Below are 72,089 nucleotides of genomic sequence, written 5' to 3'. Positions count from 1 at the left end.
CCTGGACAGCCTTTGGCTGTCCAGGCGTGCTGGGAGTTGTAGTTTTGCCACAGCTGGAGGCACCCTGGTTGGGAAACACTGCTTTACATAGTAGGACATTTACAGGTAAAGAAGTTGTGCAGTGAAAAATAACTTATCCCCTATCCAAAGGATAGGGGATAAGTAATAGATAGATCTAATAGATCCTACCACTGGGACCCCCCCCCCCGCGATCTCCTGAACGGGGCCCCGGCAGTGTGCTGGAAGTGGCCATTCCGGCCCCTGTGGGAAGCCGCGGCTGACACGCCCCCTCCATGTATCTCTATGGGATACATGGAATGGCGTGTCGGCCGCCGCTCCGTGCGGGGTCGGGGCCCCGTTCAGGAGATCGCGGGGGTCCCAGCAGTCTATTACTTAACCCCTATCCTTTGGATAGGGGATACGTTATCTTTCACTACAGAACTCCTTTAATATATACAAGTAGGTAAAAGAAAACAAGATAAATAGTAACCCCCACCACCTGGACTGGACCCGTTCTCACTAGTGATTGGTTATTGTCAGGGTATGCCAAGGTTTACACAGAGATTTTTTTTCCCAAAAACACCCAAAAAAAAAAAAAAACATGAAAAAAGCTGTGGCAAGATGATAGCTGCAAATCAATAGGGACATCGGCGAAGATTTCTCAAAACCTGTCCAGAGGAAAAGTCGCTGAGTTGCCCATAGCAACCAATCAGATCACTGCTTTCATTTTTGAAAAGGCCTCTGAAAATGAAAGAAGCGATCTGATTGGTTGCTATGGGCGACTGGGCAACTTTTCCTCTGGACAGGTTTTGATAAATCCCCCCCATTGTACTAAATATGCTTGCCGCTCTTAAAAAGAACGTGTCATCAGAAAATGAAGTATTGTTTAAATACTGTTCAATTTTAATATTGTCGGCGGCTCTTCCCCGCTCCCGATAATTGTTCCCTGCTTTCACAAAAAAAAAAAAAAAATTGTTGAAAAATTAAATTTCTTCTCTCCAAATTCCTGCATCCCTACTGCATCATTCCATTTTTTTGTAATTTTTTTTAACCCCTTAAGGACAATTTAATTTTTGCTCTTTGCCTTCTAAAAATCGTAATTCTTTTATATTTCCATCCACAGACCCATATGAGGGGTTTGTTTTTTTGCCCGACCAATTGTACTTTGTAGTGACATCACTTATTTTACCATAAAATGTATGGAGCGACCTAAAAATTATTATTTGTATGGGGGAAAAACTGAAAAGAAAACAGCAATTTAGCAAATTTGGGAAGGTTTGGTTTTCACGCTGTACACTTTACGGTACAAATGACGTATTCTTTATTCTGTGGGGCAATCTGATAAAAATGATCCCCATGTTTACGTACTTTTCTCTAAAATAAATTTTTTTTTTTTTTTTTTTTTTACAAAAGTATGTTTATTGCCCTATTTTGGCCACCTATGACTTTCTCATTTTTTCTTATACAGGGCTGTATGAGGGCTTATTTTTTGTGCCGTAATCTGTAGTTTTATTGGTACCAATTGTGTATATATGTGTTTTTTTTATTTGTTTTTAATTAATTTTTTGGGAATATGATGTGACAAAAAAGCAGCAATTTTGGACTTTTTTTTTTACCTTCAGGATCATTAGCATTATATTTTGATAGTTCAGACATTTATGCACACGCCGATACCAAATATGTTTAATCATTTTTTTTTTACCCATTTTTACTAATTGGGGGAGGGTTTTTTCAAATTTTTTTTACTACTGTTTTTTACAATTTCTATGTCCCCGTAGGACACATTTTTGCAGTCTTTAGATTGCAAATACTGGTCAGTGCTATGCATAGGCATAGCACTGATCAGTATTATCTGCAATTTTTTTCTCTGGTCTGCTCGATGTCAGACTAAAGGAGAAGAAGACCCTGGGAAGATGGACGGAGGCAGGTGAGGGGACCTCCTTCCGCCATCTTGGATGATTGGATCACTGCGGACGATCCGATCATCCATTCAAAGTGCTGGATTGTGACAGATGCCTTGATCAGTATTGATCAGTATTGATCACAGCATTTGAGGGGTTATTGGTGGGTGTCAGCATGATTGCTGATGTTCGCCATTACCGACGGGTCCTTGGTTGCTGATAGCAGCAGGAACCTGGCGTGCATGCGAGAACTATTTAGTTTTTTTTAGTAATTTCGTTGGGCACTTTTAACCCCCTAATGACAAACCACAATCATTAATGATAATAAAAAATAAAAAAAACTGAACAAGATGAATAAAGGTATAAATAAAAAATAAATAAATAAAATCACCCAAATTTTTTTGTCTGTCACGTTAGTAAATATTCAAAGGCCAAGTTCACATTTGCATCGGAAGCTTTGTTCGGGGAGCTCTATCACAGGCTCCAGTAATGGAAAAAACTGAGCCAGGCGGTCGGTTGCACAACGGACATCAACAGATAAGAACTCAGAACAGTATTTAAAGGGATACTCCACCCCTAGACATCTTATCCATAGGTTACACGAGCATGTTTAGCATTGTATATAGACCTTTGTATCTGTGCACCCAGAAATTGAGAACTGTCTCAGGCTGCAGATCTATAATCTGGCATGTTCCAGTACAGTGATCCCTCAACTTACAATGGCCTCAACATACAATAGTTTCAACATACAATGGGCTTTTCTGGACCATTGTAAGTTGAAACCAGACTCAACATACAATGTACGGACAGTCCAGATCTGTGAAGCGTGCCAATGGACGGAAGAACTGACCAATCAGAATGGGCAATTTACTGGTAAAACACCTGTATTACTGAAGCGTATGCACTGACTGGTGTCTGGTAGCGCCCCCTACAGTACAGAGAGGTACTACATGTTCTGTACACTTTACCTGTACACCAGGTGAGGACGGCTCCATGTTACATGTACTGTTCAGGACCCCGAAGAAGATCCTGTCCTCTACATAGACCTGTGTTTCCCAAGCAGGGTGCCCCCAGCTGTTGCAAAACTACAACTCCCATCATGCCCGGACAGCCTTTGGCTGTCCGGGCATGCTGGGAGTTGTAGTTTTGCAAAAGCTGGAGGCTCCCTGCTTGGAAAACACTGACATAGACAGTGATTACAGCTCCCAGCAGATCTTTCTTACTTTTATATGTAAGGATTTGCTTTATCTGTATTAGTTATCTACTTATTTTTCTTTAGTTCTCACTTTTTCCTATTTTTGGATGACATTTTGGGGCTTTAGAACCAATTACAAGGTTTCCATAGCGTTCTGGTCTCAACATACAATGGTTTCAACATACAATGGTCGTCCCAGAACCAATTAATATTGTAACCTGAGGGACCACTGTATTTTATACTAGTACTTCACCACAAGATGGCGACAGAGGAAAACACACAAACAAAAGATACACAAAACCAGCGATGTACCCATGATTGTATGAACAATTTGGCTGATGTGACTGACTGCGGTTATACAAGTCTGTAACATTACTACTACATTTGAATGGGTACTGTCACATTAAAACACTTTTTATATGACGTACATCTTGGCAAAACATTAAGGGTACATTCCCACCTGGCGTATTTGCTGCTGCATATTGTATTTTCCCATTGAAGTCAATGGGTAGGAAAATACGCCGCAGCAAATACGCAGCAAAATACGCCAGGTGGGAATGCACCCTACTGGGGTACTCTGCCCCTAGACATCTTAAGGGGATAAGATGTCTGATCGCCGGGGTCCCGCCACGATCTTGGCTGCGGCACCCCAGACATCCGGTGCATAGAGCGAACTTTGCTCCGTGCCGGATGACTGCTGATGCGGAGGCTCGTGACGTTACAGTCACGCCCCGCTTGTGACGTCATTACCACACCCCTTCAATGCAAGTCTATGGGAGGGGGCGTAAGGGCCGTCACGCCCTCTCCCATAGACTTGCATTGAGGGGGTGTGGCCATGACATCACGAGCCTCCGGCGCTGCACCCGACGCTCTAAACGAACGCCGGGTGCAGCAAGGAGGCTCGTGATGTCTTATTCCCTCTCCTTTGGATAGGGGATAAAATGTCTAATATACTTTATAAATACATTTTATCTCCATTTTATAGAATCATGGCTTATAACCATCCAAAACATAATCCTGTCTGCAGGGATGGTGCTAGGATTTTAGCCACCCTAGGCGAATTTTGCCGCCCCTTGACCTCGCCCATTGTCTCTGCCCTTTGACACTCCCCACCTTACTACTGGGGTGACACACTGTAACAAACCACTCCTCATGTAATCACCTTACTACTGGGGTGACACACTGTAACAAACCTCCTCATGTAATCACCTTACTACTGGGGTGACACACTGTAACAAACCTTCTCCTCATGTAATCTCCTTACTACTGGGGTGACCCACTGTAACAAACCACTCCTCATGTAATCACCTTACTACTGGGGTGACACACTGTAACAAACCTCCTCCTCTTGTAATCTCCTTACTACTGGGGTGACACATTGTAACAAACCTTCTCCTCATGTAATCTCCTTACTACTGGGGTGACCCACTGTAACAAACCACTCCTCATGTAATCACCTTACTACTGGGGTGACACACTGTAACAAACCTTCTCCTCATGTAATCTCCTTACTACTGGGGTGACCCACTGTAACAAACCACTCCTCATGTAATCACCTTACTACTGGGGTGACACACTGTAACAAACCTCCTCCTCTTGTAATCTCCTTACTACTGGGGTGACACATTGTAACAAACCTCCTCCTCATGTAATCTCCTTACTACTGGGGTGACACATTGTAACAAACTTCCTCTTCATGTAATCTCCTTACTACTGGGGTGACACACTGTAACAAACCTCCTCCTCATGTAATCTCCTTACTACTGGGGTGACACACTGTAACAAACCTTCTCCTCATGTAATCTCCTTACTACTGGGGTGACACACTGTAACAAACCTCCTCATGTAATCACCTTACTACTGGGGTGACACACTGTAACAAACCTTCCCCTCATGTAATCTCCTTACTACTGGGGTGACCCACTGTAACAAACCACTCCTCATGTAATCACCTTACTACTGGGGTGACACACTGTAACAAACCTCATCCTCTTGTAATCTCCTTACTACTGGGGTGACACATTGTAACAAACCTCCTCCTCATGTAATCACCTTACTACTGGGGTGACACACTGTAACAAACCTCCTTATGTAATCTCCTTACTACTGGGGTGACACACTGTAACAAACCTCCTCCTCATGTAATCACCTTTCTACTGGGGTGACTGACACACTGTAGCAAACCTCCTTATGTAATCTCCTTACTACTGGGGTGACACACTGTAACAAACCTCCTCCTCTTGTAATCTCCTTACTACTGGGGTGACACACTGTAACAAACCGCCTCCTCTTGTAATCTCCTTACTACTGGGGCGACACACTGTAACAAACCTCCTCCTCTTGTAATCTCCTTACTACTGGGGTGACACACTGTAACAAACCTCCTCCTCATGTAATCTCCTTACTACTGGGGTGACACATTGTAACAAACCTCCTCCTCATGTAATCTCCTTACTACTGGGGTGACACACTGTAACAAACCTCCTCCTCATATACTCACCTTGCTACTGGGGTGACACACTGTAACAAACCTCCTCATGTAATCTCCTTACTACTGGGGTGACACACTGTAACAAACCTCCTCCTCATATACTCACCTTGCTACTGGGGTGACACACTGTAACAAACCTCCTCATGTAATCTCCTTACTACTGGGGTGACACACTGTAACAAACCTCCTCCTCATGTAATCACCTTACTACTGGGGTGACACACTGTAACAAATCTCCCTCCTCACGCAACAGCGGTTCTGGCTGGGCGGGTGCTTCAGATGCTGGCTGGTTACTAACTTTCTTGCAGCGGGCACAACGGTGGCCCCATAAAGAGGGTGCTATAGGCGGCTGCCTATTTTGCCTATAGACAGAACAAGCCCTGCCTGTCCGGCAGCAACATCATCTTTGTTCAAGCTAAAACACAGGCAGTAACAAAGCACAGGAAGTGATGGCAGACCTAGCATTCATCTGTGCTCACTCCTGTCCTATCAGACTGCAGCATGAAAACAGAGTGGAGGGGGTTACAGACTCAGCATAGCAGACTCAGGGAGGAAGAGGAGTTATGCAGAGTGAGGACACGCCCCCTCCAGAGAACTTAATGACAAACTAAGTGAGCAAGAGAAAGAAGGTATCTGTAATAGAAATATTGGTGCTAGACACATACAAATCAAATGTACATGATCCAGTTTAGGTACTGAGTAACACATCACATTTTATGGGATACAACAGGTACTCTTTAACCCCTTAACGACGCCGAAGGTAAATGTACGTCCTGGTGAGCTGGTACTTATCGCGGATACTTGGGTCATGCGCGGCAGGTCCCAGCTGCTGATAGCAGCCAGGGACCTGCCGGTAATGGCGGACATCCGCGATCGCACAGATGTCTGCCATTAACCCCTCAGATGCCGTGAACAATACAGATCACGTCATCTGCAGCATCGCGGTCACTAAAATGGATGATCGGATCACCCGCTGCGCTGCCACGGCGATCCGATCATTCAGAATGGCAGACGGAGGTCCCTTCACCTGCCTCCGCTGCCTTCCACGGGTCTTCTGCTCTGGTCTACAAGCGAGCAGACCAGAGCAGAAGATGACCGATAATACTGATCAGTGCTGTGTCCTATACATAACACTGAACAGTATTAGCAATCAAATGATTGCTATAAATAGTCTCCTATGGGGACGATTTAAGTGTAAAAATAAAAAAGTTAACATTTTTTGAAAAAACCCTTTCCCAATAAAAACGTAAATTTTCCCATTTTCCCTATTTCACCCCCAAAAAGTGTTAAAAAAATATTTTATATACATATTTGGTATCGCTGCATGCGTAAATATCCGAACTATTAAAATAAAATGTTAATGATACCGTACGGTGAACGGCGTGAACGTAAAAAAAAAAAAAAGGACAAAATAGCTCCTTTTTAATAACATTTTATTTCCCAAAAAATGTATTAAAAGTTTTATATTAGCAAATATGGTATCAATAAAATGTACAGATCCCCGCGCCAAAAATGAGCCCTCATACCGCCGCTTATACGGAAAAATGAAAAAGTTATAGGTCTTCAAAATAGGCGGATTTTAAACGTACTAATTTGGTAAAAACATTTTTTTTTTTAAGCGCAACAGTAATAGAAAAGTGTGTTATCATGGGTATCATTTTAATCGTATTGACCCAAAGAATAAAGAACACACGTCATTTTTACCGTAAATTGTAGGGCGTGAAAACGAAACCTTCCAAAATTAGCAATATTGCGGTTTTCTGTATAATTTCCCCCCCCCCCCCACAAATAGTATTTTTTTGGTTGCGCCATACATTTTATGATATAATGAGTTATTACAATGGACAACTGGTCGCGCAAAAAACAAGCCCTCATACTAGTCTGTGGATGAAAATATAAAAGAGTTATGATTTTTTTTGAAGGCGAGGAGGAAAAAAACGAAAACGTAAAAATCTAATTGTCTGAGTCCTTAAGGCCCAAATGGGCTGAGTCCTTAAGGGGTTAAGACGTGTTTTGATATCCTTGAAGTTATGTTCACTCACTCGTATCCTGGGAAATCTACTGTGAGTTATGCTAACATTCACTTCAATGGGACCGCAATAGTGGGAGATTTGCAGATTGCCAATGGACCCGTAACCTGCTGCGAGATACTGGCGTGTGAACATACCGTGAGACTGATCTAGTTTACATATATGGGGGGTGCATGCATTTTGTTTAAAATGTCTCCCCATAGGAGAAGGACAGTTCTATATAATATATATATATATATATATATATATATATATATATATATATAGTAGTTAGGAGTAGCCGTATTAGTCCAGTGATGCAAAAAGCAAAATCATCGGTAGTTGCAGTATCTTGTAATACCTTTTTTTTATTGGACTAACAAGATTTTGATAAAGGGAGGAATCCCGAAAGTTTGTCTCTACAAAATCTTGTTAGTCCAATAAAAAAGGTATTACAAGATACTGCAACTACCCTGTTTTCCCGAAAATAAACCCTACCCCGAAAGTAAGCCCTAGCAGGATTATCAGGGTGGGCTGCAATATAAGCCCTACCCCAAAAATAAGACCTAGGCCAGGGGTAATCAACTGGCGGACCGCGGTCCAGATCTGGATCGCGGCCACCAGTAATTCCCGCAGACCAGACGTAGAATAAATAAGCCCTGAAAATAAGCCCTAGTGTATTTTTTGGGACTAAAATTAATATAAGACCCGGTCTTATTTTCGGAGAAACACGGTACCGATGATTTTGCTTTACATATATATATATATATATATATATATATAAATATATATATATATATATATATATATATATATATATATATAGAGAGAGAGAGAGAGAGAAGAAAGAGGAGTCCAGCGTCCAGAAAACTCGGAGGATAATATTTATTCACCAGATGGTCATAACAGGAACACAGGGTACAGTGACGCGTTTCGGCTTTACAACAAAGCCTTAGTCATACACTAGGTGTATGACTAAGGCTTTGTTGTAAAGCCGAAACGCGTCACTGTACCCTGTGTTCCTGTTATGACCATCTGGTGAATAAATATTATCCTCCGAGTTTTCTGGACGCTGGACTCCTCTTTCTTCTGTTGTTCATTTGGGCGAGGTCCGCGCCCTGTCCGTGCGCACCTGGGGTGAGCTGAAGCACTGTTGTTTCTATATATATATATATATATATATATATATATATATATATAAAAATTTGATTATAGGTAGGGGATCTTGTTCTAGATTTTCTATTGGGGTCTAGGTGCTTTAAATGACCTATCTGGAACTATAGAGGCTTGTACACCTGTTATTAGGAGACAATATATGCTTTTCTGTAGTGGTCTCCAAACTGTGCTACTCCAGCTGTTGCAAAACTACAACTCCCAGCATGCCCGGACAGCCATCGGCTGTCCGGGCATGCTAGGAGTTGTAGTTTTGCAACAGCTGGAGGTCCACAGTTTGCAGACTACTGGTTTACTGTATATAGGACAATGATACATCAGTTATGTGACTTGCGCATGACTTGAAAAACAATAGCTTCCCGCATGTGGTATGACATCCAAACCATCCCAGGTATGTTGCATAGCAGGATGATGATAACAGTTTCCATATTCAGAAAGAGGTTTTCTAATAGCAAAAAAATGTTTTCCTACTGCCAGAATTAAAACTTTTTATATGTTGTACATCTTGACAAAACTTTTCTAATATACTTCAATTTTTTTTTTATCTCCTTTTTATAGAAATCATGGCTTATAAAAAAAAGACCACTAGGTGTCCCCATACCATACAGGGCATAATCATGTCCGGCTGCAGCATCATCTTTGTCCCAGCTGAAGCACAGGCTGGGACAAAGTCCAGTAAGTGAGGGTAGAACTAGCACTTCTCTGTGCTCACTCCTGTCCTATTAGCCTGCAGCATGAAAACAGAGAGGAAGGGGTTACAGTGCAGCCTGCAGTGATTGTATGAGGAGACCCAGCACAGCACAGCAGACTCAGGGAGGAAGTGACTGCACGGTGCGTGAGGACGGGTTCAGTGCTTGCCTCGGACACGCCCCTTCCTGAACAGTAGATGTCAGAATGAGTGAGTAGCAGAATAGAGGGATTTGTGAGCCAAATACAGAAGCTAGACACATAAAAAAGACATGTAAAGCATCTGCATGACGTAGTGAGTAACATATAAAGGCATTACTTTTTCCCGTGATATGACGATTCACAAGTACAATGTTTACTGTGGAATTGACTCTACGGATATTTTGCACCGATCAACCCGTCACTGATGCAGCACTGCTGAGTAGAGCCAATCACAATCACTATCATCTGCCCCATATACATTAGATGGTTGGCCAATCCGACCAAAACTGGCAGATTTGGCAAATATGTATTTTATGTGTAGATGGGTGACTTAAAGGGGAACTCCGGCCCTGAGACATCTTATCCACTATCCAAAGGATAGGGGATAAGATGTCTCACCGTGGGGGTCCATAGACTTGCATAGCGAGGCCGGGGGGTGACGTCACATGGGGGAGGAGTCGTGACATCACGATACTCCGGCCCATGGTCGCCACCCGGCTGTTTGTGAGCTGGCACAGCTGCATGCAGCTCAAACAGGTGGGTGGCGAATACAAGATTGCGGGGGTCCCCAGTGGCGGGACCCCTGTGGTGAGACATCTTATCCCCTATCCTTTGGATAGGGGATAAGATGTTTCAGGGCCGGAGTACCCCTTTAAGTACCTTATGGTCATGTGCGTACAGATATAGGGTGAGGTCTATCAAAACCTGTGTAGTGGAAGGGTGAAGCAGTTGCCTATAGCAACCAATCAGATCGCTTCTTTCATATTTTAAAGGCCATTTAAAAAATCTGATTGGTTACTATGGGCAACTGCCCCACTCTCTCTCTCTACACAGGTTTTCATAAATGTCCCCCATAATTCGCACCAGTGTGCAGAGCTGCGCCAAGACTCTCTCTTCGCCGTGGGCAGCGTGGAGTGTTGGCGGCCCTGAAGCTCCTATTGACTTTAAAGGGGTATTCCAGGCAAAAACTTTTTTTTACACATCAACTGGCTCCGGAAAGTTAAACAGATTTGTAAATTACTTCTATTAAAAAATCTTAATCCTTCCAATAGTTATTAGCTTCTGAAGTTTTCTGTCTAACTGCTCAATGATGATGTCACGTCCCGGGGGCTGTGCATGATGGGAAAATATCCCCATAGTGACTGCACAGCTCCTGGAACGTGAGTCATCAGAGAGCAGTTAGACAGAAAACAGCAACTCAACTTCAGAAGCTAATAACTATTGGAAGGATTAAGATTTTTTTAATCAAAGTAATTTACAAATCTGTTTAACTTTCCGGAGACAGTTGATATATATAAAAAAAAAGCTTTGGCCTGGAATACCCCTTTAATGGAAGCTTCAGCACATAACTGTGTGGAAAAGAAGAAAGGTTCCCTTTATCTTATCTCAGTCAATGAGAGGATAGTTTTCCAATTGGTTATCTACACACAGTCCCATCAGGTAACTGATTAAAAAAAACAACAACGTGCTAGTGATGGCCCTCTTCCCCCTCAGGACTAGTGTTGAGATCGAATATTCGAAATGCTAATTTTTACCACGAATATCGTCACTTTGCGATTTCGCGAATATTTAGAATATAGTGATATACGGTATATTTGTAATTACGAATATTTTTTTTTATTATATACGTGAATTTTTATGCAAATTTTTATGTGAACATCGGCACTTCCAGACTGGACACTGATCCCTCCTTTCTTTTAGGTGAAAGATATAATTGCGCATGCGCACTATGCGAATTTCATAACTTATTTTCGCATGGAAAAAAAAAAGAGTGAATATGCAAATTTCACAAACATAGGACGAATATTCGTACATATATTCAAGAAATATCGCAAATTCGAATATGGCCCCTGCCGCTGATCACTACTCAGGACCTGTCAGCCTATAATGTATGGGACCGGTTGCCATTGTGACCCCTATAGCTACGCCACTGTGTCTTAAAGCCGCATACAATACTTATTATTTGCATCACTCATTAGTGTTGGTTCAGGCTATAGCTGATGAAGCCAAAGATATATTTAACAATTGAGTTTCCATTAAGGAGAATTTACATACAAGAAAAATCTTACCCCTACCTTTATACAGAGACAGGGGGGACATTTATCATTGGCTTTACACCACTTTAAAGAGTACCTGTCACCAAATAAAACTTTTAATATAGTGTTCCTTGTGTAATTAGCAGACACTTTCCCATTCACTTGCTTTTAAAATGATCAAAATAAATAAGTTTAAAATGTAATAGAAAAAACGGCCACAAGGTGGCTCTGTTCTGTTCCCTGCCGCAATTCATACAGTGAGTTTGGTCTCCTCCAAGCCTGGCAGGAGACAAAATCCAGAAAGTTCTTCTCTGCTCTGAGCTTGATTGACAGCTGCATAGAGCCTCACTGAAAGCTGCACAGAGCCTGAGGTCTTCTATACATCACAGCACTGCAACCGTGTGAGGGCAGAAGTGGTCCCCCAACAGGCTTCAGTGATGTCATGCCTGCTGGGAAACACCCACTTTCTCCTGCTGGAAGCAAAAATAAAGGTAAGATACAGAGCTTTTTAAAGCTCTGAATTTTTTTTTAAGTGTTAGGAGTAGGTAGGGAACATAGCCTGAGTTAGTTTAGAAAATAAATTAGTGACAGGTACTTTTTAATGTTTAGTTTTGCGCAATTGCATTTTTTGCGCAATTTTTGGTAGAACATCTTTCAAAGTTGTCTACAGTTTAGTGCACTGTACACCACTTTTTTCAGTGGAGCTATATTTATTATTTGCGCAAAATAAATTTTTTTGTTCGCAAGTGTACGACAGTAAACCGGACACGTACAAATGTGTCAGATGCCAAATCGCAAACCTCCCTCTGCAGCCCACTGGTTTCTATAATTGCGCTAAATTTATCAAGTCTGTGCACCATTTTGGTAAATTTTGAGAAATTGTGTAAAAAAAAACACCAAGCAAACAGGGGTCAAATCTATACTACCTCACCCCAATGTTGTATAATGTCCCCAAAGACCCTGTAGCTAGTTATCTTTGTGCCAGTTTCTTCTCTAGTGGGAGCCAAGAGTCTAGTGTTGGGGACTCACTGGACCGAGAGCAACAGCAAATAAGTTTCTTATTTCCCCTTCCAGTCCGTCCTCTGTGCCAGTGCCACTGGAAGCCCCTTTTATCTTTATCTCCGCTGCTCAGCGTTTGGAACAAACTGTTCCAAACGCTGGAGCCTGTGCCGTGAGCTTGTTACATCATAGCCCCGCCCCCTCGTGATGTCATGCCCCGCCCCCTCAATGCAGCCATCACGCCCCCTCCCATAGACTTGCATTGAGGGGCGGGCGCGTGACATCATGTGGGGACGGGGCTGTGACATCACGAGTTCCTGGTGCCGACTCCAGTGTTCGGAGCAGTTTGTTCCAAACGCTGAGCAGCGGAGTACCCCTTTAAAGGGAAACGGTCATCCTGTTCACCCACACTAAACCCAATTCACTGGGTTATAGTGCGGGTAAAAAGGAGACCGATGTGGGGTCTCTGACTAAGATAGGTACCTGCAGCCCGGATCGGTGTCCCTCTGAAGGTCCGCTTCTTTCTTTGGTGAATTTAGCAAAGGAGGCGGGCCCACCGAGTGAATTTGAATATTCATGGGAGTTGGTCACGTGAGCGCTCAGTAGGCACAAGTGCTCACATGACCAGTGTTCATAAATGTTCAAATTCATCTGTTCTTCATCCTTTGTAATATGTTTTTCTCCATGCGCCACTTTGTCTCACTTTTATGCACAGGACCCACACCCGAAGGTGCTGTAGTGCAAGTCCCTGAATGGACCATTGTGGTCTCTGGATTAAGCAGCCCGCCCTGCCAGTACTTTGATCAGCGCTCTGTTATTCTTTCCTTTTTGTGCTAGTTGATTTCGTATGTCTATTTTTTACATGTGTAGCGCCACCGGCAGTGCAGTTTTTTGCTCCCACGGTATAAGACCGGAACAATATATATGGACAGTCACAGTAGTAGCGTTGGTGCCGACTGCTTTGATCTTTGGGTTATGTCTATTTATTTTACTGTTGTCTCTGACATTTCCCAGCATTCCATGACATTCCAGAGACATTATGCTGTAGGTTACATGGTCTCCAGGGGGCGTGGCTATGCTGCAGCAGGTGGGTGGATAGCAGGGTGGGAGGGATTTAGGGTAGGCTCACACTAGGTTCCTGCCCCCTTTAGTCATATCCGCCTGCATCCCGCCAACAATGGGATGGCGACGTGTACTGTTAACGGGAGCAGCGCACTCCATTGATTTCTATGGCTCAACAGAATCACCTGGTGACTCCATTCAGGACCTATGCATTATTTTAAGCGGACACAAAAACGCAGGCTTCTGAAATAGAACATAGGTCCCGAACGGAGTCACTAGGTGACTTTCTTCAGCCATAGAAAAAATGGGGTCCGCTGCTTCTTTTAACAGTATACGTCGGCATCCTGCTGTCTTATGGTACGTTCACACTACGGAATTCCCGCAGAGTTCCTCGAGTGCAACCCGCGAGTAGAATTCCGCGCAGTGAACAGCACCATCAGTCTGAATTGCTCTTCCGCCAGACCCGTTTACACTGCGGAATTTCAGCGGCTGACAATTCCGCCGCTGAAGTTGTTCCGCGCAAAGAAAGAACATGTTCATTCTTTGCGCAGAATTCCGCAAGTACTGCATAGCTGTCAATGGTGACGGCACAGTGCCCCCCGGTCCGTGAGCGGAGATTCCAAATGTAGTGTGAACCTACCCTTCGGAAGTAATGCCATCCACCCACTGACTGCAGCATAGCCACACCCCCTGGAGATCATGTGACTTATAACATTGTCTCTGGTAACATGGAATGCCGGGAAAGGTCAGAGACAACAGTAAAATAAAAACCCTCAGACTACAGCACTTCTAGTTGGGACTCCTGTGTATAAAAACGAGACAAAGGGGGGTAATACTGTTGAAGCAAATTACACAAAATTATGACTTGGCGTCATGGACTCAAACGCTTAAGAAAGAACATCTTGGATTACTCCTTTAATGGGGAGGGGCCTTGTATAAACGGCCACTTCTTAGCCCCCAAAGTCCCTTATTCTTTGGATCAGTGGGGACCAACTATAAAAAAACAGCGTTAGGTTATGTTTATATGTCTATTGCCATCGGTCCTAGCGCCCGCTGGAGCATTCAGTCGTGTTTTTCGGGCGGACATTCTGCACATTTTCAGCCGTGTCAACTTGGCCTTAAAGGGGTTATACAGGATCAGAAAAACATGGCTGCTTTCTTCCAAAAACAGCGCCACCCCTATCTTCAGGTTGTGTGTGATATTACAGCTTGGCTTCATTTACTTCAATGGAACTGAGCTGCAATACCACACACAATCAGAGGAGAAGGGTAGCGCTGTTTCTAGGAGACTAAATCTATGTTTTTCCTTATCCGGGATAACCCCTTTAAATATTTATTGTAATAACTGTAATGACTGTAGTGACAGCTGCCAAATGCTCGTCGTAGCTTCAGTATTCAGGACATATTGGTCAGTGGATGATGCATTGGTCATTTGTAGAGATGAGCGAACTTACAGTAAATTCGATTCGTCACGAACTTCTCGGCTCAGCAGTTTATGACTTATCCTGCATAAATTAGTTCAGCTTTCAGGTGCTCCCGTGGGCTGAAAAAGGTGGATACAGTCCCAGGAAAGAGTCTTCTAGGACTGTATCCACCTTTTCCAGCCCACCGGAGCACCTGAAAGCTGAACTAATTTATGCAGGAAAAGTCATCAACTGCCGAGCCGAGAAGTTTGTGACAAATCGAATTTACTGTAAGTTCGCTCATCTCTAGTCATTTGCTCAGTTTTGACAGAGATTCAAAGGGTAAAAAGAAGAGGATATACTTGTTTTTGTGAAGGAACGCCACATATTTTCTTGTGTATGTTTTGTCATTTTAAGCGAACATTGGGGGAGATTCATCAAATCCTGTCCAGAGAAAAAGTTGCTGAGTTGCCCATAGCAACCAATCAGATCGCTGCTTTCATTTTCCACAGGCCTTTTCAAAAATGAAAGAAGCGATCTGATTGGTTGCTATGGGCAACTCAGCGACTTTTCCTCTGGACATTTTTTGATAAATCTCCCCCATTGTCCTATCTGTTTGGGTATATTCTTAAAGGGGTACTCCGATGGAAAACATATATTTTTTTAGGTGTTTCTAAGTCAACTGGTGCCAGAAAGTTAAACAGATTTTTAAATTACTTCTATTAAAAAATCTTTACCCTTCCTGTACTTTTTTGCAGCTGTATACTACAGAGGAAATTCTGTTCTTTTTGAATTTCTTTTTTGTCTTGTCCACAGTGCTCTCTGCTGACACCTGATGCCCGTATCAGGAACTGTTCCAGAGCAGGAGAAAATCCTCATAGCAAACCTATGCTGCTCTGGACAGTTCCTGATACGGGCATCAGGTGTCAGCAGAGAGCACTGTGGACAAGACAAAAAAGAAAGTCAAAAATAAAATAAATTTCCTGCTCTGGACAGTTCCTTATACGGGCATCAGGTGTCAGCAGAGAGCACTGTGGACAAGACAAAAAAGAAATTCAAAAAGAAAAGAATTTCCTCTGTAGCATACAGCTGCTAAAAAAAGTAATGGAAGGATAAAGATTTTTTTTTAATAGAAGTCATTTACAAATCTGTTTAACTTTCTGGCACCAGTTCATAAAAAAAAAAAAAAGTTTTCCACCTTTAAAAAATAAAAAAATAACAAAAATTATAATAATTATAAATATATATATATATATATATATATATATATATATATATATTGTGCAGAATCAAAAAATTTTAGGAGTCAGCTGGATATAGGGAATACAGCGTGGGAGAGGTTTATACCAGAGTTTTTTATGTCAGTGTTTCCCAACCAGGGTGCCTCCAGCTGTTGCAAAACTACAACTCCCAGCATGCCCGGACAGCCGAAGGCTGTCCGGGCATGCTGGGAGTTGTAGTTTTGCAACAGCTGGAGGCACCCTGGTTGGGAAACGCTGGTCTATGTACATGGGAGGTCCGTGTCTCATTTGCACATGGGTGAATGGCTGAAAGGCTTGGAAGCACAATACTGAGAGTTTTACAAGCCTCCCTCCCCCTCCTCCTCTCTGGCTATAGGGGATGGTGCAGGATTGTGCTGTGTCAGTCTAGCGAGGTGCAGCTGGGATATGCTCCGCTATGGTCATCAAGAACATATGGAGCAGACACATGTGATGGACCTTAAAATCAGAGCCCCCCAGGATTAAGATTGCAGCCAAGGACACGACGCCTCCCTCCCAATAGGTCCATTGTACGATAAAGGATCCTTTCTTTGCACACGTGGAGATACCAGATCTTGGGAAACCTATAGCAGGAACAGGGAATTTGATCATTCTAGATCTATATTGATCACTATTACAGCTGATGCCCTGATCAGTTCCGAACAAAGACCCGTCCATTTGGTCCCCTTTTGGGTCCATTGAGGAATTTGGTTCCAGGAGTGACCACCAGCCCAAGCCCCCTCAGACCAGGACTTTTAACAATGGCGGCAAATAAGATTGGAAAAAGACTGATAAATAAAAACCATTCCCCCTCCAGGAGCAGGGATTCAGGACAAGCCATACAGAGGAGACAAGCCCGGGTGACCGTCAAGTATGACCGCAAGGAGCTGCAGAAGAGGCTGGATGTGGAGAAGTGGATCGATGAGAACGTGGAGCAGCTATACCTGGGCAAGGTAAGAGGAAAGGAATCATATGGGGGGTGAAGAAGAGACAAAGTACAACTCCGAAACACGTCTCGGGCTTCTAATTAGTGATATGGTGGAGTACTAGCCAATACTTTTTAGTTAGAGCTGTGCGAATTTAGGAGCAATTCAAGTTGTGTAACTTTTTTTTTTTTTTTTTTTTCTTTTACATCTAATCTCATGTGACTGGCGCTGTATCGGTCAATTACACTTCTCTTCTATGTAACGTGACTGATGAAGCGACAACCAAGAGGTATAAAATCCCTGACTACGCCGCAATAGGACATGGTATTCTATAAGAAAGTGACCTATATTTGTAATTAAATGAATGTATACCATGTGCATGTCAGGTTGCACAGGCTGGATCGCCTTTCATTATAAAAGGCTCTAATGGCTTGCACCCCTGATGCTGCCACATTTTTTTTTTGGGTGAAACCTGTCTAGAGGCAGCTGGACATACTGCTGCTTCACTTCTTGGTTACTGATTTGACAGTGCTATTTAGGCTGTCATCAGTATTCTATGGATAATTGTGTTATTTGGGCACTATATTGCACGTCATAAAGGGGCAGCTGTAAACGTGATGTGATGTGCGTTACGTTGGCTGGTTCCTAATGGGGATGTCTAAAGATGAATCCCCCTATTCACAAGATGGGGATTTCTAGCTGATCAATGGGTTCTGACCATGGTCATAGGAACAGAGGTTAGTTGTCCCGTAAGTGAATGCAGCGGCAGTGTTCTCCAAAGAGTGCGCCTCCAGCTGTTGCAACACTACAACTCCCAGCATGCTCGGACAGCCTTCGGCTGTCCGAGCATGCTGGAAGTTGTAGTTTAACTGCTGGAGGAGCACTCTTTGGACAACTCTGCTCCAAGGGACTGTCGGAAATGTTTGAGGTGACTGAGGATAAAGGCTGCCGCTCCATTCACTCTGGGGACCTCCATTCTCATCATCAGCAGGGGTTATTTTTAAAGGGGCACTCCGCTCCTAGACATAGGGGATCAGATATCTGATCGAGGGGGTCCCAGCGGCACCCCAGTCACTCGGTGCATGGAGCGAACTTTGCTCGATGCCGGATGACTGGCGATGCATCATCGGAGGCTCGTGACGCTATGCTTCCCTCATGACGTCACCCCCCTGTCTCAATGCAAGTCTATGGGAGGGGGCCACCGTGATCAGACCTCTTTTCCCCTATCCTTTGGATAGGGGATAAGATGTCTAGAGGCGGAGTACCCTTTTAATCTCAGGATAACCCTTATGTTAGCCATACACATTAGATACAAGTGGAAAAACATTTTTGAACAATTCTCTTGATTTTGACCTATGTTCACACTATGGAAATTCGGCAAGGAATGTCCACGCCGAATTTCCACAGTAGATCTGCTATCTTCCTGCGTGGAGCAGGAACGCGCCGGATTTGCCGTTTTTATATCTGCGGCAATCTGGTGGATTCCACCTGAAGTTCGAACATGTTCAATCTTCTGCTGGAAATCAATTCCTGCACAGAGCTTCCCACGTGTGAACAGAGCAGCAGAATCCTATTGAGATTAAAGGGGTACTCCAGTGGAAAACGCATATTTTTATATTTTTTTTTTTTTTTTTTAAATCAACGGGTGACAGAAAGTTAAACAGATTTGTAAATTACTTCTAGACAAAAATCTTATTCCTTCCAATACTTATCAGCTGCTGTATGCTCCACAGGAAGTTGTATAGTTCTTTTCTGTCTGACCACAGTGCTCTCTGCTGACACCTCTGTCCAGGTCAGGAACTATCCAGAGCAGGAGGAAATCCCCATAGCAAACCTCTCCTGCTCTGAACAATTCCTGACCTGGACAGAGGTGTCAGCAGAGAGCACTGTGGTCAGACAGAAAAGAACTATACAACTTCCTGTGGAGCATACGGCAACTGATAAGTACTGGAATAATAAAAAAATTTTTTTATATAGAAGTAATTTACAAATATGTTTAACTTTCTGGCACCAGTTGATTAGAAAAAAAATTGTTTTCCATCGGAGTACCCCTTTAAAGGGATTGTTCAGAATTAGGAATATGCTCCTTTTTTTTTTTTCTTTTTTATAAAAACAACGCCACTCTTGTCCAGGTCACGTGTAGTACTGCAGCTCAGTCCTATTCATTTCAGTCGAGCCGAGCTGCAATACCAGACACAACCTGTGGACAGTAGTGGTGCTGTTTCTGAAAGAAAGAAGCCGTGTTTTTCTCATCCACGACAACCCCTTTAAAGAGAGACGTCGGAAAGCGGAGTTTTCATAATGTGAACAAGCTCTTAAAGTTGATTGGCCTTGTTGGATTTTTTTTCACAGTTAAGTTAAAAAAAAAAAAAAAAAAAAAAAAATGGCTGGGTCTCCATACCTCCTAGGACACTAACCAGTCCTGCAGCATCATCAGGCTTGTCTATGACTGATGGACAAGGCTGCATGAGCAGGTGCACCAATCACATCCCACCACCACAAGGAAGGACACACCCCCTTCCACCACACACCAATCACCTCCCACCACCACAGGAAGGACACGCTCCCTTCCCCTAAGAGGATTTCCTAACACTGAGAGCTAATGAAAAGAGGTATTATCATAAATATAAGTGATAAATGTACAGGCCAGGATTAGGTACTAACATATATATATTTTTTTTTTTTATTGTGGGATCTGGCTTTAAGATTGTGGGATAGCTCTTTTATTTTAGGTAAATGTATTAATAGTGACTCTTAAATATATTTTAAAGCCATCCAAAAATAACCCTGCAGGGAAGTTACTACTCTATTGCTTGGTAGGATCTATCTCCACATTTAGGCTATGTTCAGACTGTAGAATCTCTTGCCAGAATAATGAATTTGAAGGCATCAGCGCTGGGACCGAGCGGACATTACCGTCCCCATAGACACATGGAGAAAAATTATTCTTTTGGTGGAATTTGTGCACTGTGCGGTGGAATCCCATTTACAGCAATCTGAACATAACCGTACAGCTCTGTGTTCTCCAAATAATATATACATCACAGCAGTCTATGTAAACCCTGCATAGAGTGACCACAGGCCGCTATAAACAGATTACAAATTCTGTTTGGCCTCCTATATGGCTATGTTGGGTTTCCTCCATGTCCATTAATTTAACAGAAAAAACTGCGCTGGAAAAGTATATCAGAAGTTATTGATACTAGATTTATGGGGATTAGAGATGAGCGAACTTACAGTAAATTCGATTCGTCACAAACTTCTCGGCTCGGCAGTTGATAACTTTTTTTCCTGCGTAAATTAGTTCAGCCTTCAGGTGCTCTGGTGGGCTGGAAAAGATGGATACAGTCCTAGGAAAGAGTCTCCTAGGACTGTATCCACCTTTTCCAGCCCACGGGAGCACCGGAAAGCTGAACTAATTTATGCAGGAAAAGTCATCAACTGCCGAGCCGAGAAGTTTGTGACGAAACGAATTTACTGTAAGTTCGCTCATCTCTAATGGGGATAGATGGAACGTTGAGAATGTTGATCCAGGGACTTGTTCTGCCATATTGGAGCCAGAAGGATTTTTTTTTTTTTTGTGACATTTTATAAAATATTGCTACTGCAGTTTTTGAGCCAAAGTCAGAAGTGGATTCAAAAGGAATGGGAAATATGAGTGACTAATACTTCTCCTTCCTGCTGGATCCACTTCTAAAATTTGCTGCAGTGGCAGTTTTCCAAAAAATAAAAAAATAAGAAAAAGAAGAGAGAAAAAAAGAGAAACTGTGTGAAAACCTAGCCTTATGGAGTTTTTTTTTCTTTTTTTTTTTTTTTTTTTTTTTAAATCTTCCTCTGGATCAACACAGTAGGGTTTTAGGTTGAACTTGATGGGCTCTGGTCTTATTTTCAACCTTACAAACTAGGTAATTACATGCTGCAATATTTTGTCCTTTTTATTTTTTGACAAAGAATAGAGAACAAAATGTTGTCTTTTCAATACACGTGAATGGAGCCTAAGGGAAGAGAGGATAGATGGACGGTGATTGATCCCAATAACAAGATACAGTGATCCCTCAACTTACAATGGCCTCAACATACAATAGTTTCAACATACAATGATCTTTCCTGAACCATTGTAACTTGAAACCAGACTCAACATACAATGCTATGGAATCTGTGAAATGTGTCAATGACTGGAAGAACCGACCAATCAGAATGGATATTTCACTGGCAAAACCTGTGTATTCCTAAAGTGCATGCACTGACTGGTATCTGGTAGCGCCCCCAACAGTACAGGGAGGTATTACATGTTCTGTACTCTTTACCTGTATTACTGAAGTGTATGCACTGACTGGTATCTGGTAGTGCCCCCTACAGTACAGGGAGGTATTACATGTTCTGTACTCTTTACCTGTATTACTGAAGTGTATGCACTGACTGGTATCTGGTAGTGCCCCCTACAGTACAGGGAGGTATTACATGTTCTGTACTCTTTACCTGGGCCAGGGTTAGCTGCTCCTTTGGACACCAGGTGAGGGCGGCTCCATGTTACTTTTTTAGGACATTGCGTGTTCTGTACAGGACCCTGAAGAAGCTCCTGTCCTCTACATAGACCAGTGTTTCCCAAAGAGGGTGCCTCCAGATGTTGCAAAACTACAGCCGAAGGCTGTCTTGGCATGCTGGGAGTTGTAGTTTTGCAACAGCTGGAGGCACTCTGGTTGGGAAACTCTGACATAGACAGTGATTACAGCTCCCAGCAGATTTATTACTTTTATATGTAAAGATTTGCTTTATCTGTATGTTATCTACTTAGTTATCTTTAATTCTCACTTTTTTCCTATTTTTGGATGACATTTTGGGGCTTCAGAACCAATTACCTGGTTTCCATAGAGTTATGGTCTCAACATACAATGGTTTCAACATACAATGGTCATCCTGGAACCAATTAATATTGTAACTTGAGGGAGCACTGTATTATGCAACTGATGTTGTGCAATGTGTTAGCACAATAAACAGTTTAATGAGCTACAGAACTGCAGGAAATAAGTCTCTGGAATACCAGGCACACATGGCGATGGTAAAGTCCTCCTAATTCCTGTTAGAAAACGTGTAGGACCACCTAGGATTTCATGCTGCCGTATGTGTTCTCTCCTAAAGCAGTGCTAGGATACTAGAACCTATAGTCCCAGCAAGTAACCTAATCCACAGCTGCAATACGTTCAAGCAGGCGGTGAAGTATCAGGCTAGGTTCACACTACGGAATCTCTGCCCTGAGATTCCGAGTGCGGCCAGCGTCGACTGAATCAGTAGGCGCTAGGACCGCGCGGACACTGCAGTCTCCAATAGACTGCAATGTGTTCCGCAAGTATTTCCACCTGAAGAATGAGCAACGCCATTCGTCAGGTGAAAATTTACAGGCGGATTTTCCCTTCACAAATTCCGAAGTGTGAATTTGTGAAAGGAAAACCATTCACTACATTATACATTTTAGCAAACGGAATTTCTGCCTTCAATTTCTAAGCGGAAATTCCGTAGTGTGAACCGAGCCTTAAAGTGGTAAAAAAAAATTAACTGGTGCAAGACAGTTATACAGATTTGGAAATGACTTCTATTTAAAAGTTATAACCATGCCAGTACTTATCAGCTGCTATATGCTCCAGAGGAAGTTGGGTAGTTCTTTGTCTGACCACAGTGCTCTCTGCTGCCACCTCTGTCTGTTTCATGAGCTGTCCAGAGCAGGAGCAAAATCCCCATTGCAAACCTCTCCTGCTCTGGACAGGTCCTGACATGGACAGAGCGGTCAGCAGAGAGCACTCTGGTCTGACTGGAAAGAACTACATAACTTCCTCTGGAGCATACTAATAAGTACTGGAAGGATTAAGATTTTTAAATTAGAAGGAATTGACAAATCTGTTAAACCTCCCGGTACCAGTTCATTTTATACATTTTTCTTTTGCCTCTGCAGTACCCCTTTAACACAACAACCACTGGTAGCATAACAAGAAGAATCAATTACGTCAGTGGCCATTGAGATGGGAAGAAATACCCATTCTGGTTCGGTTCCTTATTGTTGCAGATCCTTCTTTTTGAACCATTTCCAGTGGATCCTGATGACGTGATTTTATGTTGACAGGAGAAAGAGTAGAGCAGTGGTCTCCAAACTTCCAAATGTTGCAAAACTACTACAACGAACATGCCTGGAAAGTAAAATACCGGTTGGAGACCTATTGTATAGAGGATCCCACCATTAAAGGGGTACTCTCGCTGCCCTAGCCTTTGGAACATTTCGTTCCGAACGTTTGGAGTGGGTGGCGGCGGTCGTGACGTCACGGACATGCCCCTCGAGATGTCACACCTCGCCCCCTCAATGCAAGTCTACGGGAGGGGGCATGGCGGATGCCACGCCCCCTCCCGTAGACTTGCATTGAGGGGGCGTTGTCGTGATGTCACAATCCCGGCTGCCCGCACCTAGCGTTCTAAACGGGCACCGGGTGCTGCACAGAGATCGTGGGGGTCCCAGCTGCGGGACCCCCACAATCGGGCATCTTATTCCTTATCATTTTGGAAAGGGGCTGAGATGTCTAGTGGCGAAGTACCCCTTTAACTGAAAACAAGGGGCAAAGAAGCCTTACTGAAGAGAAGTCCTATTCTGTCTATAGCCCATCCTCAAGGAATGCCAAGAAAAGCCAACAAACGCCAAAGGGGCAAGGAGCTCAGTAAATCACTGATGATCGGTGGGGGTCTCAGGATCCAGGCCTTTACAATTTCTACTGTATAAAAGTCGTGGGTACAGGTTAAAATGGCTTCTCTCTCTTCAGTTCATCTGTGGTGATGGTGGTGGGGAGAAATGGACAACAGCTTTATATGTCTGAAATGACTTCTGTCTATAGAAATTGGCCCAACCTGTGTGATTACTTATCTCCGTATCATAAGAAGGTTTGGTTGCCTTATAGACATTTTGGAGGGAGATTTATCAAAACCCGTCTAGAGGAAAAGTTGCTGAGTTGCCCATAGCAACCAATCGGATCGCTGCTTTCATTTTTTTCAAAAGAGACCTGTGAAAAATGAAAGCAGCGATCTGATTGGTTGCTATGGGCAACTCAGCAACTTTTCCTCTGGACGGGTTTAGATAAATCTCCCCCTTGAGGTGTCAGAACTAACCTGACCCTCCTCCGACGCTTGGATTTCTACACATTTTTAGCTTGTTTTGTTTCCATAAAGCTTGTCCTCTCATCATGTTCTCCGCTTCAGTGTTCGGCTCCAGAACCCCCGGAGATCGTGCTGTGCCTCTGACAGCCTTCGTCATTATACAGACTACTGAGGGAGCGGAGTGTTCTGTACCAGACACAGGGGGTCCAGTCAGAAGCTTAAAGGGGTATTCCAGGCAAAAACTTTTTTTTAGATATCAACTGGATCCAGAAAGTTAAACAGATTTGTAAATTACTTCTATTAAAAAATCTTAATCCTTCCAATAGTTATTAGCTTCTGAAGTTGAGTTGTTGTTTTCAGTCTAACTGATCAATGATGACTCACGTCCCGGGAGCTGTGCAGTTCCAATGGGGAAATTTTCCCATCATGCACAGCTCCCGGGACGTGACATCATCCTAGAGCAGTTAGACAGAATACTTCAGAAGCTAATAACTATTGGAAGGATTAAGATTTTTTAATAGAAGTAATTTACAAATCTGTTTAACTTTCTGGAGCAAGTTGATATACATAAAGTTTTTGCCTGGAATACCCCTTTAAAATAACATAAGATACTTTTAAGCTGTTTCTAAATTTCCTTGGTCTGATTTTAAGGGTATGTTCACAGAACGGAATTTGTGCGGAATGTCTGCCCAGGAAAACACCCAGGGAGGACATTCAGCACATTTGAAAGTTTCTAAGACCGCTTGGAAATGTGTTGTCTCATAGACGGCAATGCATTTCCAAGTGAAATCCGCAGAAAGATGAGATAAGTCTAATCTTTCTGCGGATGCCGAATCAGGATTTCCGTGGCAAAAACATCTACCACGGAAATTTCACCATGTGAACAGTGCAACAGAATCCAATTGATGCTGTATCTCTGGCTCTCCTGTAGATATACATGGAGGGGGTGTGTCTGCCAGCACTTTATGCGGGGGTCAACACGCTCTGTTTTCGGTGAGTACCGGGGTCCCGCTGGGTCTGTCCATTATTGAAACTGTCCAGAGCAGGAGAGGTTTGCTATGGGGATTTTCTCCTACTCTGGACAGTTCCTAAAATGGACAGAGGTGTCGGCAGAGAGCACTGTGGTCAGACAGAAAAGACATTTAAAAAGAAAAGAACTTCCTGTGGAGCATACAGCAGCTGATAAGTACTGGAAGGGTTGAGATTTTTAAATAGAAGTAATTTATAAATCTGTTTAACTTTCTGGCACCAGTTGATTTAAAAAAAAAATTAAAAATAAAAATTATTTCCTGCGGAGTTCCCCTTTTTAAATTAGTTTTGCTTCTGATTAGAGATGAGCGAACTTACAGTAAATTCAATTCGTCACAAACTTCTCAGCTCGGCAGTTGATGACTTTTCCTGCATAAATTAGTTCAGCTTTCAGGTGCTCCGGTGGGCTGGAAAAGGTGGATACAGTCCTAGGAAAGAGTCTTCTAGGACTGTATCCACCTTTTCCAGCCCACTGGAGCACCGGAAAGCTGAAATAATTTATGCAATAAAAGTCATCAACTGCCGAGCCGAGAAGTTCGTGACGAATCGAATTTACTGTAAGTTCGCTCATCTCTACTTCTGATCTACTTCAGAACTTCATAAATTGCAACAAAGCTCTTCTGTATGGACAAAGCCTTATAAACTAATACTGTATATTATGTGAAGCAGAGGGATTAGGATAAATTGTGCTATATCTCAGGCTTATAGATGCCTAACAAATGTAGGTTAGGAAGAAGTAGGAGACAGATGGAGGATATGACTGCAGAATCCGACCACACAGGGATTGTACGCTGTAGCCATGATGAAGACACATCGGTTTGTATAGTGGCTGTATGCATTGGCGGAATACAGTGGTCCCTCAACATACGATGGTAATCCGTTCCAAATGGACCATCGTTTGTTGAAACCATTGTACGTTGAGGGATCCGTGCAATGTAAAGTATAGGACAGTGGTCTACAACCTGCGGACCTCCAGATGTTTCAAAACTACATCACCCAGCATGCCCGGACAGCCAACGGCTGTCCGGGCATGCTGGGTGTTGTAGTTTTGCAACATCTGGCGGTCCGCAGGTTGTAGACCACTGTTAGAGGAAGTTGTACTCGCCTGTCCCCGCCGCTCCGGACCGTCACCGCTGCCCTGGATGTCGCCTTCCATCACTGTCGCCGCGTCCCCGACGTGCCGGCAAGGCCTCTGCTTCCCCGGCATCCTTGCTCTCAGTCGCCGCCATCATGTTGTTACGCATGCCGCTCCTATTGGATGATGGGACGGTGTGCGCAGCGATGTGATGACGACGATGGAGAGCGCCGACGATGCAGGGGATCCTGAAGAGGACGCGCCGGAGCCCCGAGGACAGGTAAGTGATCGTCAGCGGACCACACGGGGCACCGTAAACGGCTATCCGGTGGCAGGTGAAGCAGTCTGCGCTGCCGGATAGCCGTTTATGCGATGGCCCCGACCTACAAAAGCATCGTATGTTGATGCTGCCTTCAACATGTGATGGCCTCTGTGAGTGATCGTATGCTGAAATGATCGTATGTCGGGGCCATCGTAGGTCGGGGGGGTCACTGTATAAAGTAGCTTCATGTCTTTTATATTGCACCAGTTTGTAGCTGATGAAGTTTTCCCTGATGAAGCTGTATTTCTGGCTTCTTTTTTTATTAGTCTACATTATTAGTCCATGTTCACGGCAGAATTCTGCGGGAATATTCAGCCCGCAAATTTGCTGCAGCAGAATCCAATTGATTTTAATGGGATTCTTCTGCACTGTGCACATGGCGGAATTTCCGTGGCAGATTTTTTTGCCGTGGAAATCCCGCTTTTGGTGACTGCAGAAAGAATAGACTTCTAGACTGATTTCTGCGGAATCTGTTCGGAAATGCATTGTCGTCTAAAGAGACGTCGCACTTCCGAGCAGTCCATGCCAGCGCCTGCTGTCTGCGGAATTTCTGGCCGGACATTCTTGCCATGTGAACATAGCCTGCGCACGGACAACCTGATTCCTGCCTCTGCAGAAATAGACGTGTCCATTCTTTCTGTGGATTCATCCCGGAAATGCATTGTCGTCTATAAGACTGCACATTTCCAAGCTATCTTAGCGCCCGCTGGACCATTCAAATGTGTGGATTGTCCGCTCATGTTTTCTGGGAGGACATTCCGCACGGAATCGGTCGTATGAACATGACCTTAGACTGCAAACTATGTTGCATTATTGCAGAAGCATATAACAAACCATACTCCTTTCTGTTCAGCTGAGCTTAAAGGGGTATTCCAGGCAAAAACTTTTTTTTTATTTTTTTTTTAAATATCAACTGGCTCCGGAAAGTTAAACAGATTTGTAAATTACTTCTATTAAAAAATCTTAATCCGTCCAATAGTTATTAGCTTCTGAAGTTTTCTGTCTAACCACTCAATGATGATGTCACGTCCCGGGAGCTGTGCATGATGGGAGAATATCCCCATAGGAACTGCACAGCTCCCGGGACGTGAGTCATCAGAAAGCAGTTAGACAGAAAACAACTCAACTTCAGAAGCTAATAACTATTGGAAGGATTAAGATTTTTTAATCTAAGTAATTTACAAATCTGTTTAACTTTCCGGAGCCTGTTGTTAAAAAAAAAAAAAAAAAATTTTGGCCTGGAATACCCCTTTAAGATCAGTTCAGTGGTACATTGTGTAGATCCAGATCAGATGTATGGAGGCATTTTAACCCCTTAGAACAGAGGCTGTCAGGGCATGCTTAGAGTTGTATTTTTTGCAACAGCTAGAGACACACTGTTTGAAAAACACTGCCTTAGACAGCCAATTTTAATTTTGTTTTTTTTTTCATTTTTTTCCTTCTCTCCTTTTTAAAGAGCCATATAGCCTTTTAAAGAGCCATTATTCCTCCACAGAGTCATATGATCTGCAATTTTGCAACTTTTGGATGGTTTTGTTTTTATGCAGTGCCATTATGGAAAAACTTATGTTCACTTTAATCTCTGGGTCAATACGATTAAATCGATACCCATGTTTACACGCTCTTCTATTATTGTAGTCATTTTTTTTAAACTTTTTTAACATAATCAGTAGGCTTAAAATTGCCCTATTCTGACCCCTATAACTTTTTTTTATTTTATTTCCTGAATGGGGGCTTTAATAGTTTGTATTTCTGTATGTGGTGATACCAAATATTTTCTGTTTTTTCTTTTACAATTTTTGAGTCCCCCATAGAGACTTTTATATGCCACCATTGGATTGTATTTACTGTACAATTCTGTTCTATTGCATAGCATTGTACAGGGAGAGTGACTCTCTACTGGCAGAGCCAGGCTGTATCACAGGATCGCCGATCCAGCGGCAGGAGGATGGGTAAGAGACCTCTGTCTGTTGTTTTAAGTCCTCAGACCCTTGTGATCTCGCTGCACCTGTCTTCCTTTTAGATGTTGTGTTTGGCACCGATAACAGCATTTTAAGCGTTAAAGGGGTACTCCGGTGAAAACCTTTTTCTTTTAAATCAACTGGTGGCAGAAAGTTAAATATATTTGTAAATTACTTCTATTAAAAAATCTTAATCCTTCCTGTACTTATTAGCTGCTGAATACTACAGAGGAAATTCTTTTCTTTTTGGAATGCTCTCTGATAACATCACGAGCGCAGTGCTCTCTGCTGACGTTATTATAATAATAATAATAATAATAATAATGCTTTATTTATTGTTGTCCTTAGTGAGATTTGAACCCAAGTCCCCAGCACTGCAAGGCAGCAGTGCTAACCACTGAGCCACCATGCTGCCCTTAGCATACATCTGCTATGCATGGTTGCTAAAATGGACAAAGATGTCAGCAGAGAGCACTGTGCTCGTGATATCATCAGTGTTCCAAAAAGAAAGGAATTTCCTCTGTAGCATTCAGCAGCTAATAAGTACAGGAACGATTAAGATTTTTTTAATAGAAGAAATTTACAAATATGTTTAACTTTCTGCCACCAGTTGATTTAAAAGAAAAAAGCTTTTCACCGGAGTACCCCTTTAATGACGGATATTGGTGGGATCGCTGATGCCTGTCATTAGCGGTGAGTGCCAGATACTGATAGCAGCCATCACTCACCACCTATAAAGCGAGTGCAGCTCCTGTGCTCGATTCACAGACCCTCATGCACATGTACTCCCTGTGTCATTAAGGGGTTAGTTGCCTTTTACCAAATATTTTTTTTGTTTATTTTCCTATATTTTTGTTTAAGCGCTGACTCCATTATATAGCTGAGTCCTCAGCTGTTACTTGAGATTCTGGAAGGATTACAGCAGGGTTCAGGTGTCGGGGCCTAAGATACATAGATTTTTGGATAGACTTTCAGCAGATGGGATTTTTTAAAAATGCATTTCTTGTCAAATATTGATCTTTATCAGTGGGTGGAGGGGCTGTATGTTATTACCATATATCAGTCACAATGGGCAACAGCACTAAAATTCTGGATTAATATTGCGCATAGATGTACATGCAAGGCATTATTATCTATGGAGAGAAGCTTATGGGCCCTGAAGCAAAATCTATATCGTGTGCCATTGTCTTCAATTGTGTCTCACTATATAGGATCTATATACCTTTTATAAAAGTAAACCAAAGGAGGCTTCATAATCTTCATGGTGTGTGTGTGTGCATGCGTGACCAACAAGAGCCAACCACAATAACCAACAGATCAATGGAAGGAAGGGGCCCTTTGACTGCCATCTCCTTCTTTCACACGAATGGACAGATCATTCTACAGTGATCCCTCAAGTTACAATATGAATCGGTTCCAGGATGACCATTGTATGTTGAAACCATTGTATGTTGAGACCATAACTCTATAGAAACCTGGTAATTGGTTCTGAAGCCCCAAAATGTCATCCAGAAATAGGAAAATAAGGATATATATATATAAAAAAAAATAAAAATAAAAAAAAAAAATAAAGTCCTTACATATAAAAGATCTGCTGGGAGCTGTAATCACTGTCTATGTAGAGGACAGGAGCTTCTTCAGGGTCCTGTACAGAACATACAATGTCCTAAAAAATAAATAAAAAAAACACATGGAGCCGCCCTCACCTGGTGTCCAAAGGAGCAGCTAACCCTGGTACAGGTAAAGAGTACAGAACATGTAATACCTCCCTGTACTGTAGGGGGCGCTACCAGACACCAGTCAGTGCATGCACTTCAGTAATACAGGAGTTTTACCAGTGAAATCCAGTTAGACTTTCCTTCAACAAATCACTGCCATAGCCCTGTATCTATCTACAACTTTTCAGAGGAGTAGCTAGTTGAGAGCTGGGGATAAGTTGCCAGCAAAAAAGACACTTTGCCTTGGATAGGGTATGTAAATATTGGGCTATGAAAGGAAATAAGGGGCAATTTATTAATGGTTTTTTTGTGCTGGTTTTGGCGAATTATCGGGACAGCTTATATGAGCAAAAGTTTGATTTTTTTTTTTCCCGTGTTTTGCAAAAAAAAAAAAAAAGTCTTGCACTGGGATCCATACACCTATGTCATCTGTTATGTTGGCAGCATTCATCTTGAAATTTTGGTTTATGACTAGACAAAATATAAGTCATACAGATAGGCAAAAGATGTAGATTGCTATGTCTTTATAATGGGATTCCTACATGCCTCATTATTCCACTACAAATGGTATAAATATTTGCATGTAATTCTGCAAGACCCCAAATGTTGGGATCTCCAGTTAATGGCACATGTACCTGTGAGCATTACACATTGGGGGAGATGTATCAAAACCTGTGCAGAGGAAGAGTGGTGCAGTTGCCCATAGCAACCAATCAGATTGCTTCTTTCATTTTCCACAGGCCTCTAAAGAGGCCTGTGGAAAATGAAAGAAGCAATCTGGTTGCTATGGGCAACTGCACCACTCTTCCTCTGCACAGGTTTTGATAAATCTCCCCCATTGTTCTTTATGGCCCAAATGCAGAGTCCTCCAGAGGTACATCCTCAAGTGATGCTCTTTGCAGCCACTATTCCGTTTAGATAATGGATAAGGGATCCCAATACATTAACATTCTCATCTTTTGAACCAATCTACCTCTATAATTTCATATAATCACAATTAATGCCTATTTGTGGTAGCAAATGTAGTGACCAAGGGGCTGCATTGAAAATGAAGCATTATACGGTGGTCCTCAAGAACAGACAAGTAGACGAGAGCCAAGATGTAGAATCCACGTTCTTATCTCAAAATACCTAAAGGTTGCCTAGTGTAGAAAACCTATTGTTTTCCCACAGATTAAAGGGAATCACTGGGGTCACCCAGCAGGGGGAATGCATTGTGACCAGCCTTTTTTTGTCAAGGGAGCCTTTCCACATTTGGTATTGTCCAAAGAGAACAACCTCCTTTATGGGGCCATTTTTGAGTTTATCTAAGATAATCACTTTAACGCAAGATTGTTGGATTTCCCCAGTCTTTGTAAGGGCCCTTTTAGACAGGCAGACCAATTGTTTTAGGGCCGCACAATTCCAGCAGACAAGATAACGTTTTGGCATCTCGTTGTTGGGTCTTTTACAATGGGCGATAATTGGCTTGTACAGCCTATAACCGTCCCATGTAAAAGCCCTTTTAGAGGGTGAAACTCTTTACATGTTTGGTTGTTGAGTCAACAATGGGGCCCTGCAGGAGCTGACGCAGCAGTTTTGTTACCCAAAAATGCATATTATATTGTGTGCACTTTAATGGGTTTATAACCTATTGACCATTAAAGGGGTATTCCAGGATTTTTTTTTTTTATTTGACTATGCTACAGGGGCTGTAAAGTATGTGTAGTTCATAATATATTGTCTGTACCAGTGTGTGTGTGTGTGTGACGGTTTTCTCACCATTCTTATGTGATTTTTTTTTTTCACCCCAATATTTTAACAGCATACAAAATGACTGTCTCAGATTTTTCCCAGGTTGCAATGCGGCCGAGACCTGACTCACTAGTCAGCTCATGCCAGGGAGCCTGTCTGCTTCAATGGGTGGAGGGATCACTTGGTGGGAGAGAGATCAATCGGCAACTAATGCAACAGCTGTAGGCACCCTGATTGAAAACCACAGGTCTTTTGAATGGATGCAGCTCATTTATGTTTCAATGGGAGGGAGGAAAATGAGTTTTCTTCTTTTGCCTACAAATCCCATAATTCCAAACAATACCAGTTCACAAAAAGCTAGCCACCGTGTTATGGTAATCTCACAACATAGCCATTTAGCCCCAAGACAAGCGCAGATCCTTCCTTAGCATGTCCATTACTGTCTGCCAGGTACGTACTAAAATAACCTTATGGCAGAGATCCCCTTTTAACGGTAACTTTTTTTGTGGGATCTGACCCCATAAGACAGTCACATAATATATATGTGGTAACCGGCACTAGTACCCCCATTTCTCTATAGCAGTGGTCTCAAACTGGCCTCCGGATGTTGCAAAACTTCAACTCCCAGCATGCCCGGACAGCCAACGGCTGTCCGGGCATGCTGGGAGTCGAAGTTTTGCAACATCCGGAGGCCACAGTTTGAGACCACTGCTATAGAGAAATGGGGTACTAGTGCCGGTTACCACATATATATTATGGAGGGCCACAGTTTGAGAACACTGCTCTATCGAAATAAAGCAGCCTTGAATCATGTGGGGCTTTTGGCTTTTCAGCTGGAATCGTATGAACAAGGCACTTAGCTAGTCACCTGTCCATACTTTCATGCTGCCTGAACTAAAATTCATTGAAGCAGACTCCGGTGGCTTCTCCCAACATCACCGGCTTTGGTTGATAGACCTTTACCTGTTTCGGTAAGGCCGTGTTCACATGTTGTAATCCAATGCGGAATCTGGAGCAGCAGAGTCCGGTTGAATTCAACAGGATTTTGCTGCGCTGTGCACACGGCAGAATTTCCATGCCAGATGTTTCTGGCACGGCAATTCCAATTTCCGTGTCTGCAAAAGGAATGGACACAATAATTCTTTCTGCAGACTCTGCACAGAATGCATAGCCGTCTGAGACGGCGCATTCCGGTGCGATCCTAGTGCCGGCATATAATGCCAGCGACCGCAGTTTGCGGAATGTCCGACAGAAATTCCAGCATGGGAACATAGATTTCTCCATTTTAGGCTACCGGTCAAGGAAGAAGCCACTATGGACCATCCCTATGACTCGTGGTTCTGGCAACATGGAAGTGATGACAGGCTCTCCTTAACCCCTTAAGGACGCAGGACGTAAATGTACGTCCTGGTGAGGTGGTACTTAACGCACCAGGACGTACATTTACGTCCTAAGCATAACCGCGGGCATCGGAGCGATGCCCGTGTCATGCGCGGCTGATCCCGGCTGCTGATCGCAGCCAGGGACCCGCCGGCAATGGCCGACGCCCGCGATCTCGCGGGCGTCCGCCATTAACCCCTCAGGTGCCGGGATCAATACAGATCCCGGCATCTGCGGGAGTTCGCGATTTAAATGAACGATCGGATCGCCCGCAGCGCTGCTGCGGGGATCCGATCATTCATAACGCCGCACAGAGGTCCCCTCTCCTTCCTCCGTGCGGCTCCCGGCGTCTCCTGCTCTGGTCTGTGATCGAGCAGACCAGAGCAGGAGATGACCGATAATACTGATCTGTTCTATGTCCTATACATAGAACAGATCAGTATTAGCAATCATGGTATTGCTATGAATAGTCCCCTATGGGGACTATTCAAGTGTAAAAAAAAATGTAAAAAAATGTAAAAGTAAAAAAAGTGAAAAATCCCCTCCCCCAATAAAAAAGTAAAACGTCCGTTTTTTCCTATTTTACCCCCAAAAAGCGTAAAAAACATTTTTTATAGACATATTTGGTATTGCCGCGTGCGTAAATGTCCGAACTATTAAAATAAAATGTTAATGATCCCGTACGGTGAACGAAAAAAAATAAAAAAAAGTCCAAAATTCCTACTTTTTTTAATACATTTTATTAAAAAAAAATTATAAAAAGTGTATTCAAAGTTTTTTATATGCAAATGTGGTATCAAAAAAAAAGTACAGATCATGGCGCAAAAAATGAGCCCCCATACCGCCACTTATACGGAAAAATAAAAAAGTTAGAGGTCATCAAAATAAAGGGATTATAAACATACTAATTTGGTTAAAAAGTTTGTGATTTTTTTTAAGCGCAACAATAATATAAAAGTATGTAATAATGGGTATCATTTTAATCGTATTGACCCTCAGAATAAAGAACACATGTCATTTTTACCATAAATTGTACGGCGTGAAAACAAAACCTTCCAAAATTAGCAAAATTGCGTTTTTCGTTTTAATTTCCCCACAAAAATAGTTTTTGGTTGCGCCATACATTTTATGATATAATGAGTGATGTCATTACAAAGGACAACTGGTCGCGCAAAAAACAAGCCCTCATACTAGTCTGTGGATGAAAATATAAAAGAGTTATGATTTTTAGAAGGCGAGGAGGAAAAAATGAAAACGTAAAAATTAAATTGTCTGAGTCCTTAAGGCCAAAATGGGCTGAGTCCTTAAGGGGTTAAAGGGGTTGTCCAGGAAAAATCTTTTTTTTTCATATATATATCAACTGGCTCCAGAAAGTTACACAGATTTGTAAATTACTTCTATTAAAAAATCTTAATCCTTTCAGTACTTATGAGCTTCTGAAGGTAAGGTTGTTCTTTTCTGTCTAAGTGCTCTCTGATGACACGTGTGTCGGGAACCGTCCAGTTTAGATGCAAATCCCCATAGTAAACCACTTCTAAACTGGGCGGTTCCCAAGACACGTGTCATCAGAGAGCACTTAGACAGAAAATAACAACCTTAACTTCAGAAGCTCATAAGTACTGAAAGGATTAAGATTTTTTAATAGAAGTCATTTACAAATCTGTTTAACTTTCTGGAGCCAGTTAATATATAACATTTTTTTTTTTCCCTGGAATACCCCTTTAAGTTGGCCATAGACATTAGTGGGCCACTTCATAGCCAGCTGGTTACTTGAATGGCCAATCATTGAGGGAGCACCCTTTAACAAATCACAGAGAGTAACCATAAATCTGATTTTAATACCCAAAACTGTGCAAAAATTATCACCAAAGCAACAGCATTAAAACATAACCTTTTTAATATATCCTTTCAATAAAATGGGCCCTTGTGTGGTAATCAAATAAATTATGACCTAGGAACCAAAAACTGGTTATCAACCCCAGTCTGGTGGTACAACCTAAATTGACACACCAAAAAAAGTGTTAATTACTGGACTGACTCCACCAATCATGGGAGTACCACAAAGCCGCTTGGTTTGCACGATTATTATACAAATCAAATACCCAGAAAGGCACCATAATGTAGACCCAAGGTCATGTAACAAGTCCCGATGCGTTTCCCACCGGAAGGTGCCGGGATCCTCAGGGGACAACTGGGTAATAGTCCATTTGATATAAGGTGATGAGTATCAAACCATACCCAGAAAACCAAAACTGAAAGAAATATGAGATACACATAAGTGCAAAATCAATAGTGCATACAACACCCTCTAACAACTTTAATGCACTACCGCTATCAAGCTGATGGTGGCTCCACCTGCAAACAATCTCCACCGCCATTTATAATTGTTCCCCAATAAAGGCTCATTCTGTGGTTTGTCATTTGTGATTGTAAGGTGAGCACTAGGATGGCTTGTAAAAAAAGTGTGTGTGTGTGTGTGTATATATATATGTGTGTGTGTGTGTATATATATGTGTGTGTGTGTGTATATATATGTGTATGTGTATATATATATATATGTATGTGTGTGTATGTGTATATATAATATTGACATTGAAAACAGGAATATACATTTTTTGGAGCCATATTTGTTCATATATAATTCCTTATGAGCTAAAGGATCATTTCTATAAGAGAAGTTCCGCCTGTAAACCTGGCACGTTGCCCGAATGGCGTTTATTGAGCTGGTCCATTACTTTCCCTCTATATAACATATTCATGCTTGCATATTATATAAATAATTCATGTTGTCCCCAGCTCTGAACAGCTTCTCGGGGACATCTATCATTCATCTTCCCGTGAGCATGGCTGGACACTGTGTATATGTGACATTAATCAGTGTCCCTGGAGGAGCACATCCCCCTTCTCTGAGTGTCACCACCATCCTCAGGGGGCAGCGTCTCATTATCTGCTAATTGGGCAGCTGGGTCCATCTTTGTTATCTATGGTGTGACAAGGTGACCCACAAAGAGCGATTCTATACTAAATCTATTTACCCTGAGTTTAACCCTTTAGGCCTAGCAAAACATGCATTTTTAGCATACGTTTATTAGATTATATAGTATAAAATTTGGTTAAAGATATGCATTGAGGTCAGCCTGTTACAGGCTACGATGGCAGCTTATATGAAGAATGATATATTATTGTGTGTGGAACCATAAGATTTCTTACTATACTTTAATTTCACATGATGACTCTTGTAAAATGCATTTTGTTGTCAAGGACGTCAACCTTAAAGGGGTATTCCAGGAAAAAACTTATTTTTATTTATTTATTTTTTTAATATCTCAACTGGCTCCAGAAAGTTAAACAGATTTGTAAATTTCTTCTATAAAAAAAATCTTAATCCTTTCAATAATTATCAGCTGCTGAAGTTGAGTTGTTGTTTTCTGTGTGGCAACAGTGCTCTCTGCTGACATCGCTGCTTGTCTCCGGAACTGCACAGAGTAGAAAAGGTTTGCTATGGGGATTTGCTTCTAAACTGGGCGGTTCCCAAGACAGGTGTCATCGGAGAGCACTTAGACAGATAAGAACAACTCAACTTCAGCAGCTGATAATTATTGAAAGGATTAAGATTTTTTAATAGAAGTGATTTACAAGTCTGTTTAAACTTTCTGGAGCTATATATATATATATATATATATATATATATATATATATATATATATATATATATATATATATATATATATCTATATCTATATCCTGGATAACCCCTTTAAGGATATGACCCAGTGCCCAGACATTTGCACACTGTAGTCATGTGAACTATCCTCTAGATATAAGGGTATCTTGCTGAACCGGCTCTGTATTGTTTTAAGACAAGAATAGATAATACATTTCCTGCACTGGTTCTGGCATACCAAAGTTATTGGGAACTGTGTGTTTAACCCCTTAACACTGCAGACAGCTTTGGCCTTGATGATCTAGCAAATGTGTTATTTTTTTTTTTTATCCCGAACATATATTTTTCGCAACATAAGGGCTTGTTTTTGTTTTTGCGCAATTTATGTTTTTGTGCTTTTTATGTGAGACTCTATTTTAATGGGGCAGGGGTGGAGAGAGTTGGGGGGGGGGGGGGGAATGACAATTAATATTTATTTATTTTCTTTTGTGACATTTTTTTTGAGGGGATTATTTTGAAATGACAGGACAACTTCATTCTGTGGTCAGTACACTTAACGTTACTTCCAGAAGTCAGAATACCCCTTTAGGGTGCGTTCACACGCTCTTTGTTTTTGCAGGTTTTTCACAGCATATTTGAAAGGGGCGGACTTTTCTCGACTGTCCATAGCAGATTGTCCGTGGCGGAATTTACGCTGTGGAAAATCCGCCGCAGTCCCTACTGACTTCAATGGGGCTTGTGGCAGATTTTCCGCAGCGTAAATTTATAATATTTCCTCTCATTTGTTTGAGGGATCTTTCATGAATTTGGAATGTTCAATCTGGTGATTTCAGCATTTCTGCCAGGGGTCGTAAATGGGACGAAGATGCAGAACCAATAAAAGCCAGTTTCCTCATACAGTATGGGCCCTGTTCTGTGCTATAGGACCCGTTCACACTACAGAATTTTCATGCACAATTTCCACTAGGAAATTGCGTGCGGATTCCGTTTGCAGTAGAAACCTATTAATCTCGGAGGGATTCTGCTGCTCAGAATAGTAGCAGAACTTTTATAGCTGAATCTGCTGGAAAAGTCCCGGTACTATGAGGTAGTAAATTGGATGGTGCAGCAGATTGTCGCAGACAGTATACGTAGATTCTAGAGGGGGGGGGGGGGGTTGCTGTTAGCGATGTCCGTCCAAAAGTTTCTTCTTGTGGAAATTTGTAAAAAGTATGAATGAGCCCTTAGAATGCCCTTTGTGACACATTTGGGAAACAATATAAATTTTTTTTTTTGACCATTTTATTTTTCTGACTTAGACTTTGTAGCACAGACTATTTTTGTGACATATAATGAAAATGTGTGAGTTCCTTACCATGGATCCACCATTTCTCACTGTGAACACAATGGGGTTTATTTACAAACGTGATTCCGACTTTTTTTTTTTTTAAATTTTTTTTATTTTTTGTCTGCTTGTCCCTTGCGACACAATTTGCGACCAAAAAAAAATCCAAAACCCTCCATTTTACAAGAAAAACCCGAAAGGGGTGTGTGGTCACGGGATAAAGTAGGCGTGGTCCGACAGTTTTGAAAAATCCCAACATACCAGTGGTCCCTCAACATACGATGGTAATCCGTTCCAAATGGACCATCGTTTGTTGAAACCATCGTATGTTGAGGGATCCGTGCAATGTAAAGAATAGGAAGTTGTACTCGCCTGTCTCTGCCGCTCCGGACCGTCAGCGCTGCCCTGGATGTCTGTTGCCGCGTCCCCGTGATGTCCATATCGCTCCGGAACATGTCTGCTGCCTGGGATCGTCGCTCTCACGTTGCCGTCGTCGCGTCACTACGCACCCGCTCCTATTGCATGACGGGACGGCGTGCGTGGCGACTTGATGACGGCAATGGAGAGCGCCGGCGATGGAGGGGATCCCGAAGAGGACGCACTGGAGCCCCGAGGACAGGTAGGAGACCATCACCGGAGCACACGGGGCACCGTAAATGGCTGTCCGCCGGCAGCTGAAGCAGTCAGCGCTGCCGTTTATGCAATGGCCCCGACATACAAAAGCATCGTAGGTCGGGGGGGGGGGGGGTGTTTTACTGTATTTACTAAGGTTTCCACAGAAAATGTGGTGGATTTGAGGAAAACCCGACAGATCAAAACGTGTGTGTGTGTGTGTGTAAAAAAAAAAAAATAAAAAAAGTAAAAAAAGTAAAAAAACACGTAGGGAAACCTTAGTAAATACCTTGGGAAAATACCAGTTGGAAATCAAACCCCACAAAGAAACCTACACTCCACTCTTAGTAAATAAAGAATATTTATATATTGGGGTTTATTTTAATGATTTGTCCCCCAGTGTGCCCCCTTCACTAGTGTTACAAATGAAAACCAATAGCTTATGTAATCAATCGTATTTTAGTCTTGGTGTCTGCTAGGCTTCACTGGCTTATTGATCCATGTAGTGACTGATATATGGCGGTGTCTATAATGGTCGTCTTTTATAGTGTGTGTTCAGTTGTTAACAGTATTTTATGATTTACTTTACAGCAGTCATTGTGTTGTGCACAGATGTAGAGGGGGTCTGGACTGCATCAAACGTCCATTACAGTATATTCCGTATCCTAGTGTAGTATTTACTGGAAGTTGATGATTTTAAAAATCAATTTGTATATCTATCTAAAACTCAGTGGGTGTATGTTCCAACAAAATTTCCAAGTGGCTGGAGAAATTTCCATAATACACGTTACAGTATATGTCATCTAAAAATATAGAATACAGTCATCCCTCAACTTACAATGGCTTCAACATACAATGTTTTTTTCTGGACCATTGTAACTTGAAACCAGACTCAACATACAATGTACGGACAGTCCAGATCTGTGAGACGTGTCACAACTGGAGGAACTGACCAATCAGAATGGGCATTTTACTGGTAAATCACCTGTATTAATGAAGTGTATGCACTGACTGGTGTCTGGTAGCGCCCCCTACAGTACAGGGAGGAACTACAAGTTCTGTACTACTCCTTACCTGTGCCAGGGTTAGCTGCTCCTCACCTGTGCCTGGGTTAGCTGCTCCTCTGGACACCAAGTAAGGGGGGCTACACTGTGTGTACTGTAAAGAAGCTCCTGTCCTCTACAAAAACCATTGTTTCCCAACCAGGGTGCCTCCAGCTGTTGCAAAGCTACAACTCCCAGCATGCTGGGAGTTATAGTTTTGCAACAGCTGTAGGCACCCTGGTTGGGAAACACGGACATAGACAGTGATTACAGCTCCCAGCAGATCTTTCTTACTTTTATATGTAAGGATTTGCTTTATTTCTATTAGTTATCTACTTATTTTTCTTTACTTGTCACTTTTTCCTATTTTCGGATGACATTTTGGTGGCTTCAGAACCAATTACCAGATTTCCATAGAGTTATGGTCTCAACATACAATGGTTTCAACATACTATGGTCATCCTGGAACCAATTAATATTGTAACTTGAGGGACCACTGTAGTTGAATTAATCCTAACTCATCCCCAATTTGTGAATGTCAGGATTTTTGTCTAAAGTCCCATGCAAGTCTAATGGACTTCAATACCTTACTCCGCAAGCTCTGCATCTTCTGGTGAGTGTGTCGGTCCAGCTTGCAAGCCACGCCTTCACAATGAGCCACACCCCCAATGAAGCTACGCCTCCTATTTTTGGCATACAATCTCTTTATCACATCTCAGTCCCACCGGTGGTTGGCCCATGAGGACAAGAGCATCATTTTATTTTATTTTTCCTCTCCCACAAGGTTTAGTTAGGAAGGCTGGGCAACTCCAGGTACTCTGCTACTTATCTTTATATTTAAATGATACCTTTCATGAAAACTTTTGATATTATAGATTAATGTATGCAGAATAACTTTCCAATAGCATGTTATTAAAAAATATGCTTCTTTCTATTTAATTTTCCACTTTGAAAAAATGACCACTAGGTGTCTCCCTACCAGTCTTTTTTTTTTTTTTATTATAGATTTCAGACTCATGCTGGAGTCCTAAATCTCAGACTGCAGCCGGGACACAGACAAACTCAACACTACTCGCTGCCAGGGAGTAGTGTTGAGCTTGTCTATGTCCCGGCTGCAGTCTGAGATTTAGGACTCGTGCATGAGTCTGAAATCTATTTAAAAAAAAAGACTGGTAGGGAGACACCTAGTGGTCATTTTTTCAAAGTGGAAAAATTAAATAGAAAGAAGCATATTTTTTTTATAACATGCTGTTGGAAAGTTATTCTGCATACATTAATCTATAATCAAGTTTTTTTCATGGAAGGTACCCTTTAATATAAAACTCAATTTGTGTATGTATGTAGGGTTTCTCTGAAGTCCTATTTGACTTCCGGTATATCTCCTGATCACGTTACTTTTGGGCTGTAGAGATTGCCCGGGACTTTTGAACATCCTGCCAAATGTCCAACAGGCAGGAGCAGAGAATAGTTAATACTAGGGACGAGATATTAGGACGGGACATGAGGTTGGTATATAAGGATGAGATGTGAAGTTTGTTTGTTTTCCTTCCCACAAAATTTAAATTGAAAGACCGGGAAACACTGGTTACTCTGCTAGTTACTTATAATCCTTGGATGTATATGTGGAGAGGGTGTGATGAGGGCAGATGTTATTACCCTAAGGGCAGATGGCATTAACCCCTTGTATTCGTGATGCCAGGGTGTGGTTTACCCTCTGCACCACCTGAAGGTATACCGCTGGATCCTGGGCTAGGCATGGGGCAAATAATGACTCCGACACAAAGTTACGGAACAACGGCAGCTTTATTGAGATAGACGGGTGTAACAGTCTTGACAGCTCAGTTAGTTCCAAGAAGGTGACCAGTGACTTCAGAGACTTATAGTGGATTTGGACAATTTGCTGCAGGCCCACGCTGACTGTATACAGACTGATCTTGACTGACTTGATTAGACTGACTTAACCCTGTATGTAGCTTACCAGGTTTTGACGTTCACCTGTGGAATAGTGGATTTGTGGATGTGTGGCTGCGTGGTAGGCTTTATGCCTCCTCAGGACACCAGACACACTCTCTAGGTCTTGACTGTTCCTCAGCATGCATAGAACTAACTAGCTAGCTCCTCCCAGGGTTTATATGGGGAGAGACTGGAGGGGTCCCATAGGTCATCCTAGAAGTCACATGGTCACCGGTACCTTCCTTGGTTACAATACATAGCAACATTACTTAAGGTAATTAACTTAAGGTACATAACACTATATAAACTTCAGATACACAAATCCAGATAGAAGTATAAATTTTAACCTGGAAGAAACCAATGGAAACAAGAGAAATTACAATTTCTGTGCAAATTTCCATGGTTGGATTTGAACACTGGACCCAGTTCTGTAGGGCAACGGCACTAACCACTGAGACATTATGGTACCCAAGCTTCCCATGTTGGCATGGGTAGCAGGGTGGGGTTCTTCTTGATACAGCCTAATATTATATTGGGCTCACTACCAAAGCAGCTGTACTTATAAGGTACAGTATAATTAGAAGATGTATAACCGGCTAACTATATATGGTACTATATCAGCTGTGTAGTTCTGAGCGACTGCTTATCCCTTGGCTCAGTTTATAAGGTTAGCTTCTTCTGTTTTATGGTAATGGTTCCAGGTAAAAGGATTACTCCTTCCATACACGGATGAAATAATTTGCGCCCAATGTGAAGTCGTTTTGATGAGTTCAGAGAGCCACTTCTCTATATCTCCTGGGTAATCCTTTAATTTTCCGCTCAACTTTCCCCACTGGTCTTCTGACTTCTTCCAGCACAGCCATTCTGTAATTATTGAATAATAACCCTATTAGCGGTCTTAGTGGCCCCTTTGAGACCCACCAGCCATCCTGGAGACTCTCAGTATGTAAACCTCCCATTTCCTTTACAGCTTCCTCCATTCTCATGTGATCACTATGTGAACCTGTCTAGAAGTCATTTCTCTATTAACCCTTTATTCAGTATTTCATGCTTCTGTCTTGTAGGAAATGGACATGCCCGATGAGGTGAATATTGATGACCTTCTGGACCTGGATACCGATGAGCAGAGAAGAAGCAGTCTGCAGGTGAGGAGAACGGCGCGTATATAATCCAATGTTTACATAGAATAAAATATTGTACGGGTATTTGGATGAATTGTATACACTGTTCACCCCGGGGACCTCCTTATTTCTGAAAAATGTGCATCTCTTTATGGCCATAAGGTGATCCGATACAGGGGAGAAGAGGTGCAAAAGTGGCTATGCAGTTGTATGGCTCTCTTTCTTTCTTCATTTTTTTTTTTTTGAAGTCTGAGGGAGTCACTGGTTTTGTATATGGCCGGTCACCTCTCCTATACATCAGGGGGACTCAACTATTTTTAGTGAGGGTCCGCTTATCCAGGTCTGCCATCCAGTGAAGGTCCGAGCTGAACGCTAAGGCCTGGTTCACAAATAGTGGCCTCAGTGCCATGAAGGAAAGAGCAAACGAGCAACTGAACTGTGGAGGATATATGACCTGAATATAATACTACCACACACTGTACCCCTGAATATAATAATGCCACACACTGTACCCTCTGAATATAATACTACCACACACTATACCCTCTGAATATACTACCACACGTTGTACCCCTGAATACTGTCACACACTGTACCCCTGAATAGAATACTGCCACAAACTGTACCCTCTGAATATAATACTAACACACATTGCAACCCCAGAATATAATACTGCCACACACTGTACCCCTGAATATAATCCTGCCACACTGTACTCTCTGAATATAATCCTGCCACACACTGTACCCCCTGAATATAATACTGCCACACACTGTACCCCCTGAATATAATACTGCCACACACTGTGACCCTGAATAGAATACTGCCACCTACTGTACCCCCTGAATATAATCCTGCCACACACTGGGCCCCTGAACATAATCCTGCCACACACTGTGTCCCTGGAATATAATCCTGCCACACACTGTGTCCCTGGAATATAATCCTGCCACACGCTGTGTCCCTGGAATATAATCCTGCCACACGCTGTGTCCCTGGAATATAATCCTGCCACACGCTGTGTCCCTGGAATATAATCCTGCCACACGCTGTGTCCCTGGAATATAATCCTGCCACACGCTGTGTCCCTGGAATATAATCCTGCCACACGCTGTGTCCCTGGAATATAATCCTGCCACACGCTGTGTCCCTGGAATATAATCCTGCCACACGCTGTGTCCCTGGAATATAATCCTGCCACACGCTGTGTCCCCGGAATATAATCCTGCCACACGCTGTGTCCCCGGAATATAATCCTGCCACACGCTGTGTCCCCGGAATATATAATCCTGCCACACGCTGTGTCCCCGGAATATATAATCCTGCCACACGCTGTGTCCCCGGAATATATAATCCTGCCACACGCTGTGTCCCCGGAATATATAATCCTGCCACACGCTGTGTCCCCGGAATATATAATCCTGCCACACGCTGTGTCCCCGGAATATATAATCCTGCCACACGCTGTGTCCCCGGAATATATAATCCTGCCACACGCTGTGTCCCCGGAATATATAATCCTGCCACACGCTGTGTCCCCGGAATATATAATCCTGCCACACGCTGTGTCCCCGGAATATATAATCCTGCCACACGCTGTGTCCCCGGAATATATAATCCTGCCACACGCTGTGTCCCCGGAATATATAATCCTGCCACACGCTGTGTCCCCGGAATATATAATCCTGCCACACGCTGTGTCCCCGGAATATATAATCCTGCCACACGCTGTGTCCCCGGAATATATAATCCTGCCACACGCTGTGTCGCCGGAATATATAATCCTGCCACACGCTGTGTCGCCGGAATATATAATCCTGCCACACGCTGTGTCGCCGGAATATATAATCCTGCCACACGCTGTGTCGCCGGAATATATAATCCTGCCACACGCTGTGTCGCCGGAATATATAATCCTGCCACACGCTGTGTCCCCGGAATATATAATCCTGCCACACGCTGTGTCCCCGGAATATATAATCCTGCCACACGCTGTGTCCCCGGAATATATAATCCTGCCACACGCTGTGTCCCCGGAATATATAATCCTGCCACACGCTGTGTCCCCGGAATATATAATCCTGCCACACGCTGTGTCCCCGGAATATATAATCCTGCCACACGCTGTGTCCCCGGAATATATAATCCTGCCACACGCTGTGTCCCCGGAATATATAATCCTGCCACACGCTGTGTCCCCGGAATATATAATCCTGCCACACGCTGTGTCCCCGGAATATATAATCCTGCCACACGCTGTGTCCCCGGAATATATAATCCTGCCACACGCTGTCGCCGGAATATAATCCTGCCACACGCTGTGGCGCCGGGTATACAGTATTACTGCCACACGCTGTGGCCCCGGGTATACAGTATTACTGCCACACGCTGTGGCCCCGGGTATACAGTATTACTGCCACACGCTGTGGCCCCGGGTATACAGTATTACTGCCACACGCTGTGGCCCCGGGTATACAGTATTACTGCCACACGCTGTGGCCCATAAACACTCTGCCCTGTAACGACTAATTGTACCTCTTTGCTGCAAATTGATGCCACAGTGCCCCCAGAATTGGTGATGCCGCTGTTGCAAACTACAACTCCCATCATGCATAGACAGAAGGTCATGATGGGAACTGTAGTTCTACAACAACTGGAGAGTCACAGGTGGGGGAACACAAATTTGTACCGGAGAGCTTGGCTCCCATCCCAGGTCCCGTGCTGCTCTGACCTCTTCTAGTCAGGCCTGGCCAGAGCAGATGATGCAGGCAGCACTAATCGCGCTGACTGCATCATAGGAGAAGCGCCGGGCATGGAACACAGTGCTCCCTCACTCAGAGCCGCGGCTATTCATTTGTATTGGTGTCTTAAAGACACTTATACAAATGAATGTGGGGAGATCCGTCCAGATGACTGGCGGCCGCGGTGGTCCGAATCTGGACCGCAGTATGCCAGTTGAGTACCCCTGCTATACATGGTTGCCCTACCAATATGTTATACAAATAGGTCTGGTCCCTATTTTATACTTGAAATGAGCCCCCCCCCCCCCCCCCAAATCTTATTTTGACCCTTTTTGGAAGGGACACATTGTAAATTCTGCTTCATATCTATAGAAGAAGAAACTCAAACCAATACTGTACCGGTACTTTATTATTTTTAATGCTCATTTTTATAGCACCAACATTTTACGTAGCACTGTACAAAGACACTGTACACCTCACATCAGTCCCTGTTCCTATTGGGGCTCACCATATGAATTCCAAAGTAACCTATTAGTATGTTCTTGAAGAGTGGGAGGAAAACCAGGGAGAACATACAAACTCCATGCAGATGATGCTGTAAACCCAGGACCCCAGTGCTAACCACTGGGAAGCATAGATCATATCGTGTTGGCTTGCAAGACTGGGAAGTGCATTGTACAAAGGTGATCCATCATGGCTCCATTAAACCATCAGGTTTCATCCATTATTTATAAAAGCCATATACATAATGGAAATGGTGCATATGTGTTTGGAGCTGCTCCTCCTCCTCCTCCTCCTCCTCGCTCATTTATTTGAATAATAAAATAATAATTGGCAACAAATCCCTGTGCCCCACGATATAAAGCTGACGGGTTACACCTCATTGCCGATATGTACAGTATATATTTATAGTCAATGATGAATAAAACTTACTGTTCTAGTAGAATAGTGCCAGCGCACGCTTCTACAGTGTAATGCAGTAAAACATGATGGCCATAAAAGTCTTTCCTTTTTTATGACCTGGAGAGTACAGGATTGGTGTTACAGCCTGAGCAGATTTTCCTACCATGCAATGCCTATATCAGTGTTTCCCAACCAGGGTGCCTCCAGCTGTTGCGGAACTACAACTCTCAGCATGCCCGGACAGCCTTCGGCTGTCCGGGCATGCTGGGAGTTGTAGTTCCGCAACAGCTGGAGGCACCCTGGTTGGGAAACACTGGCCTATATAATAGCAACACCTAACATTGCTTTGTACTGGCTTAATATTACAATTGTGGTGTCCCGGTACAGGACCTTGTCCTGTCCCTGTCTAAAGTCCCCTCAGCTAGAGTCCCTCCATTCCACAGGGCTCTCCTGCAGGGCTTGCCCCTTGGTCGCCTCATATAAATATTTTTGTATACTGTATAAATGAATAGGACCTACTCAGGTCACGTGAGATGTCATAATGGTTGTACAGATATTTTGGAACTTCCTGGGTCATGTGTTAATGTCATGTGATGTACCCAGAGTTTTCTGGGTTCAGGACTTACAGGCTTTGCAACCAATGGGATTAGTCCAGCCCCCCCCCCCTTGTATATAAGGGGCTGCATTCACTAAATTCACTCTCTTGTTCCTGTACTCTTCCTGCTGGACTATCAAGCAAGCACAATCAGTATATATATATATATCTCTCTATCTTCATTCATCTCAACTAGGCCAAAGCCTAAAGGACCAGCAGCCACTAAAACCGTGAGTTATAAAGCTCAAGCTACAAATCCTGTGTCACTACTATTCCACTCAAATCTTATAATAAGTAGCACAGTGGCTTACTAAAAGTCCCAGCAAAGCCTGTGAGGAACCTGCATCCCGGTTACCTCGAGAGACACCGTATAATTGTAAAGACTGTTGCGTAAAAGTTCAAGTAAAAGTTTCCAGTTATCTCATACAATCTGCTGTGGACATTCCATTTATTATCCCTGCCGTTTGTGGGCCGGTTGGCGTCAGGACCTCTAATACTGAGCAAACCTTACCCTGGCGTCACGACAACTAAGGGTTAATACCACCAGACCCTGCATCACCTCATAGCCTCACCCGGCACTACACAACCATACAGTGCTTTGTCTACAAAATACTGCCATACAGTGCCTATATAATAGTGCCAGTAAACACATAGGGGGAGATTTATCAAAACCTGCACAAAGGAAAAGTTGCCCATAGCAACCAATCAGATCACTACTTTCATTTTGCAGAGGCCTTGTTGAACATGAAAGATGCAAGCTGATTGGTTGCTGAGGACAACTTTCTCTGGACAGGTTTTGATCTCCCCCAAATGTTGCAATATAGTGCTGAAAGGGGTACTCCGGTGGAAAACTCTTTATTTATTTATTTTTATTTTTTTAAACTGGTGCCAGAAAGTTAAACAGATTTGTAAATTACTTCTATTAAAAATTCTTAATCCTTCCAGTACTTATTAGCTGCTGAATACTACAGAGGAAATTCTTTACTTTTTGAAACACAGAGCTGTCTGCTGACATCATGACCACAGTGCTCTCTGCTGACATCTCTGTCCATTTTAGGAACTGTCCAGAGCAGCATATGTTTGCTATGGGGATTTTCTCCTACTCTGGACAGTTCTTAAAATGGACAGAGGTGTCAGCAGAGAGCACTGTGCTCGTGATGTCAGCAGAGAGCTCTGTGTTTCAAAAAGAAAAATGTCATCTCTAGTATTCAGCAGCTAATAAGTACTGGAAGGATTAAGATTTTTTAATAGAAGTAATTTACAAATCTGTTTAACTTTCTGGCACCAGTTGATAAAAAAAAAAAAAAAAAAAAGCTTTCCACCGGAGTACCCCTTTAACCCCTTCCCGACCTATGACATACCTGTACGTCATGGGTGGCAAGGTGTTCCCGACCCATGACATACAGGTACGTCATGAACATTACTGCCGCTACTCGCAGGGCCTGGAAAGATGGTGGCTATCACTGATAGCCAGCCATCTTACCGTGCGACCACGGGGGGTTTCATCCCCCACCCCCCCCCCCCAGCGATCGCTGCTATCAGCTGGTCAAATCTGACCAGCTGATAGCAGCGTTTCGCTATGAAAATACTTAGCAGCGCGGTGTGTGAGTCCTGATCACGGGGATCGGGACACACACCGCTCTGCTAAGTGTCCCTGACCCGTCCCCCGGCGTCACTTACCTGTCCGAGCGGTGTCCCGAGTGGTCCCGGCGGTCCCGGCGTCCTCCATGCGGTCCCGGCTGCGCTGCGTCCCGGAGGTGAGTTTCCGGCAGCAGGGCGGCATCTTCATTGGCAGCAGTGAGATCGCCGTAAAGCGATCTCACTGCTGCCTCTGAGCGTTTCAAAACTGCAACTCCCAGCATGCCCAGACAGCCTTTGGCTTTCTGGGCATGCTGGGAGTTGTAGTTTTGCAACATCTGGAGGTCCACAGTTTGGAGACCACTGTATAATGGTCTCCAATCTGTGCTCTTCCAGATGTTGCAAAACTACAAATCTCAGCATGCTCAGTCTGTCCAGGCATGCTGGGAGTTGTAGTTCTCTAACATCTGGAAGAGCACAGATTGGAGACCATTATACAGTGGTCTCCAAACTGTGGACCTCCAGATGTTGCAAAACTACAACTCCCAGCATTCCCAGACTGCCCAAGCATGCTGGAAGTTGTAGTTCGGCAACATCTGATCCTTTAGATATTGCCGAACTACAACTTCCAGCATGCCTGGGCAGTCTGGGCATGCTGGGAGTTGTAGTTTTGCAACAACTGTAGGCACACTAGTTGGGAAACATTGTCCGTTTCCTACCTCAGTGCCTCCAGCTGTTGCAATTGTTGCAAAACTATAACTCCCAGCATGCACTGACAGACCATGCATGCTGGGAGTTGTAGTTTTGCAACAGCTGGAGGCACACTGGTTTGGAAACACTAAGTTTGGTTGCAAAACACTTGAAAGTTTATTACTTAACTTAGTGTTTCCAAACCAGCGTTCCTCCAGCTGTTGCAAAACTACAACTCCCAGCATGCTCAGACAGCCAAAGGGCATGCTCGGAGTTTGCAACAGCTGGATGTTTGCCTCCCCCCCCCCCCCAATGTGAATATACAGGGTACACTCACATGGGCGGAGGTTTACAGTGAGTGCTGCAAGTTTGAGATGGCGCAAATTTTGCGCTGCAGCTCAAACTTCCAGCGGCAAACTTGCTGTGAACCTTTGCCCGTGTGACTGTACCCTAAAAACACTACACTACACTTACACTAACCTAAAATAAAAAGTAAAACACACTACATATACACATACCCCTACACAGCCCCCCTCCCCCCAAAAAATGAAAAACGTCTGGTACGCTACTGTTTCCAAAACGGAGCCTCCAGCTGTTGCAAAATAATAACTCCCAGTATTGCCGGACAGCCATTGACTGTCCAGGCATGCTGGGAGTTTTGCAACAGCTGGAGGCACCCTGTTTGGGAATCATTGGCATAGAATACCCCTATGCAAATCCCTAATTCAGGCCTCAAATGCGCATGGCGCTCTCTCACTTTGGAGCCCTGTCGTATTTCAGGGCAAGAGTTTTGGGACACATATGGGGTATCGCCGTACTCTGGAGAAATTGCCTTACAAATTTTGGGGGGCTTTTTCTTCTTTAACCCCTTATGAAAAGGTGAAGTTGGGGTCTACACCAGCATGTTAGTGTAAAAAAATAAAATTTTTTACACTGACATGCTGGTGTTGCCCTATACTTTTCATTTTCACAAGAGGTAAAAGGGGAAAAAAGACCCCCAAAATTTGTAACGCAATTTCTCCCGACTATGGAGATACCCCATATGTGGGCGCAAAGTGCTCTGGGGGCGCACAACAAGGCCCAGAAGGGAGAGTGCACCATGTACATTTGAGGCGATTTGCACAGGGGTGGCTGATTGTTACAGCAGTTCTGACAAACACAAAACAATAAATATCCATATGTGACCCCATTTTGGAAACTACACCCCTCACGGAATGTAATAAAGGGTGCAGTGAGCATTTACACCCCACTGGTGTATGACAGATTTTTGGAACAGTGGTCTGTGAAAATGAAAAATAAAATTTTTGATTTGCACAGTCCACTGTTTCAAATATCTGTCAAACGCCAGTGGGGTGTAAATGCTCACTGCACCCCTTATTCAATTCCATGAGGGGTATAGTTTCCAAAATGGTCACATGTGGGGGGGGGGGTCCACTGTTCTGGCACCATAGGGGCTTCCTAAATGGGACATGCCCCCCAAAAACCCTTTCAGAAAAACTCACTCTCCAAAATCCCATTGTCGCTCCTTCCCTTCTGAGCCCTCTACTGCGCCCGCTGAACACTTTACATACGCATATGAGGTATTTCCTTACTCGAGAGAAATTGGGTTACAAATTTTAGGGTGATTTCTCTCCTTTTACCCCTTGTAAAAATTCAAAAATTGGGTCTACAAGAAAATGCGAGTGTAAAAAATGAAGATTTAGAATTTTCTCCTTCACTTTGCTGCTATTCCTATGAAACACCTAAAGGGTTAAAACACTTACTGAATGTCATTTTGAATACTTTGGGGGGTGTAGTTTTTATAATGGGGTCATTTATGGGGTATTTCTAATATGAAGACCCTTAAAATCCACTTCCAACCTGAACTGGGCCCTGAAAAATTACGATTTTGAAAATCTTGAGAAAAATTGGAAAATTGCTGCAGAACTTTGAAGCCCTCTGATGTCTTCCAAAAGTAAAAACTTGTCAATTTTTTTAATGCAAACACAAAGTAGACATATTGTATATGTGAATCAATATGTAATTTATTTGGAATATCCATTTTCCTTTCAAGCAGAGACTTTCAAAGTTAGAAAAATGCTAAATTTTCATGAAATTTTTAGATTTTTTACCAAGAAAGAATACAAATATCAGTGAAATTTTACCAATAACATAAAGTAGAATATGTCACGAAAAAACAATCTCGGAATCAGAATGATAAGTAAAAGCATTCCAAAGTTATTAATGTTTAAAGTGACAGTGGTCAGATTTTCAAAAAAAATGCCCAGGTCATGAAGGTGAAAATGGGCTGGGTCATGAAGGGGTTAAGTGTTATACTGTGTCCAAATTGGGACCTATGAAAGGGCCTAACTAATACCACTACCAGGACTAAAGCTGACTGTACACATTCAAGGGGTACTCCGGTACCCCTTTAATGTGTATGGGGTGCTCTGGTATGTAAAAATGTATCCCATATCCACAGTTCGACCTCTGGGACTCCCCGGCATCTCTAGAATGGGGCCCCAAATCTCCCCGCTCCCATAGAAACTTCATGGAATGTGAGGTCGGCACACCCTCCTGCATTCTCTATGGGAGCACTGGAGATATCTTGGCTCCATGCAGTGGGGGGATTCCGGGCCCTATTCTCAAGATACCTTTTTAAACCCTGGTGTATCCATTTAAAGGTGGCTGGATATGCAGGTTTTGGTGTGATAGGCAGACTATCTGATGTGTAACTTTTCCCTGCCTAGAAGTGGTTCAGAAATTGGATCAAGCCAGAGTTGGGGCCCACCCTGATGTGTTAAAGGGATTGTGCCCCCCATTTACATTTAGAGAAAAGAGCTGTCCTGCAGCTTCATTCTCAGAATGTACAGCAGTGCAAGGGTTAAAGGGGTTATCTAGGGAAAAAACGTATTATATATCAACTGGTTTGGGAAAGATAAATTACTGTAATTGTAAAATCCTTTCAGTACTTATGAGCTGCTGAAGTTGCGTTGTTCTTTTCTGTCTAAGTGCTCTCTGATGACACGTGTCTCGGGAACTGTCCAGAGTAGAAGAAAATCCCCATAGAAAACCTCTTCTACTCTGTGCAGTTCCCGAGACAAGCAGAGATGTCAGCAGAGAGCACTGTTGCCAGACAGAAAAGAACAACTCAACTTGGCCGCTGATAATTAGTGGAAGGATTACGTTTTTTTTTTTTTAAATAAGTAATTTACAAATCTGTTTAAATTTCTGGAGCCAGTTAATATAAAAAATAAATTTTTTCCTATAAATACCCATATAATGGTGCATTCCTAGTGCTCCAGGTTTACATTTGCTCATAGGGTCCAATACTTGGGGTGGGAGAGGCACAGTTTGCCATGTCCTAAAACCATCCCTATCAAAAGCTGGATTATACAGTCACTTGGTGATAGAGAAGTATTTGTTTTTGTAATGTTAGTTGACCGGACTGTTCCTTTCCATTGATGCCATCAGTTAGATATGTTCTTATGTACTTTATATTATCTCTTGGATGTGGGAAAGCGGACTGACTTTTATGGGGGTTTCCAGTGGCGAATTCTCTGGAAAACGCAGATTAACCTTTTTTAGCTGATAAATGTAATCTGTGCTTGTCAGTGCTGGGGCTTCAGTGGAACAGTCTCAGCTTTGATGTGGTCTACAGTGAAAGCTTTCCCACACACAGCAAATCAGTAGGCGGAGGGGTACGGGTCGTGGTTGGGGGGGTTATATAAACACATGGTTAGTCTGAGTCTTGTGTCTGCACACCACCAGCTTCTGTACTCCACGAATAAATCACACTAAATTATTAGCATTTTATGTTTTGAGTTTTTTTTTTTTTCTTTCAATAACGCCAGGTTGAATCTCACAGCACATGGTCAAATAGTTGTGGAATAAAAAAAATAAAATAAAGTTAAACCACAGTTTATGATTAGATTTACAGAGAAAATTATAATAAATATATATATATATATATATATATATAATATATTATATATATATATATATATATATATATATATATATATATATATATATATATATATATATATTATATAATTTATTTATTTTTTTATTAAGGGATCTAACTGATGGCTTTGTGTTTTTGTGCTTGTTTTTAGGTTATCCTAGCTTCTTGTACAAACAACACAGAGGTATGTATTGCATTAATTTATATTGTTATATTGTACATTATTAATTATTTGTTTGTTTTTTATTTTTATTTTATATTTTATTGTGCCCTTGGTTCCAGGGAGCTTTTATACATTGTAAGGGGTAAAAATACATAACTCTACACAAACACCAGTAGAAAAAGCCTAAAACAGTAAAGGACAAAAGGGCCCGGCCCCCGAGGGCTTACATTCTACAATGAGAAGGGGAGGGAAACAGTGGGTCATCTGTGGGAAGTTAGAGATGTAGCCATTCATAGGGTAATACAGTGACCTCAGAGTTACTGTAGGCTATTTAGAAGAGTTTTTTTTATTTAAGATTGCTGGGACTCCCAACAATCTTCTGTATGGGGCCCCAGCTCTCTTCGGGAAGAGGGCATGTCAACCCCTGCACGAAGCAGCAGCCAAAATGCCCCCTCCATATATCTCTATGGGAGAGCCATTTGGCAATTTTCGTCTCTCACATAGGGATATATATGTATATGTGTGTATGTGTGTGTATATACGGCGGGCGGGCGTGTCGGCCGCTGCTTCGTGTGGGTTGATCCAATCCCAGGAAGAGCCGGGCCATCGGAACCCCTACGATCTAAAACTCATCCCCTACCCTGCGGATAAGGGATGCGTTTTTGTTCAAGATACTTCTCCTTTAAAGGTCTTAATGGTGGATGAGAGTCTGATGGGATCGGGTAGTGAGTTCGTTTATGGGGGAAGCACGGAAGAAGTCTTGGAGACGGTTGTGTGAGGTGTGGACGAGGGGAGAGCACAAGTGGAGCTCTTAATAGGATCGGAGATTAGGTTGGAGATGGGGTAAGAGATGTCTGGAGGACACAGGTTGTGGATGGCCTTGTACAGTATATCATTGTTAGCAGTTTAAACAAGAGACTGACAGATATTGAATACTTGTTACTGTGTATATATTCCTCAGTTTGCAATGATTGTTTTGTGGTTTTTATTTTAAGCCTCTGTTAACCTCTGCATGGGAGGGTCCGTCTGAAGCATGTAGTGCAAATTTTTTCTGCATAAACAGCTATTCTGTCAAAAACCATTAGAAGTCTTTAGGGTCCATTAGGCCCTGTCATGGGTAGATCCGCACTGTGTTGTGATGTGAACAGCCCCTTACAGGGAAATTAAAAGAAGTGGCTCTAAATTGAATAGCTCTATCATGTGCATGACCCAAAAGTCTTCCATTTAATGCCTTTCCTTCTCTATGTGAACCTAAAGCGTGATCCCTGTACATAGGCACCTAACCTTGAGGAAAGAGGGTTATTTCACCACCTCTTTCACATTGTATTGGGGGGGGGGGGGGGGCTGCCTTTCTTACATTCGGGAGTTTGATTAAATAAGAGCACTAGAAGGAGGCCTCCCTTACATACCCCAGGCTGTATTACTTGTAGCCATATTGTAGTCAAAAACCTTGCCATGTACAACATTGTGAGAGGTTATGGGGTTAAAATATACCCCTTGCACAATAAGCATCCTACATATATGGTCAGGGTGCTATGCTGTGTGTCCCAGGTGCAGACTTACCGCAAGAGTTGTTTAATGGCTGTGTGAACATGCTCTTAGTGTCGAGATGCTTCTTCTTAGATGGAGGCATAGGTTACGGGAACTATAATGTGCATGTTTACATACGGGCAGTATAATCGTGTATTGTTCAGACTGAGTTTACACACAGATTACCAGCCTGTCAGATTCCACAGTAATGGTTTAGGATTTGCCTGTGAAATGTGTCTGTGTTGTGTTATGTGTCTAGGCCCTTTCCTCCGCCTGGCACTGATAAATTGACTCCTTGTATCCTGAGCATAAACCTTTTCCTGTTAAGGGTGTGCTTCCATGAGCAGAACATCACAACCTGACCCTGTCAGCAGAATTTGGGCCTCCAAAGGAAATCCCGGTGAAGACCCAGAGAATCTATTCCTGTATCAACATCTGTAGGGCTGCCATTATGTGTATTGTTTGACAAAAAGATCCTTAAAATATCAAATCGGGAAATTGCGATATCTGTTATTTCTTAGTAAAATGTTCTTGTCTTAATCTCCATTTACATGCAGAAGCGATCCAATAAGAGGCCCCAGGGAGAAATCTACAACATGGACCCCCACCTATGTGCCATTTATGATTATGGTATCTTCTTTTGTGGCAAACAGGAGATTGGGTGCCTCAGACACCAGTGCCCAAGAGCAATTGCTTCCATGTTCTCTTCCGCTGCACCCTGATAGGAGGGAAATGGACAGCGGATCAGAAACTTTGTCATTTGTCCCATTACAATGTTTTGGTGGAACCACAGCAGCATCTGTGGGGATGGCAGGACACGCATACTTTTCAGGCACGGAGGATGTGCTACAAATCTTTAGTACTGAAATGATCACTTGTTTCCACTGGACATTTTTTCTATTTTTTGGAACTGGCTTAGGTCTAAATTTTCCAATTAAATCTTGACAAAAACAGTAGAATCGGAAAGAAAAATCCAGTCGGTGAAATCACTTCAGATATTGGACAATTGTCTAGTAGACTTGGTAGACACCTGCTTCATGGTTAAAGGATAAGTCCAGATGTAACAACTTATCCCCTATCCCCAGCAGTCGGTCCCCTGCAATCTCCCGAATGGCACCCCGGATCTCGGCATGAATGTGCCGTGTCAACCACCGCACGAAGCGGCACCCGACACGCCCCCTCCATGCAGCTCTATTGGAGAGCCAGAGCGCTGATTTTGGCAATCTCCGGCTCTGCCATAGAACTGCATGAAGCGGGCGTGTTGGGTGCCGCTTCATGCTGTGGTCGAAAAGGCTCGTTTCATGCAGTGAGCCAGGGCACCATGTGGAAGATCGGGGGGACCCCAGCGGTCAGACTCCCCGCGATCTAACACTTACCCCCTATCCTTAGGATAAGTTGGTACATCCCGGAGTTCTCCTTTTAAGACAGTCTATCTTAAGTCATAAAAGGGAACGTTCTTGGCTCCTATATATAATTTACCAAATCTTTCAATAAATCAAATAGTTGCAATGACCATTTATGGATTCCCCTACAAAACAGTTTGATATAACCTGTACCCTTGTTGACTGTTTTTTAGGCATTTATTCGAGATCTTCTGTTCAAGTTAAAGGGACTTCAGAAACAGACTCTCATAAGAAAGAATGGTTTGGAGATCAACAGCGAAGAGCAGATTCGGGAACATGCGTGAACAACAAATATTGTTGTCTTATAGGAAGGGGTAAAGTTTAGCAAGCACAAGACAACTCTACAAGTTCAAGATGGATAGATGAAAAGACAACATAACCATGAAAGTCATGGTTAGGCAGCATTTGGTGTGTCCCACATCCTCGCACCTCATTATTCCAAAAATGTCACGATGCAACGGGTCTGATACCTGAGATACGGTATAATGGCGGCATGTCTCCTCCTTCTACATAATCCATTCTACTAGAAAGCACAGTATGCCTGATTTCTACAACAAAAACAGTATTGCTCCTCAAGGCCACCATCCTGAGCATGGAGAGAACTAGATCTATAAAGCTCAATTATTAAGTGTTCCTTTCCTTTTGTAGACTGTGCGTATGACATCACGAAAAGAAACAGTGATGTCTCCAATTGGTAATTTGATTTCTCATAAACTTTTTAAGAGGGAAAAAAATGACATTGCATTCTATGTACGTAGCTCCTGTTCCTTGGTTACCAGATTATATTAGGACATCTATTGCGTACTTTAATAGTAATATACTAGAAGGTGCAACATGCCTCTTGCTCACTGAAATGTAATACATTGCTGGCTCACTAACACTTTTTGTGAACCATTTAGTGCATCTTGGTCAATCACCTGGGGGGACACATACTTTTCAATAGGGCATGCTGTAGAGGCCTTAATATTAAGAGACCATTCTAGTTATGGACCAATTCTAACTATATCAATCACATTCATTTTTATTGCTGGCCATTCACGAGAGAGTTTCCAGCTAAACTCAGACCGACAGCTATTTCTGCCTGCAACATACACTCTTGTCAGTACTTACATGTCTATTACTATGGAGAGTGAGAGGGATAAGCTGCTACAATAAGGACAGTCAGTAGCCCCCATACAAATGAGCTCATTGGCCAATTCTACTAATATCTGTTGAGTTGTCAAATTTTTCCTTCAGGTGTATGGCTCCAGCTACTTGTTTATAATGCTCTGTTCGGGCTGTGTTTAAAGCATTTTGCCTGAGGTGTTTGAGAAGGAAAATCCCTGGATATAGAGTTGTAGACCTGGGCAGATAGCTGATAAAAGTTATTTGCAAAGCTATAAAATCGTGTTTACCTTCCAAGCTTGAGGGGGTACTCCACCCCAAGACATCTTATCCCCTATCGAGATCGCGGGGGGACCCCAGACATCCAGTTCACTCCATGCCAGATGACTGGCGATGCGGGATGGAGGCTCGTGACGTCACGGCTATGCCCTCTCAATGCAAGTCTATGGAAGGGGGCGTGACGGCCGTCACGCCCCCTCCCATAGACTTGCATTGAAGGATTGTGGCAAAGACGTCACAACCAGGGCGTGACCGTGATGTCACATGCCTCTGGCGCTGCACCCAATGCTCTAAACGAACGCTGGGTGCAGTAAGGAGATTGCGGGGTCCCCAGCGACAAGACCCCAGTGATCAGGGATAAGATCTCTAGGGGCAAAGTACCTCTTTGAGAGTTGTAGAGGTCAGGCTGAGCTACAGTATACACACCTGCTCCCTCACTGCCCTGTATGATTAATGTACAGGGCTGATTGCAAAGTTCTAAAATCATGTTTTCCTTCCAAGCTCAAGAGTTGTAGAGGCCGGGCTGAGCTGCAGCGTGTACACCACCTCCTTCCCTGCCTTGTATGATTGATGTACAGGGAAGTGGCATGCATGCTGAAGCTCAGCACAGCCTCAACTCTTGAGCTTAGAGGAAAAACTATATTTCACTTCTTTGCAAAAAATCAGCTACCTGCCCATGTCTGCAGCTCTGAGCTGGATAATAGAGATATGATGGAGAGCTAACAAATTAGCTTTAAAAAATGTAGTGTATACCAAGAAATACTGGCCAGGCACAAGCCAATAGCACACAATGTTTGGCCTCAGTCAGGTAAACAGAGGGCCTATATAGATTTGTTTTGCATATGCGTCAGCTTTCACTAAACATGCACTGCAGAACAATGTGAAGATGGTAAATTGTAACTCTTCAAGCCACCATTGGAGGAGCCATCAGGTATACCGTTTAGCTGCAGATTACACTGTTGCTTCCTTTAACCGCTTTTTTTAGTGTTTTTATGAAATTTTGTGAATGTGTCGCTTTGTATTTATCCCTGGATTTATTTTTAATGTTTCAACAGTGTTTGCAGTGGAGCCATTTTGTAGACTATATAAGATGTTTTAACTATTCCATAGAGAAACATAAAAAAAGAACAAGATTTGATAAAGTCCTTAAAGGGGTACTCGGCCCTTAGACATCTTATCCCCTATCCAAAGGATAGGGGATAAGATGTCTGATCGCGGGGCTCCCTCCACTGGGGACCCCCGCGATCTCCCTGCTGCACCCGGTGTTTGTTTAGGGTGTTGGGTGCAACACCGGAGGCTCGTGACGTCACGCCCCGCTCGTGTAGTCACGGCTACGCCCGATTTAATGCAAGTCTATGGGAGGGGGCGTGACTGCTGTCACGCCCCCTCCCATAGCCTTGCATTAAACGGGCATAGCCGTGACTACACGAGCGGGGCGTGACAGTGACATCCCGAGCCTCCGCGCCGCATCGTCAACCATCCGGCACGGAGCGAAGTTCACTCCGTGCATGTCTGGGGTGCCGCAGGCGAGACCCTTTGGATGGGGGGATAAGATGTCTAGGAGCGGAGTACCCCTTTTAAGGCTGATAAATTGCACTAGCAATCCTAAAAATCTTATAGGTATCAGAGATCAAAAGCTACATACATAGGCCGGCATTTATTATTGTAGGTGCAAGTGAAGCATTTTTTTACACCTTTTTTTTTGTGTGCTGGTAATGTGTAGGAGCGCCAAATGTATTATATGGTCACAGAGCATTTGATACATTTTGTGTAGGTCACATTTTCCGAAATGTCACTCTTCACATACACCAAAAAGCTAAGTCAGGACTGGTGTAGTTTTAGAGACTTTTCAGTGGTTTTGTGCCTTTTTAACAAAAAAGGCACAGTTCATAAAACCCTTCCATATCATGTGTATTGCCAAAATCAGTGGATTTCAACTCAATATCAGCAGAAATGTGTAAACCAAAAGGCAAAAAAAAAAGGTGCAAAAAAAGAACACTTGCGCCAAATATAGACTGAAAAAAAGGGTAAACACAATGATAAATTCTGGCCAAAGTGTCTATATTTAAAGGGGTTGAACACAATCTTTTTTTGTTAGAAGGGACCCTGAAGCAGCAGGGACCTTTATCGATCGCCTGTAAATTGTTTGCGATCCTGGTAGCAAGTGTTTCCCTACAGCGCTATCACTGGAGAAATGATGCATTACACAGTACCTATTAAAATCAATGGGCTACCTAGATTATTAAATGGACATTATAGGTCCTCCAAAGAACAGAACACTCTTTTGTAGCCATTCTCCACTCTGACTAGTAGATCAGGGTCCTCAATGGGATACCTACTTCTATATGGTTTATCCGGGTTTTCTAGATCTCTTTAAGTACAAATATCAGTGTTTCTCATATTTTAATGTGACCATTTCATAAACCGATCATATGCCCCAATATCTATAAATGCTCCAGAATTTGTGAGGTGCGATGACTTTTTCACTTCCCAAAATTTTGTACAGCTGGCTAGTCAACTTGTGTAATATTGGAGCTTCCATATACGTATTTATACACATTTGTTACCTTTTTAATATAAGCATTAACATAGATGCCGTGCTTTTACTTCAATGTTAATAAAATGTTTTACGTTAAATTTGTGGTTTACTGTCATAAAAAAAAAACTTAGTTTATGATCAGATTATGCGGAGTTTATCGGTACATAGGAGGTGTTGCTTTGTATGTGTCCGCTGCCTGGACCAACACGAAACATTATCTGTGTTCAAATGATTTATCTGAAATGGAAACTGCATGGTTACTTGTTCGAAATAGGAGTCCTTCAGATCTAGATGGCGGGGGAACCTTATTGGGAAGCAGCCCTTTGGGGGTTGGCACAATATTTAGTATTATCCCTCCCATTTCCAGCAGAGGCAAAGCTATAGGTCAGGCAAAGGCAACCTTCGGCACTGCAGATGTTTTGGACTACATCGCCCATGATGCTCTTTCAGCCAAAATGCTGCCAAAGCATCATGGGAAATGTAGTACAAAACATCTGCAGTGCCGAAGGTTGCCTGTGCCTGCTATAGGAGGTACAGGAGGAGGTGTCATACAAAGATTCTGGTAACTAATAGGGCTCAATGGCCCTTCTGCACATTAGAACTCATTGCTATAAATGGAATATGGTAGGTGGGGGGGGGGGTCTATTTGTATTGAGGAGGACAAACTGTTATTAATATATTATGACACACTGGTGTAAATAAAATACTTTAAAGGGGTACTCTAGCTATCCACAGGATAGGGAATAGGTATCTAATTGCAGGGGGGTCCTACCTCTGGGACCCCCATGATCGCCAGAACAGGGCCCTTTATCTCCCCACTGCATGGAGCGCAGGGTCAGCATGAACTTCATGCATTCTTTATGGGAGTATCTCTGACCCTTCCATATAGAATGCATGGAGCGCATGTCAACCCTGCTCCATGCAGTGAGGCGATTCGGTGTGTGTCCCCCCACACACACACAATCAAAATCTTATCCCCTAGCCTACGGGTAGGGGATAAGTGTTTTAAAGGGGTATTCCAGTAAAAAAGTTTTTTTTTTTTTTTCATATCAACTGGCTCTAGAAAGTTAAACAGATTTGCAAATTACTTTTATTTAAAAAAAGCTTCATCCTACCAGTACTTATCAGCTGCTGAAGTTGAGTTGTTCCTTTTTCTGTCTGACCACAGTGCTCTCTGCTAAACACCTCTGTCTGTCTCAGGAACTGCCAGAGCAGGATAGGCTTGCTATGGGGATTTGCTCCTACTCTGGACAATCCCTGACATGGAGAGCACTGTGGTCAGACAGAAAAAAAACAATTCAACTTCAGCAGCTAAGTACTGGTAGGATTAAGATTTTTTTTTTTTAAATAGAAGTAATCTACAATGCTCAAAAATAAAGGGAACACAACGATAACACATCCTAGATCTGAATGAACTAATCGTATGAAATACTTTCGTCTTTAAATAGTTGAATGTTCTGACAACAAAATCACTCAACAATTATCAATGGAAATCAAATTTATCAACCCATGTGGGTCTGGATATGGAGTCACACTCAAAATCACAGTGGAAACCCACACTACAGGCTGATCCAACTTTATGTAATGTCCTTAATATAAGTCACAATGAGGCTCAGTAGTGTGTGTGGCCTCCACGTGCCCGTATGACCTCTTTACAAGGCCTGGGCATGATCCTGATGAGGTGGCAGATGGTCTCCTGAGGGATGTCATCCCAGACCTGGACTAAAGCATCCGCCAACTCCTGGACAGTCTGTGGTGCAACATGGCGTTGGTGGATGGAGCGAGACATGATGTCCCAGATGTGCTCAATCGGATTCAGGTCTGGGGAATGGGCGGGCCAGTCCATAACATCAATGCCTTCCTCTTGCAGGAACTGCTGACACACTCCAGCCACAGGAGGTCTAGCATTGTCTTGCATTAGGAGGAACCCAGGGCCAACCGCACCAGCATATGGTCTCACAAGGTGTCTGAGGATCTCATCTCGGTACCTAATGGCAGTCAGGCTACCTCTGGCAAGCACATGGAGGACTGTGCGGCCCCCCAAAGAAATGCCACCCCACACCATTACTGACCCACTGCCAAACCAGTCATGCTGGACGATGTTGCAGGCAGCAGAACGTTCTCCACGGCGTCTCCAGACTGTGTCACGTCTGTCACATGTGCTCAGTGTGAACCTGCTTTAATCTGTGAAGAGCACAGGGTGCCAGTGACGAATTTTCCAATCTTGATGTTCTCTGGCAAATGCCAAATGTCCTGCACGGTGTTGGGCTGTAAGTACAACCCCCCACCTGTGGACATTGGGCCCTCATACCACTCTCATGGAGTCTGTTTCTGACTGTCTGAGTGGACACATGCACATTTATGGCCTGCTGGAGGTCATTTTGCTGGGCTCTGGCAGTGCTCCTTCTGCTCCTCCTTGCACAAAGGCGGAGGTAGCGGTCCTGCTGCTGGGTTGTTGCCCTCCTACGGCCTCCTCCACATCTCCTGATGTACTGGCCTGTCTCCTGGTAGCGCCTCCATGCTCTGGACACTATGCTGACAGACACAGCCAACCTTCTTTCCACAGATCGTATTGATGTGCCATCACGGATGAACTGCACTACCTGAGCCACTTGTGTGGGTTGTAGACTCCGTCTCATGCTACCACTAGAGTGAAAGCACCACCAGCATTCAAAAGTGACCAAAACATCAGCCAGGAACCATATGAACTGAGAAGTGGTCTGTGGTCACCACCTGCAGAACCACTCCTTTATTGGGGGTGTCACAACAGCATGAGTGGACAGTGTGATTTCAGAGAAGTGTCATTGACTTGGAGTTACATTGCGTTAAGTGTTCCCTTTTATTTTTTTGAGCAGTGTACAAATCTTTTTAACTTTCTGGATCCAATTGATATGAAAAATAAAAAAAAGTTTTTCACTGGAATACCCCTTTAAATGCTGGAGTACCCCTATATGAGGCGACAGGCCTCTCACCGGTGAGGCCAGAACACACTGCTTTCTGCTGATGAGGTGGCAACACCCCAAATTGGTTGTCTGCAGATAGGGCCACTTACCTTCTGGGGAGACTTCTGGCTTGGCATTAAAGGGGTACTCCACTGCTCAGCGTTTGGAACAAACTGTTCCGAATGCTGGAACCGGCGCCGGGAGCTCGTGAAATCATAGCCCCGCCCCCTCATGATGCCACGCCCTGCCCTCTCTGCAAGTCTATGGGAGGGGGCGTGACGTCACAAGCTCCCGGCGCCGGCTCCAGCGTTCGGAACAGTTTTGTTTCAAGCGCTGAGCAGCGGAGTACCCCTTTAAATCCCAATCAGTTTTTGAGACTCTGTAACTGGAGCTAAAGCTGATGTTTAGAGAATGCTACCTGTGAAGGTGGAGTGATAGAACTGCTTTGCATATTCATATATATGTAATATAATTTCCTCATACATGTGCCTGCAGGTCCAGGGGGCAGAGGCCTTTCCAGAATTCTGCCACTGCTTCAAAATGTCTTTTATTTATTTATTTATTCTTATTTTTTTTTTTATTTCAAGCACTTTTTAAACAAAGACATCCAAACATCCAACATGTCAAACATATTATTATCACCAAGTCTTCCTGGCCAATCCTATACTCTGGTGCTTCTCTCCCCTAGAAAGAAAGACAAGGGCGCCTCTATCTTCTTGTTTGCCCCTCTTACGTTTTTTGCACGCTCACTTTTTCAAACAGACCCAAAGAAAAGAAAAAAAAAAATCATTACTTAGCAGTAAAATACTCTTATACACCCTTTTCTGTCTCCTTCCTAATTTACCCCCCTCCCCTATTTCTCCCTCTCTCTCTCCTCCTTTCCCCTCCTCCACTCCCCCGGCGCTCGCAATAGCGCAACATAACTTCCTGACTCTTGAAATTGAACCCAATTACTCCAGGCACAAAAAAATTCAGTATTAGTATTTTGTCTACCTGACCGTAAGTTTTCCATTAAAAACACCTCATTAACTCTCTTGTTTCCACAATAACGGGATGCAATTCCTAGCTGCCATAATTAAGTACCCTAACAGAGAGTTTTTGTATTGTTTTAGGGATATGTTCGTATGTTGCAACAAAAAGACAACAGGAGCATAAGCGATTTCCTGGCCTTTCCTAGTTAATTCATGTACTTTCTCCCAAAAAATTCTTAGTTTCGGGCATAGCCAAAAGATGTAAAGGAGATCTCCCTTACCCTCCCCACGTCTCCAGCATTTACCTTCAGCCTTGGGATCCTCTTGGTCTCGCATTATTCCTGGGACCCTGTACCACCTCGGCACTATCTTATAGTTTCCTCTTGCAGGCGCACGCTTACTGCTGCTGCTGTCAATGTAAAGATCTTACGCCACTGTTCCTCCTCTATCTGCATTCCCAGGTCCCGTTCCCACTTCTCCATAAATGACAACCGCTGATCTCCATAGAGTGAAAGCCACATTTTATAAATCTTATACAAAGCGCGTTTCACGGGTTCCTCTGAACAACATAATCCGTCCAAATGTGTTGCATTTTCTAAATAATAGTCAGGGCGAATTATTTACCTAAATAGTGCCTCAGTTGTACACTTCTCTAATACCACAATGGCGATTGGTCCGATATTCCCAATTCTACTACCCGTTCCTCTTGTGTACCAACTCTTCTCAATTGACCCACTCTAAACTCCCCCCCCCCCCCCCCCATCAATCCACTGCCTAAATGAAGGATCTTCTACACTTGAGGGAAACTTCGGGTTTCCAATAATCGGGGTCAATATAGAATTATGCAGCAGCATCTCCCTCGTCACCCTTGCTTCATCCCAAATGGCCAATGTGGCCCCTATCATAGGATGTTCTCGCACTTCTTTCAGATCTGTTCTTCGGCACCATGGTAAACACTGCAGTGGTACTAATGTTGCCGCTTGTTCTACTGCCACCCACAATTTTGTATCAAAATTCATACACCAATCCACTACCCAAACTAAATGAGCTGCTATATAGTACCCCTTTAGCTCCGGCAGTCCAACCACCCCTCTCTCTTTCGGGCGGCACAGTGTTTCTCTCTTCAGTCTCGCTTTTAGTTGACCCCATACACATTTCTGTTGCATGGTTGCCCGGGTTCTAAAATAGGCCTGTGGTACTTTCAGCGGGACACATGGAAAGATATACAAAATCCGAGGTAAAATCGTCATTTTAAATAAAGCACACCTCCCAAACCATGAAAACAACCCTGATGACCATTTTCACGCTGACTCTGAATTTTCTTTAATAATGGGGCATAATTAAGTTTATCCAATAATCCTAGGTCGGCAGGAATCCATATTCCCAGCACTTTAAGTTAAAATGGGGAACACAGGCAATTAAACACTGACTGTAAATGCTTTAGTTCTCCCTTCCCCACGGTAATAGTGAGTGCTTCTGATTTACCTGGATAACCTAGTATATTTTATCAAATTCCCCCATTATTATAGGTAGTGTCACCTGCGGTTTTAAAACATAGAACGTCAGATCATCTGCATAAGCCGCCACCTTATGTTTAATTCCCCGTATCTCCAGTCCCTCCACATCTCTGTTTACTCTGATCTTACGCAAAAAGGACTCCAAGACCAAGCTAAAAATGAGAGAAGGCAGGGGACACTCCTGTCTCGTCCCATTTCTAATCTCCACGTCCCTGGATAATATTCCGTTAACTCTAACTCTCGCTGATGGAGTCTGATACAGTCCGAAAGTCCAGCTCAGGAAATTCTTTTCTAATCCCACATAAGTTAGAGTCTCCTCCATGTAAATCCAGTTCACCCAGTCAAACGCCTTTTTGTCATCTATAGCCAATAACCTCAACGGTATTTTCTTCGACCGGGCGAACTGGATCACATTCAAAGTTCTAATGATATTGTCTCTTGCCTCCCTTTTCTCAATAAAACCCACTTGATCATAGTATACAATTCTTCCCAAGCACCTAGATAGCCTTCTAGCCAATATCTTTGAAAATAGCTTTAAATCAATATTTAAAGGGTACCTCTCATCAAAAAAACTTTTGATATATTATAGATTAATGTATGCAGAATAACTTTACAATTGCATGTTATTAAAAAATATGCTTCTTTCTATTTATTTTTCCACTTTGAAGAAATGACCACTAGGGGTCTCCCTACCAGTCCTGGCAGCAAGCATTTCAGACTCATGCTGGAGTCCTAAACACTACGAGCTGCCAGTCTGCTTTGTTCACAAAGGAGAACACTCAGAGCTGCCAGCCTGCTTTGTTCACAGCCTGTTTGGCTGTGAACAAAGCAGGCTGGCAGCTCTGAGTGTTTAGGACTCCAGCATGAGTCAGAAATGCTTGCTGACAGGACTGATCGGGAAAAATACAATAGAAAGAAGCCTATTTTTCATTAACATGCTATTGGAAAGTTATTCAACATTCATTAATCTAAAATACATCAAAAGTTTATTTGATGAGAGGTACCCTTTAACAAAGAAATAGACCTATAGCTCGTGCATTGTGAAGCATCTTTACCTTCCTTTAATATCACAGTTATATGGGCTCTAGTTGTATCCTTCGGTAATGCATGCCCTTGGGCCAATGAATGAAATCCCTTAAGGAAAAAGGCATTCAGTATTTCTTTCAGGCATTTAAGGCAAATCTATATTTATTGGAATTTTCAATATAGAAAACATAACAACAAGTAAGAACAGTGGTAATGCACAATCAGCAACTAAGACGTCTGCAAACATAGGAAGCAAATATCGGACACGCAGGTCCGGCATCAAAGATCTACACAACTACATGTTCAACCATAGCACAATAGCGTACAATATGCAAAGAGAATAACCAAGAAAAACAAAACGAAAAGAAAGAGAAGAAGAGAAAAAAAAAAAAAGAGGACAGGATGCAAACAAGTGAAGACAAGGACGAACAGGGGGCGACAAAACACAGGTAGACTAACGCAGGGAGAAAGGGGGGAATACGCAGGCAAAGACAGGCCGGGGGGGGGGGGAGGGGGCAGGAGGGGTTACGGCAAGGATGAGAAGAGGGATCTAAAGAAAGAGGCTGAAGCCTCTCACGCAAGCCAACGAGTTAGGCCTGTGGACTCCCTGAAGGAGTCCCATGGGTGCCACACACTGAAAAACAGAGCGTGGCTATTCCTATCATATGCCACTAGTTCCTCCATTCTTCCAGATTTATTAAGCACCTCCACATACTCCAATTTGGAGGGAGGGGAGGGAGACTTCTAATGGCGCGGGATCACGGTCCGAGCGGCACTAAGGAAATGCCGTAGGAGACCTCCTTTGGCAAGAGGAATGGAGGAAGCATAGAGTGACAGGAGGGCCGGGGAGGGAACAACACTATCCACACAGATTCGATTATACAGGTCAAAGACAGATGCCCAGAATGGATGGATAAGAGCACAGTCCCACCATATATGAAGGTAAGAACCAACTTCACCATTACAGCGCCAACACGTGTCGGGCACCGTCGGGAACATCGCATGGATCCGATCCGGACATCTGTACTACCTGGAGAGAACCTTAAAATTACTTTCCTGAGATCGGGAAGAGAGAGAAGTCTTATGAGTGAGCACAAACCTCTTAGAAAGACCCTCCTCCGAAAACGAGACCCCCCAAGTCCACTTCCCACTTGGAAATATATGAAGGCTTTGATCTCAGTCTCCGCTCCCGCTCGCAGTGCCCCGTAGATCTAAGAAATAGGATGAGAAGGAGGGCGAGATAACACACACAACTGCTCTAAAAAAGTAAGACGTTTATGGATCTGGTCTTTAGGGTTAAGTGAGGAGTAAAACAGACACAATCTCCTGTACAGTAACCAATCACATGAAGGTGAGGGGGGGCGGCGACGATGCCCGAGTCCGTGAGCACCTGCCGTAGACGTGGCAGTGAGCTCACCTGGAGCCCCAGTAGAGAATGAATGCTGCGGGGTTCAGCGAACTGGGGATTACTAAATAGGGGAGTCAATTCAGGCATTTATAATAGCCTAAAGAAAACCCATCGGGTCCCGGAGACTTCCCTTCTTGCAGTGAACTTATGGGCTGATTTAATTCTTCTTCTGAAATAGCCTTTTCTAACTCCTCCTGAACTTGCTATATATGACCTCACTTTGGCTCGAAATTCGTCCCCCCCCAGTCATGGGATTATGCACATCAATGTAATATAGCTCCTCATAAAAACTTCTAAAAGTCTCTGTTATCTCTGTTGTGCGATATGAAATATTCTGAGTTTTGGTTTGTATTTTTTCCATAAATGTTCTTGATCTTTGTGCCTTTGCTGCCACAGCTACAGCCCTCCCTATTTTATTGCTATAGTCGTACGTGGGACTCTTACAATTTTTAAGTTCTTTTTTGCTTCATCAAAAAGAACATGTCTAATTTCTTCTCTTTTTTTTTTCTCTACTTAAATTTTCAGTGCTGCGTCTGACCGTCCTTTATACTCGGTCTCCAACTCTCTTAATTCTTGCATTAACCTATAACATTTTTGAGTTTTTTCCTCTTTTTAGTGGGGCTCCATGTTTCACTAATATGCCTCTAGCTACAAATGTATGTGCCTCCCATACTACTCCTGGGTCTATCTCTGCTAGATCATTACCGTATTTTTCGACGTATAAGACGCTCCGGCATATAAGACGCACCCAATTTTAAAGGAGGAAAATCTAGAAAAAAAAGATTCTGAACCAAATGCAATGTAAAGTATAGGACAGTGATCTTCAACCTGCGGACCTCCAGATGTTGCAAAACTACAACTCCCAGCATGCCCGGACAGCCGTTGGCTGTCCGGGCATGCCTGGAGTTGTAGTTTTGCAACATCTGGAGGTCCGCAGGTTGAAGACCACTGGTATAGTAGGTAATACTCACGTGTCCCCACCGCTCTGGACCCGTCACCGCTGCCCTAGATGTCACCCTCCATCGCTGTCACCGCATCCCTGGGGTGTCCCCGTCACTCCGGAACATCTCTGCTGCCCGGGTTCCTCGCTCTCCGTCGCCGCCATCACGTCACTACGCACACCGCTCCTATTGGATGACGGCATGCGCGACAACATGATGACGACGAAGGAGAGCACTGGCCATGCAGGGGATCCCGGCACGGAGCAGACACCAAGGAGGCAGGTAAGGTCCCTCCCGGTGTCCTGGAAGCTGTTCGGGACGCCACGATTTCACCGCGGCGGTCCCGAACAGCCCGACTGAACAGCCGGGTTAGTATCACTCTCGCTTCAGATGCGGCGGTCAGCTTTGATCGCCGTGTTCGAAGGGTTAATACAGGGCATCACCGCGATCGGTTTTGTCCTGTATTAGCAGCGGGTCCCGGCCGTTGATGCCGCAGGGACTGCCGCGATATGACAGGGTTTTAATGTGTATTTGTTGTATAAGACGCACCAACTCCCCCCCCCCCCCCCCCCCCCCAGTTTTGGGGAAGAAAAAGTGCGTCTTACACGGCGAAAAATACGGTAATCTCAAAATATTCTTTTACCTGAACTTTCAGCTCAGCAACTGTTACATCATCCTGCAATAACAGGGGATTTAATTTCCAACTCCACTGTCTTGCGGAAATTTGAGGCATCGTTATTGGTATTTTTACAAGTGCACGATCTGAAAAAAATTTGAAGCTGCCTGTAACAGTTCCTCATCCCTCTGTTTTATAAAAAAAAATCAATCCTGGAAAATGAATCATGCATTGATGAATACCAAGAATAAACCCTCTCTTTGGGATGTAGAATGTGCCAGGCGTCCACCAATTGACAGTCATGTATAGTCCTTTTGCAACGCTGGATTGCCGCTGCGCTCCTATATGACATTCCACTTGAGGTGTCCACCTGTGGGTCAAGTACAAAATTAAAGTCCCCTCCCAAAATTTAAATCCCCTCGGTGAAATCCTCCAACTTATCCAATGTCTCATGCAATACTAACCCCTGTTTAATATTTGGGAGATATATTGATGCCAAGGTTACCTTCTGCAAAGCCATTGTCCCTTTTGCGAAAAAATAGATACTACTATCTACGTGAGTCCTAGGAATATTCTGTGATATCAAAATGCTAGTACCTTTTGCTTTGGGATTGTCAGTATGGCTGTGGTAAGCAATTGGGAAATTTTTATTTGTGAGATCAAACTTATGTGTTGGTAAATAATGTGTTTCTTCGTGAAATGCTATATCCAAGCCTTCTGACCTCAATAAATTACTCAATATCGAAAGTTTACCCACGTACTGCAGGCCTCCCACGTTAAGCGAGCCCACCATCCATTTTCCAACTTTCTTTGTCCCCATTTTCAACCCCCCTCCGATCTTCCACCACACACAAAAAAACGTACTTAAATGAAGAAGGAAAGGAGGAGAGAACCACCCACCCTTCAAATTAACCCAAACCCACCCCGATACAAAACAAACAAAAAAAATCCCCCCCCCCCCAACACAACGTCGGCGACTGCCTATTTCCCAATGCTCTAGTACTAAAACCGCGTAGGATAAAATTACCTGTGCAGAAATAAACAAAACCCTAGGGCCCAGTTAAGGGTAAATGGGAACAAGAAAAACAAAAAAATCTAAATATTAGGAGTGTGGAAAATCATGAATGTGAGCCGGCTCCACAACAGCTCCAGTACCCTTATTCTCTACCAATTTTATTAACCAAAACCCGCTAGCGTTATTGGGTAGGGAAATGACAGCAACCAGGGGAAGAGAGCAAAACATTTTTTTTTTTTTATTTTAATATCGTTACTACTACCTTCCCCTACTCTTCTCACTCTATTCCCTCTACCCACCACCTCGTGTAACCCCCTATTTCCCTGTCACGCTGCCGGCTGGCAGGTAGTGGATCCTCTGTGCCAGAGAGGGATTGGCGTGGACCGTGCTAGTGGACCGGTTCTAAGCCACTACTGGTTTTCACCAGAGCCCGCCGCAAAGCGGGATGGTCTTGCTGCGGCGGTAGTGACCAGGTCGTATCCACTAGCAACGGCTCACCTCTCTGGCTGCTGAAGATAGGCGCGGTACAAGGGAGTAGGCAAAAGCAAGGTCGGACGTAGCAGAAGGTCGGGGCAGGCAGCAAGGATCGTAGTCAGGGGCAACGGCAGAAGGTCTGGAAACACAGGCAAGGAACACACAAGGAACGCTTTCACTGGCACTAAGGCAACAAGATCCGGCAAGGGAGTGCAGGGGAAGTGAGGTGATATAGGGAAGTGCACAGGTGAACACACTGATTGGAACCACTGCGCCAATCAGCGGCGCAGTGGCCCTTT

The 72,089-nt window shown here is 43.3% G+C and overlaps 1 protein-coding gene across 2 annotated transcripts; it reads left to right on the top strand.

Moving 5' to 3' along the window:
• Window positions 1-16,718: 16,718 nt before the first annotated feature.
• On the top strand, window positions 16,719-59,682 carry PPP1R14A (protein phosphatase 1 regulatory inhibitor subunit 14A). Of its 2 annotated transcripts, XR_008847646.1 has the most exons (5): window positions 16,719-17,369; window positions 43,353-43,433; window positions 54,014-54,046; window positions 57,132-59,483; window positions 59,546-59,668. XR_008847646.1 is itself a non-coding variant. In XM_056538438.1 (4 exons), the coding sequence occupies exons 1-4, from the start codon at window positions 17,178-17,180 to the stop codon at window positions 57,240-57,242; spliced, it is 417 nt and encodes a 138-aa protein (XP_056394413.1). In that variant the 5' UTR covers window positions 16,719-17,177; the 3' UTR covers window positions 57,243-59,682. The 2 variants fall into 2 exon arrangements, 1 of the variants encoding a protein (XP_056394413.1); XM_056538438.1 differs by having other exon boundaries at window positions 57,132-59,682.
• The last annotated feature ends 12,407 nt before the right edge of the window (window positions 59,683-72,089 follow it).

The sequence above is a fragment of the Hyla sarda genome, chromosome 9 (genome assembly GCF_029499605.1).
Source record: "Hyla sarda isolate aHylSar1 chromosome 9, aHylSar1.hap1, whole genome shotgun sequence".
NCBI lineage: Eukaryota > Metazoa > Chordata > Amphibia > Anura > Hylidae > Hyla > Hyla sarda.
This window is presented reverse-complemented; position numbering and strand designations above follow the sequence as displayed.

Bases quoted from the DNA above. Each gene is read 5' to 3' on its own strand.
- PPP1R14A (XM_056538438.1), top strand. From the start codon at position 17,178: ATGGCGGCAAATAAGATTGGAAAAAGACTGATAAATAAAAACCATTCC. The intron at 17,370-43,352 runs GTAAGAGGAAAG...TCTGTCTTGTAG, and splicing joins AGCAGCTATACCTGGGCAAG to GAAATGGACATGCCCGATGA. The intron at 43,434-54,013 runs GTGAGGAGAACG...GCTTGTTTTTAG, and splicing joins AGAGAAGAAGCAGTCTGCAG to GTTATCCTAGCTTCTTGTAC.